Genomic DNA, 60,511 nt, shown 5'->3' on the forward strand with positions numbered 1-60,511 from the left:
AAATCAGAATAGATCCAAACAAAATCCACTAGCACCTTGCACAGAATCCATGAACATATTGTTTCTTTTTGCTTGCCTTGCCTTCTCTCTCATAATTTGCAAATGGACCAAATGATGCCATGGGACAAACATGCTTGCCCAGTGGTAGGTGTAAGAGTGATCTGTATTTATATGGATGGTCTCCATTCCCAAGAAATGGACTTAAAGGGAATTTTCCTAGCTTGACCTGTTAAGATTGCTTCACAGTGTATGACTTTTGGCACCAATGACTCCGCTAGCTCTCCCTTGTACAATACCAGGTTGTGTAGGAGCTAAAATAATATTTTGATATAGTTTTGTTACCCACCGGGGTTCTTGGCCTTCCCCAATCAATAGAAATTGACTAGAGGCCAGACAAGAAATTCAGGCAAGGCTTTACTGGGGCCCCGGCTGCAGCAGAGGGGAGTGATAACAAACAACAGGTTCCCTGGCTTGCTCGCTCTCTGAGGAGGGGGCAAGCTTGTTTCTCATACGGGGTGAGGGTAGGGGTGTGTCCAGGGGTCTGACCGGAGGGGTGGCTTAGGAGTTTTGCCCACCCCTTAGGTGGTGGTGCGTGCAGGGAGCATGCACAGTACCCTGCTTTTGCTCCCGACACCCTGTTTTTGCTCCAGGGTCTTCAAAAGGGGCAGTTGGGTTTTTTTGGTTACTTTGTATCTTTTGTCCAGAATTTGTCCCAACTGCTTATGCACGCAGTTATTTTTAGTCCCATACAGTTTCTCTGTATTTTGTTGCTGGAGGAGAGGTGAGTCCAGGTGCAAGCACTGCAGCAGAGGGTCCCAGGTCCCAGCAAAGGGTCCCAGGTCCCAGCCTGTCTCGGTTTGACTTTCTAAAGTAATATTTAAAAGGCAGAGTATCTCAGGGTGAGAAACATAGGCTTTGGGGTTAGACAGACATCATCAACTCAGTCTTTACTGAATGTGATGAAAGGAATGACAAGCAAGGTGAATAAGTTCTAGAGATCTATTATATTGTATATTGCACCTATAATCAACAATAATATATTGTACACTTAAAATGTGTTAAGAGGGCAGATCTCATGTTGTGTTCTTTCCACAATTAAAAAAAGAAAAGAAAAGAAAAGAAAGGAACAAAGAGGTCTGACATAGACTCTCAGGTTTGCCACTTACAGCTCTGGACCTTGGGATAATAGTAATCTCTTATAGCTTCCTTCTTCATTGGATTGCTGGAGAATTAAGTGAGGTAAAATGTATAAAGCACTTGGTGAACTATATATGTGTTCAGTAATTGCTTTGAGATGATGTCCCAGGCTTCATAAGCACTGCGAGAAAAAGTAGTTACTCCACCGTCATGTCAGCCAAGATACAAAAATTTCTTCCTGGCTGGTGCTTTTTTCCTTAGACTTGTGGCAAATCTTCTCACACGTGAGGGGGGCGTGGCCCTGAGACTGTTGCAATAGCTAAACGACACCAGCAAAGGGAAAACATTTCCCCCAGAACAAAAGACAAGCCTCCCTAAAGTTGGAATTGCACCTTTGCTACAAATCAATACAAACAAAGAAAGGTTATTCGTTCTGTGTCGCATGCCAAGAGTAAAAAAGAAATCTTGGACTTGGAAAATAAAAAAACATGTTCACATTCTTTTCACTTTAAAACTGTTGCTTCCTGCATTTATGTGCATATACTCTAATAAACATCCCTTTTATTTACTTTGAAAAGACGGTTGATATGCTTCTAGAAAGACGATTATTCTCAGAATTTCTGACTGGAAATTCCGGCAGTTCTAAAGGCACTTGTTTTCTCCTACGTTCTCCCTTCCCCCATTTTGTGGTTTTAGATCTTCCAGGGTCACTGGTCAAAAGTGAACATTCATCTGAAAGGTAACCCACGTAACTGTTCTATTTTGAATGCATAGCCTGTTGCACTGCAGCAAGCAACAAGCTCGTGTTTAGGAAAGGAAATGAACAAACAACAAATATCCTGGCTTCCTTCTAAGCTGCAGAGTTGGACAGGGCAGCCAGCTCAGTCTCAGCTGCATAAGAACATGGCCTCTATTACTTACGGTGCAGAGTATACACGAGACTGGAAAACAGATACAATGATGTCAGCAATGCCTAAAGAAAGAGTGTGGCAATCCATTTCCCAAAGAGTAGTGATTCCACAGACCTGAAGCAGTGTCTAGGAGCAGAAAAAAAAAAAAAAATGCATACTCAGGATTTTATTGCCACAGGACCAAGCAGATGACCTGCCTATGGAAAGGAGCCTGGGTCGGAGCAGTTCCAGTGGTTTGTTTCCTAATGGGTACTTAAGTTTTATTCTTTGACAAAGTTGCATTCAGTTTGCCTATAAACATGTAAGAATACTTCCACCAAAATATGTTATCTCCCATTTGCTTGAAACTCTTGCCTCTCTCAGTCTCTCTAGCATTTTCTCACTTTTGAAAGAGACCTGTACATAATGACTAGTTCATTTCCTCTTATATTTGGTAGAAGAAATACACCAGCCCATGTGTGATGACGAATGGAAACTGATACCCCTCAGTGTTAGGGAAACCATAAAGAATAGTGGAGACGGTGGCCAGCTGGAGAGTATATGCCTTGTGCTCTGTACTGAATTGTGTCCCCCCTGCCCCCAAATTTGTATTTTGAAGTCCTAACACCCAATGTGACTGTATTTGGAAGTAAGATCTTTAGGAGGTAATTAAGTTTAAATGAGGTCATAAGGGTAGTGTCCTTATCCAATAGGATTATCATCCTTAGAAGAGGCACCAGAGGGAGCTCTCTCTCTCTCCTCTTCCCAATTACACAAAGAAAAGGTCGTGTGAGCACACAGTGAGATGGCCCTACACCCGTAGAAGAGGCCTAAGAATGAAACCTACCTCGCTGGCACCTTGATCTTGGACTTCCTAGTCTCCAGAACTGGGAGAAATAAATTTCTGTTATCTAAGCCACCCAGTTTGTTATGACAGCTCCGTCAGACCTTGTCAAAAGTAGGCAGCTACTTCTTAGTTACAGATTATTATCACCAGGTAGGAAAGAGCCCAGGATGACTATATATTACTTTTTTTTTTTTTTTTTTTTTTTTGCGGTACGCGGGCCTCTCACTGTTGTGGCCTCTCCCGTTGCGCAGCACAGGCTCCGGACGCGCAGGCTCAGCGGCCATGGCTCACGGGCTCAGCCGCTCCGCAGCATGTGGGATCTTCCCGGACCAGGGCACGAACCCGCGTCCCCTGCATCGGCAGGCAGACTCTCAACCACTGCACCATCAGGGAAGCCCTATATTACCTTTTTATAATAAGACAGAAACCTAGATTTTTACATGAAAGTTTTCTAGATTTTTTAAATTAGTAATTAATAAAAATTTTAAACCTGTAAAGATAGGAAATAATGGATACCAACTTTTTCATAGCAACGTTATTTGTAAAAGTAAAATGTTAGAAATAACCTAAATCAGTAAGGGACTTATTAAATAAATGGTGGAACATTCATGAATGGATGTAGAACTAGTATACACTTTATTAACAAATGTTTCGCAATGTCCTCTTGCAGTGAAACTGTTAATAATAAAATTGATCTCCAGACACAGTTAAAAAACTGAGCAAGTGTCTTAATTCTAATATGAAAACTATATACTTTATAATTAATTACAAAATATTTATTTCAGAGACAACTACTCTAGATAATATAACAACACTGTCAGGGATACCTATTCATAGAACCATTGTAAATGTAACAGCTACAAATGCAGACCAACAGATCAAGTGGCATTGAAGAAATTTGTGAAGAAAGCAAAGTATATTCTCAGTTTCCGTAATCTGGCAATTTCAGTGTAAAATACATTTTCTGTTTCTAGGTAAACTAGAATCAATCCTATGAATATATAATTATAAACAATCCTATGAATGTCCACTAATGCATTTGAAAAAGCTGCATAGCTCTTTCCCTTTGGCGTGCCACTGAAGATCCTGGTGTTGCCATGGGCTACCGCCCTGCCGGTGTTAACGGTATCATAAGAACAAGCCGTACCCAAAGTCCTGCTTCTGCGGAGGGGTACCTGATGCTACGAGCCGTATCTTCTTAACCTGGGGCGGAAGAAGGCAAAAGTGGATGAGTTCCCACTCTGTGGCCACATGGTGTCAGATGTAGGGCTAAGTGTTCATGGGCTGCATTCTGAAGGAGGACCAGGCACACTGGCATAGGTAGACATTGCTTCTTGTGACGGCCACGTCAGGTGGATCTCTGCTATGGAAGCAAGAATGAAACCAACTCTGGATCTCAGAACTCAGAGTAGTCTGATTTCCAGTGCATTTTTCACCCAGTTTTCCATAAGTAAGTCTCCCTTTACTTCTGAAAATTATAACCTGGATCTAGTTTTGCAGAGGCAAAAAACTATCTGTCTTTGATGAGTCTGAAGAGGATTTGAAGAATCTTCAAAGTAGGAACTTTATTTACCTGCCTCTATGTGAAGTCAATAACTTGGAAGAGTCTGTTTTTCCTGATTCATATAATTAATTTGGCTTTAAGCTTAGAAATTACTTTTTTTAAAAAAGAAAGAAGATTTTTTTGAGCTTGTGAGAGCATAGAAAACTTTGAAGACTGACATCATTTGTGAAATTACTGGAGTGACCTTGTTCCTAAATAAGGTATCTGTTTTGAGATGATCTTTTCTGAGGAATGTTTTAAAAATATGATCGAATAGCTTAAGCATAATCCTGCTTTCTCTTAGCCGAAAAAATCATAGAAAGTTCTTAACTAAAACTATAAAGTCTAACTAAATTAAACCGATAAAACTCTTACCACAGGCAAAAGATATATCATTATCTTGCTATAATACTGTATTAGGGTTCTTGTGGAGGCTAAGTGCCCTGATCTGTTGTCTACAAGCTTAAGACCTAGGAAAACTGGTAGTATAGTTCCAGTGCAAATCTGAAGGCCTGAGAACCAGGAGAAATGATGGTGTAGCTTCTGGTCCCAGTCCGATGACCTGAGCCAAGAGCACTAATGAGGTAAGTTTCAGTTTGAAAGCAGAAGATTGATGTCCCAGCTACATCAGGGAGAGAGAGAGACAGAGAGACAGAGAGATGAGCAAATTCTTTTTCTCCACATTTTTGTTGTATTCGGGCCCTCAGTGGATTGGGATATGCCCACCAACACTGAGGAGAGCCATTGGCTTTACTGAGTCTACTGATTCAAATGCTATTCTCATCTAGCAAGACTTTCACAGACACAGCCAGAAATAGCGTTTAGTCAAATATGTGTGCGCTCCGTGAACCAGTCAAGATAATACATAAAATTAACCATCACAAATACCTTCAGACGTTGTTTTCCAAACACCTTTCTTTCTTTTTGAATCAATTATGTGTGCCCACAGCTAAAACTGTCATATAGTTTTATGAAACTTACTCCCAAGGACTTCCCTTGCTGTCCAGTGGTTAAGACTCGGTGCTTCCATTGCAGGGGGCACAGGTTCAATCCCTGGCTGGAGAACTAAGATCCTGCATTCCAGGTGCCGCAGCCAAAAAAAAAAAAAACTTCAAAAACCAAACAAAAACGCTTCTCCCTCTCCTCTACCCACATAAATACCAACTCATACTTGCAAGAAGCAACCACTCTCAACTTCTTTTTTTTTTTTTTTTTTTTTTTGCGGTACGCGGGCCTCTCACTGTTGTGGCCTCTCCCGTTGCAGAGCACAGGCTCCGGACACGCAGGCTCAGCAGCCATGGCTCACGGGTCCAGCCGCTCCGCGGCATGTGGGATCTTCCCGGACCGGGGCACGAACCCGTGTCCCCTGCATCGGCAGGCAGACTCTCAACCACTGCACCAACAGGGAAGCCCCACTCTCAACTTTTTTAGCTATTTCCCTTGGTTTCTATCTTGATATTTCTATATAACATGGTTTTATTGCTACTTGTTGGTTTTTCCATCTTACCCATTATCTAATGTATGTCCACGATGGAAAATGATAATTTAACTTTCATTTACATACTCAATCCATACATATTTACACTTTTCATATCCTCACCTTCCCAGTAGATTTATATCATAACTTTGGTTAGATCAATATGTATGACTCTGTACATTGTTAATCATATGCTCTGGCATAAGTCATGCTACATATTAAAACTTCTTTTCCTTTCTTGCACAACTGAGTTCTTTTTGGAGATAATGATTCCTCTGTTTTGTTGTTGTCACAGTTTCCTCTATACTTATAAATGCATCCCCAATTACTACTACCCAAGCTGTCTATCAGTTTTCCCTACTTTACAATGACTTCCTGATATCAAGACCAATGGCATCTTAGGGCTCCTCTACAGTTGTCACTGCAGGATCTGTTTTCATTATCACGCTGAGGATTCTCTCTCCCTCTCTATTCTATTGTATCTCCCTTTTCTTGGTTCACCCATATTTCTATCTTTTCATTTATTACATTGTTTTAATAAAAAGTACCGCCTCCAGTAACTTACTGAGAAAGGAAATATAGGAGATAAATTTTTTGAGACTATTTGAAAATGTCTTTATTATCAAATATCATAATTCATTAATGATGGGTTTGGACTTTTTGGGTAGGAATCCATTTTCCCTCAGAATTTGGAAAGCATGACCCCCATTCTCTTTTTGCTCCAAGTATTGCCATTTAGGAAGTCTGATGCCATTGTGTTTCTTCTTATTTTGTGTAGAGCTTGAAATTCTTTCCCTCCCCCTGTTTTTGGATCTTGCTTTTTGTCCCCATTGTTCTGATATTTCACAATGATGTGCCTTAATGTGGGTCTATTTTTAACCATTGTTCTTAATACCCAGTGGGCTCTTTCAATCTGGAAACCCTTGTACTTCCCTTCTAGGACATTTTCTTGAATTATTTCTTGGATCACTTCTTCCATTCTGTTTTATCTATTCCCTCTTTCTGAAACTTCTACTGTTCAAATGTTGGGACCTCCTCTAATTGTCTTGTATTTTCATCTTTTCTGTTTTCCTTTTTTGCCTTTTTCTTCTACCTTCTGGTATATTTCCTCAAATCTATTTCCCAAATCCTCTATTGAGGTTTTCCTTTTCTGTTCTCATGTTTCTTTTTTATGATTTCCAAGAACTTTTAAAATTTTATATTATTTATCGTTCTGCCTACACACACACATACATACACACAGGATGTATATATAAAATCATCCTGTGCTTGTTTCATGAATGCAATGTCATTTTAAAAATCTCTTGGAAGATATTGGTAATTGTTTTAAAGTTATCATCTCCTTAGATAATCTGTATTTCTTCCAAGTGGCTTTTTTCTGCTTAGTTGTTTTTGTCTCTGATATTCTTATCAGAATCTTTCACCAGAAATCTGCAGATATCTGGCCTTCTCTTTAAATTTTTAAGTGTGGGTACTTTCAAAAGCTGTTGCAAAATCTTATTGCATGAATAGGGCTTCTGTGCGTCACTGTGAAGTGACCAAGCTGAGATTTTCACTGTGGCACTCTTGATATCATTCTGTTTAGTTTTTATTTTGTTGTTGTTGTTGAGTTTTTTATTTCTTTGGCCTAGTCAGATTTCCCAGAGAAAAATCTTCCAACATCTTACCTGAGGGATATAAACGTAACTGCCAGTGTTCCAAGAACCAAGATAGGAAAAAAACTTGGAAATATCAACAAGGAGTAGTAGATTCTGCTTAAACTCTGGTCCAGTTTGTACCCCCTCTTTCCTCCGTGTCTACTGCCCTTCCCCCAATATCCAGAGAACAAATCTCAATTTTTTTCCTGGGGTGTCGAAGGTCCTGAATGCTTCTTAAACAGATTTTGAAACATTCCTCTAGTTTTGGGAGAGCACTCACCCTTCAATGGAACCTGGTACCTCTAAATCCTGAGATTTGGGAATTCTGTGGTGGACATTGGATTAGTTCTCCACTGTTCCTTCTGCCAACTTGGCATCAACTTTGTTATGTCTAGTTAGTTATTCACCATTTCTCCTCTGCTTTTCAGTTTCCAAAATTTTGTCCTAATGGTCTCCAAACATTGCGCAGGTTTCTTCCTTTTGTCACAAATATAATCCCTTTTCTGTTATTTTCTGTTTCGGGAGGGAGCAGAAATAAAGGTTTGCATTCAATCTGCAAGCTTTAAACACCATCTCCACCATCAATTTCTAAAGATAGAATTTTTCTTTCCTTATTTTCTTCAGCAAAATTATGGGGTTTTTTCCCACAATGCTGCAGGTAAAGGAGAAATTTTTGTTTGACATTTTCCCTCAGTTAACTATTAATAGGTTTTCTTTTTATTTAAAAATGTCCTTTATTCTTTTAAGGCATTGCTGGGGTTTTTTTGTTTTGTTCTTTTTTCTTTTTTTTTTTTTTTAGCTACTACAGTCTCAGATAAAAAAATGCAGTTTTGGGCTTCCCTGGTGGCGCAGTGGTTGAGAGTCTGCCTGCTGATGCAGGGGACACGGGTTCGTGCCCTGGTCCGGGAAGATCCCACATGCCGCGGAGCAGCTAGGCCCGTGAGCCATGGCTGCTGAGCCTGCGCGTCCGGAGCCTGTGCTCCGCACCGAGAGGCCACAACAGTGAGAGGCCCGCGTACCGCAAAAAAAAAAAAAAAAAAAAAAGAAAAGGGCAAATTTGGACACAGAGACATGCACACAGGGAGAACCCCATGTGAAAATGAAGACGAAGATCAGGGCGATGTGTCAACAAGCCAAGGAATGCCAAAGCTTGTCCACAAACCACCAGAAACTAGGAGAGAAACGCGGAACAGATCCTTCTCTCACATCTCTCAGAAGAAACCAACCCTGAAAAGACTTGATCTTAGACTTCCAGCCTCCAGAACTGTGAGACAATACATTTCTGTTGTTTAAGCTTCCCAGGGTCTGGTACTTTGCTAGAGCAAGCTAATACATTACCCTTTCTGGCGTGGTACCTGGATCATTGCCTATTTGCCTGATCCTTCATTTGCTTTTAACTTAAGCTTAACAATGGGCTCCTAAAGCTGTGTACTCAAGTTATTCAACCTCCTGAACATCAGTGTCTTCATCTATATAATTACGATAATAATCATATCTACATTGTAGGAGTATTGTCAGAATTTTAAAAAACCTGTATATAGGGCTTCCCTGGTTGCGCAGTGGTTGAGAGTCCACCTGCCGATGCAGGGGACGCGGGTTCGTGACCCGGTCCGGAAAGATCCCACATCCCGCGGAGCGGCTGGGCCCGTGAGCCATGGCCGCTGAGCCTGCGCGTCCGGAACCTGTGCTCCGCAACAGGAGAGGCCACGGCAGTGAGAGGCACGCGTACCGCAAAAAAAATAAAATAAAATAAAATAAAATAAAATAAACCTGTATATAAAGAACTTCTTAAAATGTCTTGGAAGTGTAAATTTTTCATAAATATTTACTATCATTATTATATACTAAGTCACAACCTCAATAAATTCCCAAAAGCAGAACTTGTATAAGCCTCATCCTCTGGAACACAGAAACATGCACAAAATAAATAAAAATAAATTCTCCTTAATAAAAAAACATGAAAAAGGAAATCAAAACTGTAGTTACAGACTATTTGAAGATAAGGCAATCATGACATTAAATCTTAGGGATATAGACACAATATAGTTCTTGGATAAAAATGTAAAGCTTTAAGTGCTTTTATTTTTCATCAAGGAAAATTTTAAAGAATAAAATAAAGTGAGTGGCACAATGAACTAGAAAAAGCAAGATGAAGAAACTGATAATGACAAAAGCAGAAAAAAAAAATAACAGTAACCAAAAATGTCATTCTGGGAGCTAAAAATTATGAAGCATTTTCTACATACCAACCCTGTGGTAAATGTTCTACCCAGATGGTCATTGAATTCTCAGTATTATGGGATAGGTGCTATGATTATTCCCATTTTACAAGTGAGGAGACTGAGGTTTTGAAAGGTAAGGTGATTTGCCCAAGGTCACAAAAATGAGAGGCAAATTTTGCTCCAAGAAGTGACTACAGACCCTAAGTTCTTAATCACTGTAGACTACATGGTCTTCAGCCACCGTACAACTGGTCACATTCTAGAGAATACCTTACTGCTGTTCATACACTGTTTCTACTGCATATCCTGTGCTTTTGAATTTAATCATGTCTTATAACCCAACCCACAGCATCCCTGGCTACACACATACACAGACACACACACACACACACACACACAGCTGACACTTGCTTGAACTCTCTCCATTAGACATGAATGACAAAACAAAGGTGAACAATTTCTCATTCCTAGGCTGGACCTCTAAACTGTTGATGAACAACCGGACTTCCTACCATTCAAATATGGGAAGGTTCTCACTGCACAGCCCTACTGTGTCCACCTTGCCTGTGGCCATGTCCAGTCTCTGCTTCTTTGTGCGCATGTGTAGCTCTTGGAGCCCACCTCTGCTCACGCTTTGCTGCCGGTTCTCCTGTCCTATTCTGTCCTTCCAAAGACTTTTGAAATTTGCAGCTCATGGCTTCTTTTCCCTGCAAATGATTTAAAGTCAAGTTGAGAATAGATTTTTTTTTTCACTTAAAATCCTCAAATAAGAACAAGTTCCAAGGACAGAATTTTTTAAAATATCAACATTTGTAAATCTCTGGTCCCTATCAGTTTGGCAAACAGTGATTATTTTCAAAAAATTTAAATCTCCACTTTCATGTCATGCTCTCACAAAAACACATGCAGTTAGCTGCAATATATCTTTATTCGACTGCAGTATTTTTTTCAGGTATGACAAAAGTAAATCTTTTAAAAAAAAATTTTTATACAACATAAGCAGTCAGTTGGCATATACTAAGACAAGCCCCACAAGTAGAACAGAGGTAAATTGCAATTAATTGTTTTGTAGGTATTGTGTTCAGAAAGCCCCTTGTTTATTTCAGCTTTGCACATACTGTATAATGATATAGTATATCTGGAACCGTACACATTTAGAGACTATAATTATAGCAATGCTGCACTTTACTCCCTTATTTGCTAAGCTTAGTTGAAAACTGAAGCTAAGTGGAATGAGTCTACTAATTTATTCTACAAATTTATCTCAATTAGAAATAAAATTCCAAAAACAATAACTCTTTTAAAAAGCAATGAAATTGCTATATTTTTCATCCATTTAGAGTTTGATGTAGGTGGAAAGCAGAGAAATGGAATTTTTCATTGGATTTTTATTGCCATTCAAGGAAGCAGGTTGGGTTATGTCTTTTGGCTTCTATTAATGTGACTCTGTTATAATTAAAGATGGATGGACCTCAGTTTGGCTCTCTTTGCACATTTCATACCCTTTGTAAAAATGTTTTGGGTTCAGAGAAATTCAGAGTATACTTTGTCCTAAACACTTTTTCTTTTTGTTTTTAAGTGGCTGTGTAAACATTTACATCAGTTTCAGATTCATTTACACTTATCTCATCAAAACTTTTCACGGCATAACTCTGGATGGACTAAAATAAAACCAAACACTCTTACTTGTAAAAGACACTGGATTCCAGAATCTCACTGCAGATTCTACCAGATACTTTCTCCTTAGAAGCACAAAATCATATTTTGCCAAATATAATTGGATTAAAATATCCACTGGGCTTTCATTCCATCTGAAATTCTCTGTCCCATGTGAGCACTGGGGAGCTGCTGGGCCTAGGATTTTCCATCCTACCTGATTCTTGGTTTCATGATAAATCCACAGTTGAAGCCCAGTGTACTCAAAACTCATCATCTTCCCTCCCAACCCCCTTTTTTTCCCTTTCAAGTCCATTTTCTTAGGAAGTGGCACAACCTGTAATCTCACCCAGAACCTGGAATCATCCTTGACTCTTACTTCTCCCTCACCTCCTGCCTTCCTACCAAATCCTGATCATTTCACCTCCTAACTTTCTAATTTTTGTGTGTACTTTAACTCCTTCAATCTATGCAACACTATTTCTTGTCCATATTTATGCAACAACCTCCTTAAACTAGTTGATCTTGAAACTGAGTAGGACCCTGTGGGGCTCCTGGGCACAAAAGCCTTTCTGTGTCCCCCATTTCTTGATTACAGGAAATAGGCTTCATTCAGCCTCCAAGACCTTTTCTGCGTTCCAACCAGCAGGTTCAAACTGTTGTTAATCAGGGAAGGGAGGGGTTGGGAGACAAGGGAGGAACAGTCAAGAGAAACAATAGTGCAGCCTCGGGGCAGGGTCCTGGTTCCCCATCAAGGGATACACATAACAATATCTTTGAGATGTTTTGCAGATACTGAAGCCCCAGCTAAGTGGGAGAAGTTAAGGGTTGACAATGGTATGCTGCCCACAAACAGGTAGACCCCAGACCCTGTTGGAACCAGAAGGTTGATGATGCCGACTCCCACTTACCTCCCCACCAACCAATCAGAAAAGTGTCCATGAGCTGATCACGCCCTCTTTGAACCGTTACTATAAGTCTCCTCACTACCCCCTCCAGGTCAGGACACATGGTTTTGAGGGCATTAGCCCACTGTGGCCCCCTTTGCCTGACAAAGCAATAAAGCTATTCGTTTCTACTTCACCCAAAACTCCGAGATTCAATTTGGTGTTGGGGTACAGAGGCCGGATTCGGCTTCCATCTGCCTCTAGACTTGTCTCTCCCCAACCCATTGTTCACGTAAAACCAGAGGGGTCTTTCTAAAGGGAAAATTTGATCATCTGAATCCCCTTCTCAAAACTTTTCAATGGTCTCCCATTACTTTCAGAATAAAGTTTAAACCTCTTAGAGTTTACCAGGCCCTTCTTGCTTCTATCTTCCTCTTCACTCCTCCCTGCCTGCCTCTCAAAAAGAACTTCTTCAGTCCCTCAAATGTGTGCTGGTATTTCTTCCTCCAGACCTTCAATCAGTTTAGCATAATAATTAAGATTTATTGAACTTATCATGTACCAGGCACTGTTCTAAATTCAGTCAGTTCTGCTCTAATGTGATATTTGCATTTCAAGATGTCACAGCGTTATGCAAAATCATGCAAGGAATACCCTTATGGAAAAAAATGAAGTTGGGGCACAACCCTTGAAAATTTTGTCAGTGACAAATTAATAAAAGATAGAAAACTAATAAAAATGCTAGCACACTTTGATATATATTAGATAGTTAAGAAACACATAAATACTAATATATGTATTTGTTCTTGTGCATCGTTTCTGACCCAGAGCTTCTAAAACCCTTGGAATTTCCTAAGTGATAAAGGTGAGATAGATGGGCCCATGGGGCAAACGGTTGGAGTTCGTTCCCTGTGGACCAATATTCTGAGACAAGAATAACAGGACAATTGAGAGAGGTGGCTGGGCCCTGCCCAGACAGAAGATAAGAGACCACATATTCCTCATTCTCAAAGTCAGGAGACCTCCCCGACTACACAGGCGCAGAAGGGCTCCTTAGAGGTCAAAAGGGGAATGATGCTAAGTGGCTAAATCTACCCATAAGCCTCTTCGGTAGAATCCATCTTGGCTAAGGGATGCGCGCAGACACGTGGGAAGATCCTGAGATATACCAAATACGGACTTTGAACCAGTCAAATCAAAATGATTGGCCAAAGGAAACCAGGAAGAAATGCCCCATATAAATGATTCAAACTGCAACGAGGACGTGACTCTCTCTCTGAGCCCGCCTGTGTGTCTGTCCACGTGTACTGTACTCTTTTTCTCCTAATAAATACTTGACTTGTTTCACTACTTTCATCTTTGTGGGAATTCTTTTTCTGCAAAGCTGGAGAGCCAGGGCCTTGTCACTGATCACTGGTCTAGTGGCTAGGATTCGATGCTTTCACAGCCGCGACCTGACCTCAATCACTCGCCTGGAACTGAAACCCTGCTTCAAGCCACTGCAGGCCGAGGCCTCCTGATATCAAGAGGAGTATATTTTGTTACTCACAAGCCCTTTTCAGAACCTGAGTGTTTGCTAGTGAGGTGACTCTTGGACTATAGGGACTGGTTACCAGAGAAACAACCGTGTGAGGCAAGGGTTGGAACTTTTGGCCCCCTGCCTTTAATCTCTGGGGAGGGGAGAGGGCCTAGAGATTGAGTTAAACCACAGTGACTAATGATTTAATCAATCATGCTTATGTAATGAAGTCACCATAAATACCCTAAATGATGGGGTTCAGAGAGCTTCTGGGTTGGGGAGGCCCTAGTAAGGGACTGTGCATCCAGGGAGGTCATGGAAGCTCTGCATCTCATCCCTATATCTTGCCCTGGGCATCTCTTCCATTTGGCTGTTTCTGAATTATATTCTATATAATACACTGATAAGAGTAAGTAGAGCAGTTTCCTGAGTTTTGAGAGCAGTTCTAGTAAAGTATTGAACCGGAGGAGGGAGTCATAGGAGCCCCCAATTTATAGTTGGTCAGTTAGAAGTATGGGTGGCCCAGACTTGCAATTGGCATCTGAAATGAGAGCCGTCGTGTGGGACTGAGCCCTTAACCTGTGGGGTCTGAATCAACTCGAGGTAGTTAGTGTCAGAAGTGAGCTGAATTGTAAGCCGCTCAGTTGGAATCTGGAAAGTTGGAGAATTAGTTGGGTGTAAGAAAAGAAAACCCATATGCTTGGTGTCAGAAGTGTTGATAGTAAGAGAAAGCTCAAATATCACCGTATCTTCCAACAGTCTTTATTAGAACTTCTGTTTTTAATTGTATCAAACAGCAATTTTCAGGAGCCAAACACGGCCTGAACACCCACTGTTATCATGATAGGTAGGGGAAGAAAATAGGTTTTGAGTCAGACAGATGTCAAATTTCACGTACAATCTGTGGCAAGTCAACTTCAGCGGGTCCTTTTCCTTATCTCATAGTGTTTGCCTAGAATAAAAGAGATATCTAGGAAAATAATAAGACATCCCCAGTTCTTCTTGTTTATAGCTGAAATTTCACAACTAAAGATTCATTTTTCAGGTTAACTTTTGCCTTCTTCATAAAGTAAACATAATCCACTGAGTCCCTAGAAGTTTCCTCCAAATAAATTTTTCAGATTGCTTTCTTCCAAGAGAGGGTAGTATAAAAACACTAACTTCCTTGAAGAGAATGCGATCAATGAGGAGAATTAATGTAGAAAAGTGACCAAGTTTTCTTACTTCACAACTTTGCCTGGAGGTGGTTATATTTGCAGCATCAACATGGTGACGAAGCATCCTCTCTCCAGCCTTAGCTTTTCACACTGTGGTAGTTTCCAGTTCACACAAAACCCAAAGGAATATAGAGGGAGCAAGCATAATGCCAACAAAAGTATTTTCTATATATACAGTATTCATAACTTTTTCAACAAAATTATAAGTCTGGTGAATGGATTGTATTATATTGAACAGTTAAAGAATCTTAAGCACAGAGCTTAGGTTAATGGATTTTTAAAGAACTTAGAACTAGTTAGTGGCAAGGCAGGACTGGACTGGATCTCCTGTTTCTCTACTTCTGTGTCTCTATGTCTGCTTTGCAAATAAGATCATCTATACCATTTTTCTAGATTCAACATATATGCGTTAATATACGATCTTTGTTTTTCTCTTTCTGACTTACTTCACTCTGTATGACAGTCTCTAGGTCCATTCACATCTCTACACTTGACCCAATTTTGTTCTTTTTTATGGCTGAGTAATATTTGGATCTCCTGTTTCTGATTCTAATAGCAATTTCAATTATTCTGCAGTTTTTTCATAAAAGCAGAAGAATATATTATTAAGTCCCTCATTCGTTCAAAATCTTCTGTAATCTAAACTGTACAAGCCCTGTGGGAACTCAAAGATGAGTACAAGGTAGCATAAACTCTCAGCAAGGCCAGCTCTGTAAAGTCTGAGGGAAAGGGCTCTTCCTTTCTGGATCACGGAGAATGGAGAAGCCTGGGCAGGAACTGAAGAATGTGTTGGGTTAATGATGGATCTGTCCAGAGTTTTGTTTTCTGGGAAAACTGAGAAGCAAGACAATAGCCCAGATCAGAAGAGGTTAGGTTCTGGGGAGATTGTTACTGTTACCGAGTCCAAGCTCGCTCTGCTTCCTGCACGACAGGCCAATAAATTGGGAGCTGAATTGTTGAGGCAAGGGATCCGACTTTATTCAGAAAGCCAGCAGACCAAGAAGATGGCAGACTAGTGTCTCCAAAAAACCGTCTTATCGGAGTTTGGATGCCAGTTTCTTTTACAGAACGGAGAGGGGGAGGAGATGAGGAAGTAAAGTAAAAAGGCCATAAGTTTTGCAAAGATCCCCTGGAATGACCAGCCTCCAGGAGGGGATGTATTAATTTCTTCTTCCTTGCAGACATCCACAGGTGGACAGGTTCAGCATACTTCCCTGAACAAAGGTACTTTGGTTTAACATTCAGGCAGAGGCGCAGGGTTCCCCGAGGCAGGCCACTGTGTATAGACAGTATCCTTTTAGTGAACAAAAGCAATGGGAAGCAAAGGTTAAAGTAAAAGAAATGGATCCAACATGTAGTCTAATTTGGCCCTTCCCTGTTACATTACTATACGGAGTCAGGTCTCGGGAGAATTATTGGGTTTCAGGTAGAAAGTGCAACCCAAGTCACAGAAATAAGGCAGTAGACAGAGTACTAGAAGTTGGACACAAGATTAAGATCAAAAGCAAGTGGGCTGGATGTTGCGTTCCACAAATCGGAGCATCTTTGAGGTTGCTAATTTCCTCTGATGATATAGTAAACGGACTCTCTAGCTCATGGTTCTCTGTGTTGAAAAATGACCTGCATTCAGCTAGGAAACTTTAAAACATAAAAACTTAACGTTCAATCTCCACCTCCCTGGGGTTCTGATTTCACTACAGCAGCCCGACGTCATTTGTTGTTGTTGTTTTTAGTTTCTCAAGTGATTTGAATGTGCAGCCAGGGTTAGGATCCACTTAGAGCAAAGCTGAACCTCCAGGTAGGAAACACCTGGTGGCAGAGTATTATGGGAGCCAAGAAGGTCCTTAGCACCCACATCAGCATTTGGGCTGGTTGTCATTGAATCCCCTACTGGTCCCAGAAGCCTCCGAACCTGGGATCAATAAGACTTCATTGCGGAGAGAAAGAGTCAAAGCCCCACCGCATTAAACTGGGTTTGAAAGTATTTTTATGGCCTCCTCAAGCTAGATTTTACATTATTAATTGACTTAAGTACTGTGCCCCAAATTAATTTCTGCAAATTCCGAAGTAATCTTGTCTCAGAACAAGAAAATCAGCTTTAGAAAACCTATTAAGTAGGTAAAGAAGTGTCAGACGCATGGAAAAACTTTAAGAATTGTGACAATGATACTTTCGGGTGATGAGTATAAAATAGAAAAATTGACCAGAACAGCATTATTTTCCATGAAGGTCTAAAAGATTAAGAATCAAAGTAAACTCCTGACACCAGGTTAATGGGGCAGGTTAATGGTCAAAGAATGTGTCATAAACTACTAAAGTTTTCTATTCAGCAGGATGAAGCGGACAGAGAACAGTGTTTCCCAGTGTCCATTTCATTAGATACTGATTTCTTAAAATTTTATAGGAAATGTTAAGTAAAATAAAATGAGATAGGTTTCATTACTGTTAGATTGCTTTCAGTCTTTATTATGAAGGTGTATATGGTGAACCTCTAAGAAGGAGGTGACAGTAAACCATGTTTCCAAAATCTCTCTACTCTTTTTCTGTCTCTTTCTCTGTAGATTTGTGTCAAAACACATACTTTTAGTAGTCTCAGCATAGAGGATTTGGGAAAATGAAAACCAATTAATTCCATCTTTCTCAAAACTGCTTCTACCCAGTTCAAATGTTGGGTTATACTCTATGCCTTAGGTTCTTTCCCTTCTACTGACTTGTGGACCCTGTCAGGCTACGGGCATCAAGGCCAAACTCCGCAGCATCAAGGAGGAAACCTGGAGAAGAAGGAACAGAAGACGCAGGAGAAAGTGAGAGCTAGAAGCCAGGGTGGGGACCTGATATCAGGTCTCTTTAACAAGCTGGTCATGAGGTGCAAAGTTATTTCCAGGAAAGGACCTGGGACAAGGGCCAGCGAGGCGCCAGAAGGCACCTTGCCCCAGATGTCAGGCTCTATCCCGCCTCTGCCTCATAGCAGCCGCTTGGAGAGGAGGACGAGGATGACTGAGAATCCTAGCGGCTCAGCCTCTCCTTCCTCCACAACCCAGACTTAGGCTACTGCCCTCACATGGAAACATGCGGGGAGCTCCTCGGCTTGCCAAGTCTCTGTTGCCCTTGGAGGGAGAGGGATTGTAAAGGACTGTCCCAGTGTAACCAAGCAGGACCCCGTGGGGCCTTCCCAGGGCGGGCGGGGCGGGGCGGGGAGGGAGAACAGACCTTCCCCCATATCCTCTGCTTTAGCTCCTCTCTGAAGTACCTAGATAATAGTATTTGATGCACATTTCCTGAGTTGTTTTGCAGATGTAAACCACCGCCCCTCTCCAACAAATGGAAGATGTTAACTACTTGACCACCGTGAGCACAGAGCCCCAGGCCTCCTGGAGCCTAAGGACTGATAATGTTAACCCCTGTGACACCACCCACTACCTCACCATCAGCCAATCAGAGAACTGCGCACAAGCTGATCACATACCCTGTGACCGCCCCCCTCCCCCTCAACCTGGCTTTTAAAAGGGATTTGCCAAAACCCTTCTGGGAGCTTGTGGCCTCTTAGGGCATGAGCCATCCTCGTCTCCTTCCATGGCTTTGCAATAAACCTTTCTCTGCTCCAAACTCCAGCGTTTCCGTTTGTTTGGCCTCACGGTGCATCAGGCCCACGAACTTCCGGGTCTGAGCCTGGACCTCCTTCAAGGGAAGGGGAGGCTGGCTTCTGGAGAGGAGTGGGGAGTGGGCGACCCTTGTTCTCTGCCAGTGCTCTACCCACCCCTTTCACCAGCAGGCTCTCCTCTTCCCTAAAGAGACTTTGAGGTAAAAGAGTACATGAATCAATGAAGAAGTATAATGCAAGAATTGAAAAAAAAACCTTTCATCTGCATCTCAAATTAACAAACTAATATATGATCTAATATAAATGAATCAGCTATGTATTAATGTGCAAAAAAACAACTCTCTGCCCATTGATGAAAATAACCCAAGACCCTGTTCTGCAGTAATAGCGCACCCTTGGTCTTTAGCCTTGGCTGTATCTGGGTTCATTGTGGCTCTCTGATGGGTGATTTTTAGGGCTGTCTGTCATTATTTTCCTGTGATTTGTGATACTTCTCATGTCTAATATGTGGTCTCTGTGCTTCCTCTCAGCTTCTGAATAGGTGCTATGCAATTTAAAAATCACCCTGAATAGTAATATGGACAAATGAGTTTTCTGTGAGCATAAAAGACAAATTGAGTAAATGGACCAGCCTAGTCTGGGAGCCAGAACTTCAATGAATTTTCCAGCTTCCAAAAGAAATAATGCTGTTTTACAGCAAGTTATTCTTCTCCATTCCATTTTAGGAGTATGAATCCTGAATTTAAAATTAGCATGAAAAAGCACTTCCTTGTAGATAGATCCCTGCTTCAGGCTGCATTAAAGTTGCAAGGGTTTTGGATCAGCAAGTACCAACCACATAAAAGTACCACCTTCAGGCTCAAAGAATGTTTTTTCTTCCTTGCAATCTTCGGACTGCTGGATCCTCCCAAAACTGTCAGGGAAATCTTTTTTCTCTTCTTTCCAGGGAAGGGGAAATTCTAGAGTGGAGAGTAACCATTTCAATAATGACCTGTAAATCCTTTCATTAAAGTTGGAGAGCAGAGTCTTTTGAGTGAGGGAGTACAGACTACAGCCACTGTTCAATTTGCTGTTTCCTGAAGCCCTGCAGGAAAATGTGTCTTCTCTAAGCCAAGGGAATAATAACCACTGCCAGCCTGGCCAAAGATGGAATCAAGCTCTCGCTTATTCATATGCGCTATCCACAATGCCCCAGGGCCTCCCCAGAAGCCACAGAATAAGAACTAAATAAATACACAAACAGAAATTAATAAAAAGTAGAAAGTTCATAGAATTGATAAATAAATCCAAGGGCTCATTGTTTTATAAGACTAATAAAACACAAATGCTGTAACTAATCACAGTCCTGATCCAACGTTGCCATCTCAGAGAAGCCTTCTTTATTATTATTTTTTTTGCGGTACGCGGGCCTCTCACTGTTGTGGCCTCTCCCGTTGCGGAGCACAGGCTCCGGACGCACAGACTCAGCAGCCATGGCTCACGGGTCCAGCCGCTCCGTGGCATATGGGATCTTCCCGGACCGGGGCACGAACCTGCGTCCCCTGCATGGGCAGGCGGACTCTCAACCACTGTGCCACCAGGGAAGCCGCTCAGAGAAGCCTTCTTTGACTTCCCTAAAGTAATTCTACCTGTCCTTATCACCTCATCACTCTTTTATCCCTTTATCTTCCTTTATTTTCTTCAGACCACTAACATTCCGTTGCATATTGTTGGGACAGAAAATTTTTCCTTCTACCCTTCTAGATTCTTTGGCTTGTCAGATAATTAAATTGACCGAAGACAGAATAAACAGGAGAAAAACAAATTTCATTTTTGTACGTATGGGAGTCCCATAAAAATCTGAGACCCAAAGGCAGCCAGGCAATTAAAGCTTATGTGCCATCCTGAGCTAAGGAATAGGATGGACCTGGGGCTTCCAAGGGGAAGAGAGAAATTACCAGGAAGACAAGAAGAGCTGTTTGGTAATCAGATGTTTGCCCTGCCATGCAGGTAAGTCTTTCAGATAAAAAGTTATGTCTACTAGGGCTTCCCTTGTGGCGCAGTGGTTGAGAGTCCGCCTGCCGATGCAGGGGACGCGGGTTCGCGTCCCGGTTCGGGTGGATCCCACGTGCCGTGGAGCGGCTGGGCCCGTGAGCCATGGCCGCTGAGCCTGCGCGTCTGGAGCCTGTGCTCCGCGACGGGAGGGGCCGCGGCAGTGAGAGGCCCGTGTACCACAAAAAATATATATATATATGTCTACTAATAGCTCTCTCTCTGGGCCAGGCCACCTACCTAAATTTGTTTAAGCAGTTAAGGGAGAAGTAAAAGTTTTTCTTGAGTCTGCTAGGTTTTGATTGCCTTCAGCTCAAAATAATTCATAGCCCAAAGAGACATATGTTGGGGTGGCATATTCTGCTCCCCTTTAATGTGTACTTGTTTCCTTTTTATTGCCTCCCTCCCCTTCTGTGGTATAATCTCCTAAATGGAAGGGATTTTTTCTGTTTTGTTCACAAAGATACCTTCGGCACCTATTAATTTCAGTGTCTGGAATATAGTAGGAGGTCAATAATTATTGTTGACTGGATGGATAATAAAGAAGGAAAAGAAAACAACATATGCTCAATAGTAAACATGAGAAAAATATATGTAATCTTGGTATATATATATATATATATAAAATCTATGTCTATAGATAGATTAATATATATGTACAGTCTTGGAGAAATTGGATAAAAATGTATAAAGCAATAGCCACATGTTAGTTACATTTTATATCTGTTAAGTCCCAAATATATTAAACATGATAATGTCAAACAAAATACTAGGATAAAATATATATGACTGTGTAATCATGGGTCTTGAGCTGGGAAGGGTCTTTATAAAATGATCCCAGAACAAGCATAAAGGAAAAGAATGGTAGTTGTGAATATCTTAAAATAAAAAGAAAACCAAAATTTTAGAAACAAACTAGGAAAGTATTTGCAGCATATACTATAGACAAAGGATTCACATCTTAATGTAAAAGAGACTTGAAAATTCAAGAAAAAGATGAACATCTCTTTCAAAATAAGCAAAATGTTTAGGCAGGCAATTTACTAAGGAAGAAATGCAGGTAAGGTGGCTGGTAAACATATTAAAATGCCCTACCTCCCGTTAGCATAAAAATGCAAGCTTAATGCAATTCCATCTTCACCTATTATAATGGCCCAAAAGATGATCAGTAAGGTCTAACCCTCAGTGTGGAAGATGCAGAGGGAGAGATACTCAAATACTGGTGATGGCCTGGCAAATTGAGCCTTTCTGGAAGAGTCTTGCAATTATATATACCAATACAAATCTTTAAAATGAGTATAACCATTTATGGTTATAAATGAGTATAACAGTAGTTTTACTTCTCAGAACTTATCATGAGAAAAATGCTAAGGGAATAGGTCAAGATTTAGTTACTGGGATGTTAATAACAATATTGTTTATAGTCACCCTAAATTAGAAACAAACTTAATATCTATCAATTTTGGATTCGTTAAAGTAATCATGGTTTGCCCATGGGATTTATATAGCCATAAAAGCAATTATGAACTAGGTGTTGAAAACTACTCTTAATATTATTAAGGGTGATAATGGACTTTGGTTGTGTTTTCTTTTTACGTTCTTATCTGTTAGGGATGCATTCAGAAATAGGTGAAATGATATCATGTCTTCACTTAGATTGCATTAAAATGACCCACCCTTTGCCATTCCAAAAAAGCATGTGGGTAGGATAGATGAAAAAATAAATCCTGACTCTGGGGGGGTCACTACTCTGTGACTCTGGGCAACTGACTTAACCTCTCTGTGCTACAGCTCCCATGGGACATAGGGCTAATAATAGAACCTATTTCTTTGATTGTTGTGGGGGTTAAATAAGACCGTACAGGTATCAGGCGTCCCAGTGTGCCTGGCGCAGAGTGAGGTAACTTCCGAGGATGTGGAATATGCAAGATCATAGCATGGGCTCAGAAGCACTTGGAGAACTAAAGAGCACCTTAGCCAGCATCACCCTCCAGTTTTTTTTTGTTTTGTTTTGTTTTGCTTTGTTTTTTTGCAGTACGCGGGCCTCTCACTGTTGTGGCCTTTCCCGCTGCGGAGCACAGGCTCCGGATGCGCAGGCTCAGCGGCCACGGCTCACGGGCCCAGCCACTCCGCGGCATGTGGGATCTTCCCGGACCGGGGCACGAACCCGCGTCCCCTGCATCGGCAGGTGCACCCTCAACCAGTGCGCACCAGGGAAGCCCCACCCTCCGGTTTTGAAAGTTTAGCTTCTTTCTTCCAACAGATGCCTGAATTTCAATGGTACCGAATGAGGGAGGCCTGAGTAAGGTATAACATCATTGGGTAGAACCCCCTGCTGCTGGGAGAGAGCCAGAAACCAGCGAAGACAGCTCTTACTGGGTGAGAGTGTATCTGATAGAGAAGAAGAAAAAAAATGCTTCTTTTAAAATTTTGCCAGATGCCTCCCCTGTTGCCTGTAATAACTCAAGAGGCAGTAATGATGGGACAGCAGTAGGGCGAGGAGGCCAGTCCAGAGACTGACTTTGGAACCTGTTCTCAAAGCTGCTGACTCCTTAGGAAGCTCCTACCCACTCTTGGTCTTCCTTCCTGAACATCATTTTCTGGACCTTTACTGCTGAATGCAAAAGACTGGCTGGAATGGGAATTAACTTACAGCTTGGAGAGAACATAGCTGTGTCCCAGGGCCCTGCAGGGAAATTTGTCCTGTAGTTACTTTCCAGCTGAAGTAACCATTCTGAGTCTCTGATCCTTCCCTTTTCCAATCAGGGGGCCATGGCTTAATCAATGAAAAGAATTATAGGGTGGGATGGAAGGTTCGATGAAGTGTAGAGAAATAAAAAACACCTTGATCTGCTTCAAATTAGACTTAATAAAACACAAAGTGCAGTAGGTGAGCCGAGAATGGAAGGAGTCAAAATTATTCTTTTTATCTAAAACATTCAAACTAATCTCCCAAGCACTGGGTAACTAGACAGGCAGTTGTGGCTTCTCGTACAGGCTTTAAAATAAGACACAACCAAGCGAAAGACTTGGTTCTTTTAGTTCTATGTGGTTATGCCATATCCTCAACATGAAATCACTATTTCTTTCAGGAGTGAATACTGATAACTCAACCCAGTTGCCTGTCATAGAAGCTTCTTCATTTTAGTCATTCCCTCCTTTGGACATTTTTTTTTTAATAAGAAGGAAGGTTTCATTTTTACAAATAATCCAGAAATGTGGAGTTTCAAAGCTGTTATCCTATTTCCAGTCCTCCATCCACATGCGCTGTTATTTCAGCCACATCCTTAATGTGTAGGGGATGAGTAACAAGGACCCTGGGAATAGCCAGTGTAAGGAAATTGGTTCAGGAAGGTGTGATTATCCAGAAATACTGATTGTGCTTTTGACTATATAATTAAGGGTAGTATGTTAGTTTTCAAGGGCTGCCATAACAAAGTACCACAGGCCAGGTAGCTTCAACAAACAGAAATTGATTTTCTCACAGCTCTAGAGACTAGAAGTCTGAGATCAAGGTGTCAGCACAGGTGATCTCTTCTGAGGCCTCTCTCCTTGGCTTGTAGATGGCTGTCTTCTCCTTGCAAGACCCATGTCATCTTGGTCTCCCATCTGTGAGCTAATCTCCTCTTCTTCTAAGAACACCAGTCATATTGGATTAAAGCTCACCTAGATAGTCTCATATTACCTTAATTACCTCTTTAAAGGCCTTTTCTCCAAACACAGTCACATTCTGAGGTCCTGGACGGTTAGGACTGCAACATGGGAATTTGGGGAGGACACAATCAACCCATAATGCTCAACCTTGTTTCCCCAAATTCATATCCTTCTCCTATGCAAAACAGATTCACCTATTCAGACTGTACTGGTATCTATTCAAAGTAAAAACTCTTACCTAACTATAATCCCAATCAGATATGAGTGAGACTTGAGTTATGATTTATCCTGAGTCAAAATTCCTTTCTTGCTGTGAATTTGTGAAACCAGAAGACAAGTTATCTGCTTCCAAAATACAATGGACACAGGCATGGGATAGATATTCCCATTCCACAAGGAAGAAATATGAACTAAGGAAGGAGTCATGAGTCCAAGCAAGTCTGAAAATTTCAGGGATTTTCAGGCTCAAGATAATCTATTTTGGCTCAGTGCTCTGTCCTCCAGGCCCACCCTGGTGGCATCCCTGCCTTTTAGGCCCACCAGGACAGTGGCCCAGATTGAACAAACCATGTGGTTTGGGGAGATGAGCAGTAGAATTGAAGAGACACTAGATATGGCTTTATTCAACAACCAGCTCTGTGACTTTGAACATGACATTCAAAGTCTCAGCATCATGGTTTCCTCGTCTGTAAAATGAGATGGCTACCAACTCTAGGCTCTTTTTTATCTCTAAAATTACTTAGTTTGATAGAAAACATTAGCCTTCTTTTTTGACAATCTCTGTTCCCAAAAGAGGATAGATGGATAATGCTCAATGATTTTGAATATAAAAGTGCAATAATATTTAGGGCACACTTATCTGTCTACAGAGATCACTAACACGATTTTTACAGAATAGTAAAAGAAGAATGGCCATTTTTCAATATTCCTAATCAAGTAGTAAATCACTAAAGCTTGAAACTCAATTTGAAGACATGCTTAATACAGTAAAATGCAGACTTTTAGGTTTTGATCCAAGAATATGAAGTTCAGGTGCCTAGTTACAGACATGGCAAATACGGTAGCTCAAATCGCCACTGTGGAGAAATACTCTGAATAACCAAATCCTTTCCTGCAAATCTGGGGAAAATTATATTTCCAGTGACACTTGGTCCATCCTTCAGCAGCTAATTGCCTACTCATTCAGTAGTTCTCCAGTTCTCCAGTTAAAATCCTTAGTATTTTGTCTTTAAGTTACAGGCAGAAATGGTTTCAGCAGGGAAATTAGAAAAAAAACAATGCAGAGGAGTTAAAATGAGAGCTGATTCATGCAATTAGAAAAATGTGACTCAGCAGGAAATAAAACTAAATTATAAGAACGCTGAGGTTAGCAAGTCTCACAGGCTCAGTGCATCAGAGCCCTGTCGTCTCATTAGGTAGCAAATTGTGCCAATGAATTAATTCACATCGTCATTACTCACTAGTATTAAAAGAACCTCAAGAAAGTCCCTTCAGCAGCTTCAGCCGTCCACATTTCTGAAAGTTTAGATCCATCTTCATTCCAAGTATTCCATCAAGTAGACTCTAAGCCATAAGCTAAGATCGGTCACTCCTAAAACTGAGCATTGGGTTGGGGGTCATTTGTATCTGGGTGATCGTGCATATTATAGGAGGTCTACAGGTAACTGGGATTATTGAATATTAGAGACAAGAAAAAATTTTGTCATTGTCCAACCCAGTATTGTCACTTAATGGACAGACCTCAGGTTCAGGAAAGTCACCCAAGTCATCCAGAAGACATAGCAAGTCGTCTTCCACTACGTTCAACACTCTCCCAACTAAACGGATTTTGAGTGTACCACAGAATGCAAAGGATTTTGTCTTTTGTGGGTCGGAGGGAGGTGGTGGGTTTTTTTCATTATGGAAAGGATATATCTGACAGTTCTTCATCTCTATAGAGGCCAGAAGAAGAGAAGGGAAGGTTTTAGCCAAAGTGTGTTTAATTTAAGAAAAATATATATATATTCAACAAAGCTCATGCATGTATTGTGTATATATATATATATGCATATACACATATATGTGTGTGTGTATACTCAACACTGCTCATGTGTGTATGTGTATGCATTAGTGAATATTTGAACATGCTTTATAAAAATGTTCAGTCAGTTTTCAGGCCTGGAAAAAACACTTTTAATTTTGCTAAAATGATTATTCAATATAAAAGGCAAGTAGGGAGGGGGGGAAGTTGCATTTGGAATAAACACACTATGGCTTGAGTTTGCTTGTGTCCCTTTTTTCGCGTTGTACTCTAGGACAGTATCAGAGTTGTTTTAGAGATTAAATGGCTGACATTGAAAGTGCTCACATACATGCCTGGCAACCTGGAGGTAATTAACTGTTTCCCACAAGACACATAGTCCTTTGTGAATGGATGTTTTCATCCATGGTGTAGCAGGTATCATTACTTCATTCTTTTTATTGCTGAAAAATATCCCATCGTATGGATATACCACATTTATTTATCCATCAGTTGATAAACATTTGGATTGTTTCCATATTCTATTATAAATAACATTGATATGAATATTCATGTACAAGTTTTTTTTGTAGAAAATGTTTTCATTTCTCTTGGGGATATTTCTAGGAGTAAAATTGCTGGGTCATATGGTAACTCTGTGCTCCCAATGTGACTGCACCATTTTACATTCCCACCACCAGCGTGAAAGAATTCTGATCTTTTCACATACTTACCAACATTTGTACTGTCTGTCTTTTTTGTTATAGCCATAGTGGTGGATGTGAAGTGATATCTCATTGTGGTTTTGATTATCATACTGTTACCAAGCAGTACCCTGTGGGGCTCCAGGGCACAAAAGCCTTCCTGTGTCCCGTATTTCTTGATTACAGGAAATAGGCTTCATTCAGCCTCCATGCCCTTCCCTGAGTTCCAAAGGGCAGGTTCAAACAGTTGCTAATTAGGGAAGGGAGAGGATGTGGAGACAAGGGAGGAACAGTCAAAAGAAACAATAGTGCAGCCTTGGGGCAGGGTCCTGGTTCCCCCTCAAGGAATACACATAACAATATTTTTGAGCTGTTTTGCAGATACTGAAACCCCCACCAGGTGGGAGAAATTAACAGGTATACTGCCCATAAGCAGGTAGACCCCAGACCTGGTTGAAACCAGAAGGTTTCTAAGCAATTTTCTCTTCTCCAGGACTCTATCTGTTATCTGGACTTTCAGTTCTGTGTTCTCAATTCAAGGAGCCTACTATGTTTCACCTGATTTCCTCTCCTTATTTTAAGTGGTGGATGCTCTCTCAAGGCTCTAAGCTTGGGCATTTACAAGGTTCATTTCATTTGTTTCCCATCTCTTGGGAATCACTATTTCTCATTGTTGATGTCCAGCGTCTTAAAAACTATTGCTTCATATATAGTCTGTTTTTGTCTTTTGGTTGTTTCAAGCAGAGAATAAATCTAGTCCCTGTTATTTCATTTTGGTTAGAAGTGGAAGTCTGGAGAACATACTTTTAAAACTTACAGGAAATGGAATGAAATCTTAAATATCATCTGGCATCTTTCACAAGGAAATTAAATAAAACAAAATTCTATGTAAAAAGAGAAGATGAGATTGAGATGATAAAAGAGCTGACAGTGTTAAAAAATTCAGAGAAAAAAAAGCCACGATAACTTTTTTAAAATAAACATTGTTTTTAAGAACAATATTAGGTTTACAGAAAGATTGCAAAGACGGTACAAGGAGTTCCCATATATACCACGCCCAGTGTTCCCTATTATTAACACAACATTATACAGTACATTTGTCACAATTAATGCACCAGTATCAATACATTAGTATTAAGTAAAGCTCCTAATTTATTTGGATTTCTTTAGGCTTTACCTATTGTCCATTTTATGTTTCAGGACCCCACAATAATTTTAGTTGTCATGTCTCACTCAGCTCCTCTTGGCTGAGACAGCTTCTAAGACTTTCCTTGTTTTGATGACTTTGACAGTTTTGAGGAGTACTGGTCAGATATTTTATAGAATCGGTTGGAATTTAGTTGATATTTTTCCTCATGATTAGACAAAGGTTATGTGTTTTGGAGAGGAAGACCACAAAGATAAAGTGCCTTTTTCATCACATCAAGAAAAGAAACTATCGGGCTTCCCTGGTGGTGCAGTGGTTGAGAGTCCGCCTGCCGATGCAGGGGACACGGGTTCGTGCCCCGGTCCGGGAAGATCCCATGTGCCGCGGAGCGGCTGGGCCCGTGAGCCATGGCCGCTGAGCCTGCGCGTCAGGAGCCGGGAGAGGCCACAGCAGTGAGAGGCCCGCGTACTGCAAAAAAAAAAAAAAAAAAAAAAGAAACTATCACCACAATTTTTGACTGTTGATATTGACTTTGTTCACCTGACTGAGGTAGCGCTCATCAGACTTCTCCACTGCAAAGTTCTTTTTGTGCCCCCCCACGCCCCCATCCATACTACACTCTCTGGAAGGAAGTCACTATGCACAGCCCACACTCAGGGAATGGGGATTTATGGTCCACCTCTTGAAGGCAGAGTATCTAGATAAATTATTTGGAATTCTTCTGCATAGGTGATTTGTCTATTTTTCCACATTTACTTATTTTTTAAGTCATTTACTGAGATCAGTGTGAACTCATAGATATTTATTTTATACTTGGGTTATAATCCAGTACTGCTTTATTTTTTATTTTATTGCTCAAATGTTCTGGCTTTGGTCATTGGAACTTCTTTAAGTTGGCTCCTCTCTTCCTTTGGCATACCCCCATCATTGCAGATTCTAGGACTTACTTTCTGGCACTACAAGTTGCTCCAGACACATCTTGCATATTTCCTACCCCTGTCCACGAATCAACTACTTCTTCAAAGAGCCCTGGTTTCTTTTATTGGAGAAAGGTATTAGAAACCAAGATCTGGGCATGAGGTATGCTCATTGCCACTGGGAAGTCATGTCTTCTAGGCCCCCTCAGTTGACAGAGCAAGAAAATATATGCGTGTATACTGACCCGGGTATATACACATTTCTGTAAATATTTCCACATCTGTATCTGTATTAAGGTAAGTATGAGTTCATACTGATACCTGTAATTCTAATCCATTACCAAATGGACCATTCTAGCATCCTTCCTTTGTTTATCTATAACCTCCTGCTCCATCAGTGAGAAATCTGGCTCCCACCATACACCATTCATTTACTTAATTGTTCAGCTCCAGTATACATGTATAGTGTATGGGAATTGTTAACTAGTACCTCAAGGGAAACAAATTTATCACTGCTTATGTGCAGTTCCTTTTGCTTGTAGTCTTATAGACTCCAATTATTTCCACAGGTAGTTAGGTTACAGCCTTTTCCCCACCTCCCTTCATCGAGGTTGGTTATATGTTTGTAGTACAACTAGATTATCTTGTCACATTCATCATTCCATCTTGGATCCCCTGAATAACTTTTTAAATACTTTAGATGCAGCGAATAACGGAATCAACACAGTATCAAATAGAATAAATGATAAAAACTTGAAAAATTTTCTCAGGTTGCTGAGGCAAATGCCAAAAACATGAAAATGATCAGAAAAGAAAGCATTACCCAAAATAATTAAGCTCAAGTAAATCCCCATAACAAAGAAAATTTTGAAAGAAATAATAGTAAGAAGTTTTTCTATGGTACACTAAAACATATTTTTAAAATCATAATAATTATAATTGTGTAGTAAAGATATATGAATAGACTAAAAGCTCAATAGAATAAAACACAGAGTACAGAAACTAATCTAAAAATATATCAGAATTTAACTTAATATGAAGGTGGCACTTGAAATCAGCCTCTTCTGATATTCTTTCAGGGTCTATTCTCACACACCAATCTTCCATCGTATCTTCTTCAAATGAAGTCATTGCTATAAAAAGCACTGTTCTTCAGGGGTTTGTTCATGGGCTATGCTGGCCTTGGCCACACAGACTGGTTTGGCTGATGTATGAATGCCTAACTCCTTTGTATAATTGGTCCCCAAAGGTGGTGACCAACTATCCCTATCACTGCCCAAAGAGGCTGAGCAAACCTGTTTCTGGTTAGAGTAACTGTAATAGGGAAGAGAACTTGATGCAACTGATAATTCAGACAATATAAGTTCACAAGCCTCTAGTGAGAGGAAGCATTTGTGATAAACTTCAGCTAGAAAGCCTGGAGTGCAGAAAGCATGAGACTGTCCCTGGTGAAAATGATCTAGTCTTGGTCAGCTGCAGCAAAGCTCTAGCACAGTTTGCTGAAGTTCAAAACCAAACTTAAGAGGAGCTGGGCTGCAGATCAAGAAATCAAGGCAGATGCCTACACATATAGAGTAAGTCAACTGAGGCACTGAATACCAGGAATGAGGCAGCAGAACTACTTCTGGTCTCAGATTGGTAGAGCCTGGGGCTGGCTGAGCCTTTTTGAGGATTAAATGCCCGTAGCTGGCAACGTTGGAGATTGCAGGTATTATGTAAACAATACCTTGGAAATGGGTTGAATAAATAAAGGTTGATAAACAAAAGAAGGGGATATATGTAGAGAGATAAAAAGCCACTGCAGAGAGTGTACCTTGCGATTTCTTCAGCAGATGTGTTCATAACATCACTATTTTTGTAACTCACTCTGAGCGCGGTCTGGGTGAGAAATTGATCAGCTGTAGTCTCATAAGAAAAGTGAACATGTTTAGCTGATTTCTCTTAGGGTGGGGTTTCTCAAAGTAGGAACCCTGTACCCCTGGATGATGTGTCATGTACCATTTCTTCATATCCCTGAAGCTGATCACGATGCCCATACCCCGCCTCCTCTTTTTTTGGTCACTAGGAAGGTGCTGAAAGGAGTAGACTTGTCAAAGTCAAATTTGAAAGATTCATAATTTAGCCTTTGGCCAGGACTGCTGTTTTCATGTGTGAGCCAAGAATAAACCTAAATCAGACAAATGCCACTTTTTGAAGCCAAGAAATTTTAGAATCACTACCAGAGCATAATTCTAGAAAATACAAATTCTCCTTTGCTGTCATATTTCTGTTGATGCTTCGTGTTTCATATTCACATTGTGTGTGTGTCTGTATATGTAAGAGTGAGACTAAATACACTAACCTGTGTCCTGCAGCAGCTGCCTCCTTGATTCTTTGACGTGAGCTCCCAGATGAAGCCACCTTAATAGTTTTGATTTCATCTATACACCCATCCCCTCCAGTTTTTCACTTTCCAAGAAGCGCCTAAAGCTTACTTATGATGTAAATAACTTCTACTCTCTAAAAGGAAGCTAACATCAATAGAGCACCAACACTTCATCCAACTCTAAAGATCAAGATGATACTATCGTTAATTTCATAAACTTTTAGGAAAACTAATTTGTTTATGATCTCACAGCTCTTAACTGACAGAAACAATTTTTGAGTATAAGAGTGTGGCTCCCAACACACTTGTTCTTTCTACAGATTCTCATGTTAGTGCTAAAAGGTAGAATTCTTTTTGAGCTGTAGGGGGAACAATATGTGCCTTACAAATAACCCCCAAAACACAAGAGTCAATCAAACACAACCTAACCAATTCAGCAGAACTTTTCCAGCAACACTTTGTTCATACATGCTAAGAGGAAAACAGAGGGAAAAAATTAGATTTCTTCAAAAATGCATTCAGCCCCAATCTAATTCATCCTTGTCCATTTTTAGAACTTGGTGCTGCTTGGAGGGAAAGAGAGGGTATTGGTCCATGAATATGGAATGCTCAGTTAGAGGAAAGTTAATTAGAACATTGATGGTTTACACCTATATTTCAGCAACCATAATTTTTTAAAGCACATTAAAATCACTGAGAAATGTGATCTTTAAACATTACCAACTTAGAAATGAACAACATCAAAGAATCAGAATTTTTAATATTTTATACACCCTTAGAAACTATCTTAGCTAATGATTTTCAAACCCATGGAACCCTTAGGATTCTATGGAAGAAGTCCTCCAGGACCTTGGGAGGGACCAGGGGGTCAAGGAGTGTCAGAGGAAAGTAAGTGGGCCACCAAAGATTTTTGGGGGGGAGGGAAAGAAGAGAAAAATGTTGCTTAGCTTAAAGAAGTCTTTTCTCGTTAGTACTCACTAGTAACAAAATCCTAATCATACTTGAGATGACAAGGTACCCGGCTCAGAAGACTACATTTCCCATGCTCCGTCACAGAGATGAAGATCTAGCCAATGAGATGTCAGCAGAACTATTACATGAGACTTCTGGGAAGACTCCTTGAAAGGTAGGGCCACCCTTTGGTTCTCCCTTGCTTCCCCTGCTCTGGCTTGGAATGTGCAGGTGATGCCTAGAGTTCCAAGTCTCACCTTGAGCTCTAGGGGACACTGGAGACAGAAACCATGCATTGAGGATGACGCAACTCAAAGTGAAGAACTTCAGTTGAGGATGTTAGTATGAAGCCGTCATACTATAGCAGGTCCCAGACTGCCTATTTCCAGACCTATTTTAAGAGTGAAGCATAAAATTCTGTCCTGCTCAAGCCAGTATTCATTTCTGTCAGTTACCACCAAATGCAATTCCTAGTGATCAACCACATTTAACATATTAAAAATCAGAGGTCCTAAGAATTGCCTTTGAGGAGTCAGTTCTAAAGAAGTTAAACATTTATCCACTGTTCTTTTCGGAATACCAGTTTGAATAACTTCCCAACCACCTGGGTGTTCTTTTTTTTGTTTTTTGGGTTTTTTTTTGCGGTACGCGGGCCTTTCACTGTTGTGGCCTCTCCCGTTGCGGAGCACAGGCTCCGGACGCGCAGGCTCAGCGGCCATGGCTCACGGGCCCAGCCGCTCCACGGCATGTGGGATCCTCCCGGACCGGGGCACGAACCCACGTCCCCCGCATCGGCAGGCGGACTCTCAACCACTGCGCCACCAGGGAAGCCCTGGGTGTTCTTAATAAAGAAGCTGTGACCATCTATAAACACGTGCTCATATTTCAAAACAAATTTTACAGCAAGAAAAGGAATTTTTATAAGCAGTTCTGTGAAATTAAGCCCTATAAGCTTATTTTCAGAAACAAGTTAAATTAGTTGACCATGAAAATAAACACATAAGTTGAAATAATTAAAATAGTAAAAAATTAGTTGACCATGAAAATAAACACATAAGTTGAAATAATTAAAATAGTAAAAAATACTATAAAAAATACTATTACATTAAGTCAAGGTATGTTTACTTTTGGACAAAGCCTCACAAAAACTTTAGAAGAAGAAATGTATATAAACTGCCCATGAAAATTAGCTATAAAGTTAAAAAACAGTAGGAAAATACATAGTATTTTGAGTTAAGAGAGGAAGTATTCAAACAGTGTACTACTGTGAATACGTCTTTTTTCAAGGATGTTGAAAGAGATTTTGAATTTGGTTTTGAAGTAAGGATTATGAAAAAGAGTCTAGTAAGTATTCCTGCTCACCTGTCAAGGTGAAAGCTTGACTCCACACAATGTAATGTCTATTAATCCCCTTTTATTTGTAAAATATATAAAAATTTTATGTAAAATATAGAAGAAATAAAATTAAATCCTTTCTACTCTACATTTCACAAAAAAAATGGCCAATAAAGCTCCATGGCCTTTCTGTTTTGGTTTGATTTTGCTCTGAGGGGTTGTTTGAAGGAATATTTACATCTCTAGATCAAAATTTCTTAACCTTGGCACTGCTGACATTTGGACAAGATGATTCCTTGTGGTGGGCTGTCCTGTGTATCATGGGATGTTTAGCAGTATCCCTGGCCTCTACCCACTGGATGCCAGTAGCACCACTCCCCACACAGTCATTTTGTCTGGAGACAAAAATGTCTCCAGACATTGCCAGAAGTTCCAAGTGGAGAACACCCACTCTCCATTGAGGACCACTGTTTAGGCTGTGTTTTACTTTAATCAGGGGCTTCCCTGGTGGCGCAGTGGTTGGGAGTCCGCCTGCCGATGCAGGGGACACGGGTTCGTGCCCCGGTCCGGGAAGATCCCGCATGCCGCGGAGCGGCTGGGCCCGTGATCCGTGGCCGCTGAGCCTGCGCGTCCGGCGCGTGTGCTCCGCGACGGGAGAGGCCACAGCAGTGAGAGGCCCGTGAACCAAAAAAAAAAAAAAAAAAAAAGGTTAGAGAGCTTGCCTGATGCTAAGCATGTTGGAAGCAGGAAAAGAATGAAATAAGATTCCAAGCCCTTCTTCTGCCAATTCTGTAAAACCCGTTCTCTTAGAGGAGTTAGCAGAGATGACTTGGAGAGGCTCACCAGCCATGTGCTCTTCCCAGGCAAGGGTCCTTTCCTCTCTGCTGAGGCCCTGACAATTTAGTGTTTCTTATGGCCAAGTTGTCCTGTAACCGAGTCCAAGCTTGCTCTGCTGGCCACACGACAGGCCAATAAATCGGGAGACCAGGCGCTGAGGCAAGGAATAGCGACTTTATTGGGAAAGCCAGCAGACTGAGAAGATGGCAGACTAGTGTCTCAGAAAAACATCTTATCAGGGTCTGAACGTCAGTTTCTTTTATAGAACAGAGAGGGGGAGGAGGTGAGGAAGTGAAGTAAAAAGGCCACTTACCTTGCAAAATACCTCCTGCTTGGTCTGCAGAGAAGAAGGGAATGTGTTAATTTCATCTGTTCTGCAGCCATTCACAGGTGGGCAGGGTCAGATTGTCTCCCACTGAGCTGAACAAAGGCACTTTAGTTTAACCTACAGGCAGAGGATCAGGGTTCCCTCAGGCAGGCCATTATGTATGATTATAATAACAAAAGCAACTAAAAGCAAAGCTTAAAGTAAAAGAAATATATCCAGCATCTGTCAGAATTGGCTCTTCCTTATTACAGTCCTGGGCACGGTTATTGCAAAGAAACCCTCTCCCTGCTGGTAACTGGTGTCTACCTACTACTCCTTGTTTGGCCTTGGCCTACTACTCTACCTACTACTCCCTTTGGCCTTGAGGTCACTTTCTGGCAGGGAAGGAAATAAGGTCTAAATACTGTAGAGGAGCAAAAAACTTTCCTGTACCCTTCTAGGCATTTCTGGCTGGTCTAAGAATGATATTGACATGAGACAGATTAACAGAAAAAAAATCAAATTTAATTACATGCATACATGAAGGGGATATATATATATCTCCTATTTAAAATAAATTAATAACTTTTTAAGCCTCCCCTTAATCCCACATCTCTCTCTGCTTCCATTCATCTGCTTCTCCTGTTCACAGACCAATTTCCTAGTCACGTTCTACACTCACTGTTTCCTTCCTCCCCATTCACTCACCCCTCCACCAGCTCCAATATGGCCTTTGTCCCTGTTTTTCTATAAGAAAAGCATTTACTAAAGTCCTGAGTGACTTGTAGGCTTCAAAATGCACTGGACATTTTTCAGCTCTCATCTTATTTAACCTTTAATCAGCGTTTGACACTGCTTTTCTCTCCTTTTTGAAACACCCACTGTCCTTGCTTCCATGACAACCTATTCTCCCGGTCTTTCCTACTGGTTCGACCTTCTCACGGCCTTTGTAGGCTCATCCCCTACTTGGCCGTTCCATTCTCGCAATGCTCAAGGCTCAGCCCTAGGCATCCTTCTCTTCTCTCTCTGTCCCCCTCCCTGCATGTTCTCACCCTTGCTCATGGCTTCATTTGGCCGTGCTCATATCTATACACCAATGATTCTCAATGTCTATCTTTTGACCAGTTCTACCTTTTATACATTGGATCCTTACGTACAACTATCTACTTGAAATCTCTACATGGACTTCTCAAGGATATCTCAGGCTTAACAAGTCCAAGATCAAATTCTTGATCTTCCATGCTGTCCAAACCTGTTTATGTTCCAGGATTCCTGTATTGGAATGACACCAGCCCTCCACTTCATCTCATACCATACTTCACCTTATTCTCTGGCTTTGGATCGTATTCGCTCTCCATATGGACCATGATGTTGTCCCCAAAAGGCATGTTGTTCTCTCTGTCTTGAATACTCCCCTTGCTGTCCTCTTCTAAACTTGGACTCATCATCTTTCAGATCTCCACTCAGCATTGCTCTGCAGGGAGTTTTTCCTGATATCTCAATATATGTGGGACTCATCTGATATCTGCTCTCGTAGAACCATGCTCCCTTTGCTTCATGTAATTACATGTCCATCAGTCAGTGTCTGACTTCTTTGGATTGTAAACTTCATGAAGGCAGGGGCCCCATCTGTTTTTAATCTCCATTTTACTCCAGGGCCAATATTTTTGGAATGAATACATGAATGAATCAAAAACAAGAGAAAATTGCTTTCTCACACTGAGTTGTTTGCCTTTCCTCATTATTTATAGTGTTTTCACATACTGACTTTCTCATTTTTATGAAATCGAATGGGTCCATCTTTCTTACTTTAAGACCGTTTTTCAGATGGCCTTTGCCATCCCAAGATTACATAAATATTCACCAAAATTTTCTTCCAGTACTTTTATGATTTCATTTGCAAGGTTTAATTCTTAAATCCATCTGGAATTTATTTCCAAAAGCAATGAAATAGTGCCAGCTATTTTATTTAGAGCCAATTTTTCCTAAATTGAAAATTTCAGCTATAAGCGGTAGTGTGATGTCATTAAAGATAATAGGATTTGGAATCAGAAGTCCTGGATTTAAGTTCAGCTCCCTCGCTTACTGTGCAAATTTTAGCAAGTCATTTGATCTCTTTGAGAAATCAGAAAGCTTTATGAGAGGAGGACTCAAGGGAAGAGACATTTCAGAAATCCTCATGAGGAAGATGGCCATTGAAGGGGAAAGGGAAGGGAAGGACAGACTAATGGTTAAGAGCATGTTTGAGTCAGACTGTCTGGGTGTCAATCACTATGCTCCTTTACCATCTGTCAAACAGGACAACAACTGAAACCTTCTTTATATGGTTTATTGTGAGGGCTACACAAATTAATGAATGTAAAGCACTTAGACCAGAGTCTGGATCTTGGTAGTGGTAGTAATAAGCAATGGTCCTTATACAAAAGGGATGCCATTATTTCAGTGAGGATAACAGAGAAGATGTCTTTTTCATACTCTTGAAGAAACTAGGAAGGAACACTGTCAGGGTGTACTCCATAATGAGCTAATAGGAACAGTAAAGAAATGAAGTCGAAACATCAGCTTACTGGCAATACAACCAAAAGCAACTCTCTCTCAGGTCTAATTTCATGTTCTTCTTGCAAATCTGTTGCCTGTGGTATATTTTTATTTTTTTAATTAATTTTTATTGGAATATAGTTGATTTACAATGTTGTGTTAGTTTTGGTTGTACAGCAAAGTGAATCAGTTATACATGTACATGTCTTATTAGTTATCTATTTTATATTTAGTCACGTGTATATGTCAAACCTAATCTCCCAATTTATCCCTCTCCCACCCCTTTCCCCCTTGGTAACTATAAGTTTGTTTTCTACATCTTTGACTCTATTTCTGTTTTGTAAATAGGTTAATTTGTACCATTTTTTTAGATTCCACATATAAGCTGTGGTATATTTTTAACACAAGCAGAATAACCTTTCATGTTTTCCAGTTTAAGGGAGTAGGTTTATTAAATTCAGTAAATTATTAAGTCGAAGGTTATAAAAACCAAGTCCTTTGACATGGACAGATTTTAATAATATCACTGGATATGAATATTTTTCAAAAAGAACTGATAAATGTGTCACATAGTGTAAGTGAGCGAGTGAGTGGGGGAGAAGTGTTACCTCATATGCCCAATCATAATGAATTTTTCATTACCATTTTGGTCCCCAAAACGCAGGAGTAACCAGAGAGGTGGCATGTTTTAACTGCACAGTATCACAGAATAATAAACACGAAACCACGATTTTCACCTCTCCTTTCCTTTCTGAATATTTCCTTAGGTTGCAGACCCTGATATGGCCTAACCTCACATCAAAACAGTCATGGCCAGGCCAAGACATGTGGTGTCCAGAAAGCGATTTCAATGATGAATGGAATTATGTGTCTCTTTCATTGAGTTCAAAATAAGGGATTTATTACTTGCACAGAGTTTAACACTGTAGCTCATTTGGAATAGCTTATCATTTTACAGTTTGTCACATAACTATATAACATCAGTCACTCAACTAAGGATAAAATAAATCTGTTTTATTGGTTTTTGTTTTGGAGTTTTTTGTTTTATTTGTTTTTGCTTTCATGCTGGAAAAAAAAAGTGTTTTTATTTTCTGATGTGTTCACTTTCATATTAGAAATATTTTCAACTGGCAAGTTCCCACAGAGAATTCAGGTGCTCATTTGACATCAATGATTATAAATACCGTAGTTTAGTCATTTTATAAAAATTATAAAATATAATTTTATATTGTATTATATATATTATGTATACACTATAGTAAAATTTATAAACAGAATTCCTGTTAGCAGTTTTTCTATAATGTATTGAATCAGAGAAGCAGCAGTTATTGGAAACTTCAAAATAAAATAATTTTTTCCCACATGTATCTACCCCCCTCCTCCATCACCGGTTCAGTGAGTAGGGTTGGAGGTGGAGCAGGGAGCAGGTGTGAGTTGTGGTTAAAAAAAGCCACCCGGGCTCCCCTTCTCTGGTTAATTCGTGTTCAGTGATTAACCATCCACGCCCACCCAACTCCTGGGGTGTGTAGACCCAGCTCTCACTGCTGGGACTGCCCAGCCAGGTCTCTTGATCCTTTGCTTCTGGCCTCTGGGTGCATAATTGAAGTCAGTTCTTCAGCGGGGGCCAGTTAAATTCAGAGGCAGGAGTCAAATCCCCATTTGCTCTCAGGTTCAAGCCAGAATGTCCCGTCCAGGGCTGGCAACAGCAAAACTGGTGCTTTGAAGCCTCCTCCAATCCCACCCCCTTTTGCCATCTTGTGTTTCTTCTCTACATATTGGAAGCCAGAGAGAAAACGTCTTGATTAACCGGGGCTCGTGCTCTCATGGCATAATATGATCAGAGTTTGCTCGATCCAGGGCACTGGGCAGAATCCTCATGATTAATTTTACCAGTTCTAAAATTATATCTGGCCAGTTCTATTAGTTTCCTAGGGCTGCCATAAGAAATTAGCACAAACTTGGGGGCTTAAAACAGCCAACATTTATTCTCTCACAGTTCTGGAGACCAGAAGTTCAAAATCAAGGTGTCCACAGGGCCATGCTCACTCCGAAGTCTCTAGGGAAGAATCCTTTCTTGTCTCTTCCAACTCTTAGTAGCTCCAGGCTTCCTTGGTTTATGTCTCCATAATTCCAACCTCTGCCTCTGTTTCCACATGGGCTTCTCCTCTGTGTGTTCTTCCTTCCTATTGTTCTGACAATAGGAAGACTTGAGTCTTTTGTCATTGAATTTAGGGCCCACCTTTACCCAGGATGATCTCATCTTGAGATCCTTAATTACATCTGCAGAAACCCTTTTTCCAAATAAGGTCACACTAACAGGTTCCATGTGGACATATCTTTTGATGGGCCACCATTCAACCCACTATGCCAGCTATGTAAGAAGAGGATGTCGGAACCTGAGTTAGCTGGTCCTGTATTTCTGATGTATTTTAATGATTTCAAGCCCCTTAGAGAACACATTGCCTTTTTTTTTTTTTTAGTTTAAAAATTTTTTTCGCTGTGTCACACAGCTTGTGGGATCTTATTTCCCTGACCAGGGATTGAACCCGGGCCCTCAGCAGTGAAAGCACAGAGTCCTAACCACTGGCCCACCAGAGAATTCCCCCACTGCCTTTTGAAGCTTCCCAGCTGGCCCTATCTCACATCTGGCTCTTGGCTAGGGAGGGGAGGGCAGAAGTTGTGCACTGATTTAAGAAACAGACATTTGAAAGAAGTCTTACAATGGCATTCTGTACGTTCCTCCACCAGAACGCCACTGGTGAGTGTTCAATAAACCTAGTTTCGTGAAACTACATCTACCACTATAACTAATATAACTCCCTTCATTATCCTCCCCAGTCAATATTACCATCCTGCTTAAACCCAACTTCTACCTTCCCACTCTTACTCCCAATTATTGACCAAAGTACTCACCTGCCTCGTATTAAATTCATGACCACCAACAACAAATGGACATCAAACACTGATCAGCAATCCTACCTTGTTTTCCTAATAAGTATACTTCCCATCTCCCAGAACAGCTATTTCATACCTTCTCCTCTATCATCAAGAGTTTATCCCCCAACACTCTTAGCCAATAATCGTGCTTCTCAATGTATTGGTAAAATTGAAACAGTATTTCCATTCTCAAATCTGTAATCAGCTGGCATGTATATCCATAATCTCTGTCTATCTTTGTCTTTCCTCTTGTTATAATTTTTTCCTATCACACACTACTTCTTTTGGATAGCTTCTCATAACCCCTTCTGAAGGACCTCACTCCTGCAATGAGCTCTTCTTTCTATCAGCAGCTCTCCCTCCATGGATCATTCCTACTTCCATCTATCAATCCTGCTAGTATCCAAGCATGTTCTAGCAGCTCCAATACATTATGAATAAGCTCTTCCTTGGCCTGAAAGCCCTCATCTATTTGGCAGTCTTTTTCTCCACTCTCTTTTTCAGCAATTCTTTTTCATTTTACAACTCATTTTCCTTGGATTTCATTTCCCATTACTCGATGGATTCTATCCATGTTCACATCTCAAACACTTTCATGTTGTCAATTTCATTGATTCTCTCTGTATCCTTAGCTTCCTTAAATTTATTTGAACAACTTCCCTGTTCTTTGCAGATTTCTGCACATTTTATTTTCTTTATTGTATCAGTGACTTCATTTTTTTGTTTTGCTTTGTTTTGTTTTGCTATATCCAATTTATGCAGAAATAAAATCCTATGGTCAATCTACCTACTGCAGTTTTCCACTTGGGGGACTGATTTTTTTTAAATCTTGGAGCACTGCTGAATTATGCATATATCTGTTTCAGCAATAGAATTAAAACATCCCTCTGTAGTATAAATTCTATGTATCAAACAAAATGGTCATTGGGTTCTAAAATCTACCAGAATAATGAAAAATTATCTTTAAAAGTTGTCAGGACTTTTGTTTCCTGCAGAGGTGATGGAAGCATGACTTTTTGTGCAAATTAGACTGTTAAATTATTTCTTTGCAGCAAGAGGGTCTAAATATATTCTAATAGTGTACATTTGTATAGCCCTTTATAGCTTTCAAGGAAATTTCATATCCATTATTTTATTTCATCCTTACAACCACCCTGTAAGATACTGGTATTTATCTAATTTTCACAAACAGGAAGAATGAGGCTCCCAGAGTGTATATGACTCAAGGTATTAGTATTTTTGAAAACTCTCCAGGTAGTTTTAGTGTGCAGCTAAGTTTGAGAACCAGTAGATTACCTGTCCTTTTTGGAGGCGTGCTGTCTCTCCAATTCAACTCCTTCTACTCTTACCTCCAAAGGGATTTTTACTGCAGTTTAAAGGAGAAGACGACCCTCTTGGGACCAAGTTTCTTACAACACAGATATCAGCCATTTATAAGGGAAAAAAAGGAATTAAAAAACACTATAAGCCCCTTTAGATATATAATTTTCTCCCACGCTAATGGATGTTTCTGCATCTGTATTGATTGGAAGATAAAGGAAGTCAAAATGTATACAGTGTGATTTGTGGGAAAGTATCAAAACATTCGGACCTGTCTCATAGGTTTTCACACAGCATATGGATATTCATATTCAAATGTACATTTAAATATCTTATGAATATCGCCATCTTCTGATTCTTTCTAAAGGAATTACAAATGTGGCTCTGATAATATGGCTTACCTGTTTCTTTTTAACAGCTGGGGATGACATTAGAATGATTTGAGAAAGAGCCTAAGTATCTTAACACATCCCAACATATGCAAGGTCTGAGAACTGTTGGTTGTAAAATAATTTTTACATTTCTCCACTAAGCTCTGAGGCCGAACTGGAAAATGGGAGTTATTCTGCTGTGATGATGAAATGGCTCTGCCCCTAAGCATGCACTGGGGAGAGGCAATGTTGGTAAAATGTAAACTAGCAGCACACTGCAGTTCTTCAGTTATTAAGAGAGCATTTTTCTTGCAAAGTTGGGCTACGAATGAAGAACAAATAAAAAATAAATATTCCCAGAGCGCAAGTATATTCCAAGATGAATAGCAATATTATTGAAAGAAGAGTATAAAAATTGAATTAAAAATGATGATCCTTATATCTTGGAATGATATCAAGTCTTAGGAATATAAGGTTGCATTGTTACATTATATTCTGAAATCTTTGCTTCAGTTTTGCTCTATGTAAAAATGGGGAAAATAGTTTTTAAATTCACACAAAGCCCGGAGAGTTTCCTACTTAGTTTTCTCAGCGCATAAAGAGCAGAATGAAATCATTTTTTGTTGTTGTTGTTACCGAATTAGTTTCCATTACTGCATTTTAAGTGAAATACACTTAATTATGATTGCTTAGGTGACATTATAAGGGAGCTGTTGAAGACTCATGCTCTGTCCATTTATTTATCTCTGAGTCTTATACTGAAATGGCAGACAACACTTTCTTGAATGCCATTTTCATCAGATGCATGCCCAGCTCAAGAACATGGATTCCTGTTACTATTAAATGAAACCTAAATACTTTCGTCTAATTTCTAAGGTGCCGTCTCTATCCATCTTGTTTCTTCCGGTTTCCCAGCATGCACTTTGTCCCAGTCAGACTGTTTTCTGTCACCCCTCCCACTTCCTCGTGCTAATGCCCAGACCTGTGACTGTGTTCCTGCTGCTTTCTCAGCTGGATTGCCTTCTCTCTCCTCTCCATTCAGGAAAACAGTCTTTCTCCAAGGCATCGCTCAATTCACATCACTTCTGTGAAACCCCTTCCAGCTGCTTCGGGCCACACTGATCTTGCCATCTTTCTAAGCCTCCATGATACACCAGCAGCAGATTCTCCTGTTCCACCTGCATTAAGAAATTTCTAGCACAGGGCCCTTGCTCTCAGGTACCGAGAGGAATTCATACTGATGTCCAAAGTTGAGATGCCAAATCCTAGAGTACACACCACTGACATTGTACTTCCTGTGTAAGGGCAGGGTCCATGGGAACCAAAGGGCAATGTAGCTCTTGTCCAGACAATGCTACAGTTACTGTTTCAAGATGGAAGGGTTCCCGTAAGCAGGTTTTTTGAATGTTTGTGTTGTGCTGCCAAGATCAGTTGACTTTTTGGTGCCCCTGCTTACTCATCAGAAAATATGTTAGGTTTACTGCTCCTTGGGGAATAATCCATTTTCAAAATTCTGCAACTGATTTTCTTTGTATTCAACAGATGGACTTTGTTTTTTTTTGGCGGTACGCAGGCCTCTCACTGTTGTGGCCTCTCCCGTTGCAGAGCACAGGCTCCGGACGCGCAGGCCCAGCGGCCATGGCTCACGGGCCCAACCACTCCGCGGCATGTGGGATCTTCCCGGACTGGGGCATGAACCCACGTCCCCTGCATCGGCAGGCGGACCCTCAACCACTGCGCCACCAGGGAAGCCCCAAAAGATGGACTTTTGCTCATTGATTTGGCACCATGTTGGCATCATTAAATTTAATTAAACAAACAAGTTGGTTATAATCCCCTTTCTTCTTATCGTGTACTTCCCTGAGTGACACTGACCATATATAAATGGCATGTCACCATTTCAGCTGCGGTGTGAATTATGCCCTACTATAGACTATTAGCAAGTAATCCAGACTATTCCTACCTCAATCCATACCCCTTTTGTGATTCACCAGTGTGTGAGGAACCAATACTGCTTTGCCCTGTTTTCTCCCCAAGTCTGAGGTGCCACTGAGCAGACTGAGCCTGTTGCACCTGTTGGTATAGCAACCCGCCAAGGCTACCATGATTTTTTCAGGGAGGGGGGACTACAGCTTCTACTTCCTGTGAAATTCAATCAAGAATATCCCATGCCCAAACTGACCTGGTTTCTCAAAGTTACCACTCACAAATACCTCCAGTGCACCTCGTCTTACTCTCTGTCCTCCAGGGATGGGTTAGAATAGGTTAGGATGGAGGTTCTCAATTCTAGCTGAACATTAGAATCACTTTGGGAGGGTTTTTTTTGGGCGGGGAGGGCGTGGTAGCAGCTTTATTGAGATATGATTCGTATAGATGTATAAAGATGTGTGAATTCAATGGCTTTAGTATATTCACAAAGTAGAGTAACAGTTAGTTTAGAACATGTTCTTAATCTCAGAAAGAAGCTCTATACTTTTTAGCTATCTCTCCTCTAACTCCCACCCCCATACTCTCAGCCCTAAGCAACCACTAGTCTACTGTGTCTCTACAGATTCACCTCTCCTGGATATGTCATAAAATTGAGATCATATGATATGTAGTCTTCTGTGACTGGCTTCTTTCACTTAGCATAACGTTTTCAAACTTCATCCATGTTACAGCATATATTAGTACTTCATGTAGTACTAATGAGTAAATTTTTATGGCCAAGTAATATTCCATTGTATAGATATATCACGTTTTGTTTATCCATCCATCAGTTGATGGACATTTGGGTTGTTTCTACTTTTTAGCCATTATGATCTTTTATCCATCCTGAATAATGTTGCTATGAACATTCATGTACAAGTTTTTATGTGGACATAATTTTCAATTTTCTTGCATATATATCTAAGAGTACATCTAAGAGTCCAACTGCTGTATTCAAATGATAACTCTATTTTAACATTTGAGAAACTTCCAGACTCTTTTCCAAAATGACTGCACATTTTTATATTCCTACCAACAGTATGACTTCTAATTTTCTCCATATTCTCACCAACACTTGTTATTATTTGACTTTTTAATTCTGGCTGTGCTTGTAGATGTGAAGTTTCTCATTTTGACTTTTATTTGCAACCTTTTGTCTAATGATGATGAGCTACTTCTCCTGTGCTTGTGGGTAATTTGTTTATCTTATTTGGATAAATGTCTATTCGGGTTCTTTGCCCATTTCCAATTGAGTTATTTGTCTTTTTATTACTGAGCTATAAAAATTATAAAATTTCATAAATCATTTAAAAAATCTTTGTATATTCTAGATATGAGTCCCTTATCAGATATATGATTTGCAAATAGTTTCTCCCGTTTTGTGGGTTGGAAAGTTTTTTAATAACGTTAATGCCTGGACGTACTTTTAGAGATGCAGATTTACTTAATCTGCTGGCTACCTCCACTCATATTTTTTTTAGTGTGCCAGGCATAGAAGTACTGCATTAAGATATCTACCACCTTAGAGTCCTAGAACTGTCCTCTTTTGCCTTTAGAGCAAGGACCAATTTACTGGTAACAACTATTTCCAGATCCAAAGTAATTTTCTTTGGAAGTTTTATTGCCCTTTGCTGCCCCAGAGCTTTGAGCGGGCTCACCCAGGTTTTCCTAAGCAGACTGATCTAACTTTGAACTTGAGAAGAAGAGATTGAGAGTCTCATTCCCTTTTCTCCCTTTGAGTTCCTCGTGCAAAATCTTTGATGATACCCTCACCATCACCCAGACTTCTGCATCTCAAGTAGTTTTGGAGGGAACAAAATTTACCAAGTCAGAGAGAGCAAGGTAAAGTAGAGGGTCTTCTAACACCTTTCCTCAGAGAGTAAAACACCCTTCCTTTGTATTTATAAATCTACAAAGACAAATCTATTGACATTTGCTACACTAAAGAATATGCCCCAGATGACCTGCTATTGTTACTTCTAGATTCAGGTGCAGTTGCATAATTTTGAATGGCAGTTTTCCTTGCTTAAAACATCAATAGATAGGTGATAAGTAGAGGATACATAGATGATCGATAGATAGATAGATGATTGATTGATAGATGATAGATAGATAATAGATAGATAGATGATAGATAGATAGATAGATAGACAGGTAGATAATAGCTAAAATCCTATACCCTCTATACAGGCTTATGATTTCCACCACTGCATCCACTGTTTGTTAAGAGGGTGCTAACTGATATTTAGAAGGTCAGTTCCTCATCTTTTTCTTTATAGGATAGTTCAGCATCCTTCTTCCTCCTCTTGAATTTAAATGTAGTCATTTTGAAAACCCCAAATGCCCCCATTTAGTTTCAAATTATGCTTTTAAAACACTGATTCCCAAATCCCCAAATATATGTTTTCAGCCGGGACCATCTGTGCCCTAAAGCCCTCACCCAAATTTCTAACTGCCTGTGCTGTGAATCAGTCCATGTGTAAATCCCACGGGCACCTGAAATTCCATGTTTTCCGGGAAAACTCATTTTCCCTCCTTCCAACCTGCTCCCCATCTGCATTTCTTGTCTAAGACACCTTCCACTGTGCATTTCATCACCTTAGGCTTCTGACCTCTCCTCCTGCTCTCCTCCAAGTTAATTACCTCCTAAAAATCTCTTGATTTCATCCCTTCGAATCCCTGGTTATATAATAAATAATAAATAAGTCACAGGGATGTAGCATACAACATAAAGAATGTGGTTGATATATTGTAATACATTTGTATGGGAACAGATGGTTACTAGATTTATCCTCATGATCATTTCCTAATCTATGCAAATGTCAAATCACTATGCAGTACACCAAAAAGTAACATAATACTCTGAGTCAACTATATTTTAATTTAAAAAGGGAAGAGGAAGGAAGGAAGGGAGGGAGGGAGGGAGGGAGGAGGGAAGGAAAGAAATAGATTGGACACAGCAGCCTAAAATCTTCTCTTGTCTCATCATGTAGAAACATAGAAATGAAAAAGTTGTTTCTTTAATTCATGATCAAGAAGACAGCTTTTTGCCCACTTTTAATGAAGTGATTAATATTTACATTTTAATATGCATATTAATACACATTTCATTACCACACCAAAACAAGTTAGTCACTCCTAATTTGTCAACAAATTATACTTGCAACAAATTATGCTTTTTACATAGTTAATATAAAGTCAAATAGTACAGATCATTGATAATGAGAAAAGGCAGATTTTGTCTATAATAGGACTATTATTAAAATTAAAATTATATTTTAACTGGATTTTTTTAAATCTAGAAGAGGCAAGATCAATTGAGTCACATGCTGCTGATAAGTAAAGAAAGATGACTGAGAAAGCCTTCAGTCATCCAGTTTTTCCCCAAACCCACAGAAAATCAGAGTTTTCTTTAGGCAATGCTATCAAATACTGAACTCATATAGTCCTCAGTTACTCATTCAGCAAATATTTTGAGTACCTATCATGTTCCAAACCCTTAGATACAATGCTAGCAAGTGGTCTCTGCTCTCATGAAGTTTAGAGTATAAAAGAAAAACAAAAAAACAAAAAAAAACTAAAGGGGGCTTCCCTGGTGGCGCAGTGGTTGAGAGTCCGCCTGCCGATGCAGGGGACACGGGTTCGTGCCCCGGTCCGGGAAGATCCCACATGCCGCGGAGCGGCTGGGCCCGTGAGCCATGGCCACTGAGCCTGCGCGTCCGGAGCCTGTGCTCCGCAGCGGGAGAGACCACAACAGTGAGAGGCCCGCGTACCGCAAAAAAAAAAAAAAAAAAAAAAGAAGGGAAAAAGCAATCTATTAAATAATTACAAATTGTTATGAGTACTATGAAAGTGTCACTTTCAGTCTACCTGAGAAGGGGACATTTGAGCTGAGACTTGCAGGGTAAAAAGTGAGGACCTGCCGGGGAAACATTTTGCATCAATAGCCCCGAAGGAAGATAACTTGAAGGATTCATGGAATTGAAAGGAGGCCAGTGTGACTGGAGCTTAGGAAGGCACAGGGGAGGGAAGTAGCCAAAATGAGGTTAGGATGGTAAGAAAGGGATATGGTGAGAAGTTTCATTTTTTTAAATAATAAAATGGAAAAAATTTTTTTAAGTGTTTTAGCCAACTGCCTAACATGATTCGATTTACATTTAAGAAATATAAATCCGGAGAGTTCTGTTTTCGGTGGAGAGGAATGAACTCCTGACAAACCTATGTCCCACGTATAATAGTGTAAACTCTGTGAAACAAGAAAAAGCAACTACTTGAGGTTTGTGGAAACTCAGCAAAAGGGGGAGACTCAGGGCCCTGTGTAACCTGGTCCCCACCACTTTTCTGATAGTTTTTCTTTTCCTCTCTCCCCCTTGCTCCTTCTTTTCCAGGCACTTACTGTGCTGCCCACCTGGAGCCCTCTTCCCTCACACATGCTTAGCTGGCTCACATTCTCCGCACACCTGCACAAAGCCCTCTCCTGACCCTCTAATAGAAAATAACAACCTTCTGGTCCTCCACCCTGCTGGGACAGCCTACCCCCTTGCCCTGCCTTATTCTGCCTCATAACACCTGTCACCATCTGACACACCATAGATTTGCTTGTTTGTCTATGGTCCCTTTTATCCGAGCACACCCAGTAGAATGTAAGCTTCATCAGAGGAGGGACAACTCCAGGACCTACAATGGTGCCTGGAACAAAGCGGTAAACAAAACAAAACAAAACAAAAAGCAGTATAGAGTAATTGAATGGATGGATGAATCGGAGATATTCTGAAGGACTGGAGGGACCTCATTTGACAGTCTGATAACACAAAGTCCTTCTGCACATAGTGATGTCCGTGGACAAAGGAACAATGGCTGGTGCACTGACCCGACTGGACAGGCTGGACATGTCTGATGTTAGTGTGACCCATAAAACCTTGGAGGGTCAAGTCCACAGAAGCCTTGTGATTTTTCTAATGCAATTCCCACAGATGAGATAATTAAGAGTTGAAATGTGAAACGACTTGCTGAATTCACATAGCAACAGGGGAGATAATGGGCTTTTTTTAAAAAAATTTTTTAATTTTTAAATAAAGCTATTTTTTAATAAATAAAAATAGCTTTATTTTTTTCTTTTAAATCTTTATTTAATCCTTTTTTTTAACTTTTTGTTTTATATTGGAGTAACGACCTAATTGGGAAAAGAATCTGAAAAAGAATAGATACATGTATATGTATAACTGAATCACTTTGTTGTACAACTGAAACTAAGACAACGTGCTCTCTGATCCCTGGTCCAAATCTCTCCACATATACCCATATCCCCCAGCCTACCTGCTATGGACTAAATTGTGTCTCCCCAAATTCATATGTTGAAGCCCTAACCCCCAATGTGACTTTAATTGGAGATAGGACCCATAAAGAAGTAATTCAGGTTAAATGAGGTCATAGGTTGCTCTGACAGAATTAGTGCCCTTTTAAGAAGAAACAGCAGAGAGCTTACTCTCTTGCTCTCTTCCCCGTACACACCAGGGAAAGGCCTTGTGTGGACACAGTGAGAAGGTGGCCATCTGTAAGCCAGGAGGAGAGCCCGCACCAGGAACCAAACCCTGCCAGCACCTTGATCATAAACTTCCCGGCCTCCAGCCTCCAGGACAGTGAGAAAATAGATTTCTGTCATTCAAGCTGCCCAGCCTAGAGTATTTTGTTATAGTGGTGAGCTGACTAAGACACTGCCCTCCCTCCTCAGTTACTGCCTCTTGTACAACAGGAGTCAAGCTGCTAATCTACATCACCAGGTGGTTGTGTCAGTCACTTAGAGAGGAATAAGGAATAAACTGGGAAGTGGGTTATAATTAATATCTTTAGTCGGCTCACATTCTCAGACATAGCCTTCACAGGTGATTCACTCGACCAATTCAGTGGCTTCAACTTGACATTTATGACAGCCATCAGAACCATATCTATGTGAACATTTCAGAAGAGATTCCAACCATCTTCTCCTGTTGTCTTGTTCTCTGAGCACAAGCTGAATATGAAGGTGGAGGCAGGAACAGTCAGGGAAAGACAAGCTGCTGTTTTCCAATTCAGTCTCTCAGCTTCCCTGGGTAATTCACCCAGTGTGAAAGCAATGAAGCATGGATTTCACTTATAATGATATAGACTCAGGCATATTAACCCAATTATTTTATTAAATTACTTACAGAAAATTTCTCTTATCTGGTGTTTGAATTACCTTCTTATTCCTAAAACCGAAAAAGAAAACTGGAGACTCAAGGCTTATTTTAGAAGAATCCCTGCCAGCAAAATTATTGATATTTAAATCCTGAGTTGGAGGTAAGAAAGTGGGGGAGACTGCGTTACAATTCAATCCAATTCACCCACAGTTTATAAAATGTAAATGATATGAAAAGCTCTGGTTATGGTGTTGAAAATGCAAGAAAACCTACGGCTTGCTCTGCGGTCTAGTTAGAGATATATTCAGGACTCAACAGAAAGCATTCAGAAGCAATGTGGAGACCAGGCAAGACGATGACATGTGTACAAACATCAAATCGCTTTTCCCCAATTCCTACTGAAATGATGATAAAGATTATGGAAGGGGGCTTCCCTGGTGGCACAGTGGTTGAGAGTCCGCCTGCCGATGCAGGGGCTGCGGGTTCGTGCCCCGGTCCGGGAAGATCCACATGCTGCGGAGTGGCTGGGCCCGTGAGCCATGGCCGCTGAGCCTGTGCGTCCGGAGCCTGTGCCCCGCAACGGGAGAGGCCACAGCAGTGAGAGGCCTGTGTCCTGAAAAAAAAAAAAAAAAAAAAAAGATTATGGAAGGACCTCCAGTGCTGCAGTTCAAGAAAAGATTGTATATACATATATACATGTAGATGATAGATAGATAGATGCCATAAACATTGAAGAAATCATTTAGATATAGTGAGATAGGATTGGATTAAAAGAAAGAATCATCTACCATGCTGTCTGCCCGGAGAGTAAGGGAAGAGAATCTAGCAAAACTGCATTAAAATCCTACGATGCAAAGTAGTGAGGATTCGTACTGACAGGCTGTGGGGTAATGTGGAGGGAGATGATGATGTATTACTTCCAATACCCATTGTAATATTGAAGAGCTGGATGAAACCTTTCCATTCTTCCAGCATATTTGGACATTCTTGTGAGCTGTAGCCATGTAGAAGGTACACATCATGGCAAGCATCAGGGGGACTGATCCTCTAGGGATTCAACACAGGGAAGGTCCCTGCTGAGATGCCTTCCCAGCCTGGGTCAGGCTGTACAGTGACTGATGTTGAAGAGGGGATGGAGGTATGCCAGAAGGGAATTTCTATGAAGTAAACCAGAGAAAAGCTGAGCACTCCTGTCTCCCTTACATTAGACTGAAAGATTGAGGAAGGGGTAGAGTCATCCAATCTTAGACAAAGCACACACACAAAATCATGAAATCCTAACTATACAAGCTAATCTTGAGCAAACATGGACCTTCCTCCTAAACGGACAATAAACAGAAAACTAGTTAAGCCATCAAATATTTCATAACAAAAGGAACCAATGCCATCTTCTGAAATCCACAGTTATTATCAGAAACAGGGGCATTTAAAAGAAACTGTGTAATCTTTGTTCTCAGTTACTTATATTTCACGTTTGTCCTGTGTGTCCAACTTTGGCACTTAATGCCCTCCACCACCATCAGAGGTGATTCCTCTTGCATGTTTGCCCTCTCTCAGTAATCCATGTGTTCATCTTTCACTGATTTCCCAGGAGCCATTCCATAGTGGCTCAGCTCATAGTAGTAGTAGTAACTCTTTTTGTTCACGTCAAAACAATAGAAACCTTTAACCGAAACATTTCCTCGAAATAGATCATCACGAATATGCACCTACTGGTGTGCTTATCCGATTTCAAAGGAGTATATGCCATAAGCCTCCTTTTCAACAATGCTTGCAAATAGAATGGATTCCCACCTTAACAGCTGATTATTTTCATTATGAAAAGAAATTAAATATTATTGTTGGAGATGAACAATGAAGCATATGAGACTTCAAACGAATCTGAGTTAGTTGAAGATCAACTCCACCCCTTTCAGCTGGCATAATGTCTAAAACCCAGTGACAGAATAGATCACTGAAATAACAAACCAAGTCAGATACTTAAAATCACTGGAATCACCAAACAATTAGATCACCTTCAAGGTCATCTTTAAGCCAATACTCCCTAGGCAATCTGCAATCAGTGGCTGATAAACATTAATAATTGTACATCCATTCCCTGTGCAGAGTCAGTTGAGGGCTATGTCAAGACGGACCACATTTCTGATGGGCATGCAATACATCTGAAGAACATAAAAGACCAGAACTGGCAAGGGGCTAGCCCAGTAAGAAGAGAGAATGGGTGGAGTTGGCTGGGGGTGAGTAGGCAGTAAGGGTGAGACTAGTAACAAATGATGGATGTGTAAGCCTGCATGCTGTAGGATTCTCCCTACACGGAAAAGGCAAAACTATGGAGACAGGAAAAAGATCAGTAGTTGCCAGGGGTTGTGGGGGGAGGGAAGTATGAATACATGAAACACAGGGAATTCTTAGGGCAGTGAAACTATTCTGTATTATACTGTAACAGAATAGATACACGTCGTTATACACTTCTCAAAGCCCATAGGATGCACAACACCAGGAGTGAACCCTAATGTAAACTACACCCAAGTTGGTCCTTAGTTGTGACAAATAGACTAATGCAGAATTTTAATAATAGGGGAGACAGGGTAGTGGATGAGGAGGGGGGTGTATGGGGACTCTCTCCATTTTTCTGTAAACATAAAGCTGCTCTAAAATGTTAAATCTCTTATTTTTTAAAAAATAGATGAGTACAAGAAAGACACCATAGGAATAATGGGAGAAAATGAAATAAGACTCTAACAGGTTAGCACCCAAGATGAGCTCAGACACAGGGGGCAGGTTTCAGGAATGTTGAGTAGTTAATAAAGAATAGAAGAGGTGGAAGTTGAAGATCCTGATCTGCACAGAAGGGCAGATAGAGCCTTCCTTCAGAGCAAAGAGGGCTCCTCTCCAAAGCAGCTCCCTTCTACTTAAATTTCTTCATTATACAGAAGCTGAATTAGTTAATCAGCCATGAGATCTAGTTAGATCTTGTATAATTCGCTTAAATGTGTTTGAAAACACATGTCTAGTTTTACTGTGAATGTAAACCTTGTGTAACCATAGTTTCTTAAAAAACATGGAACATTATTCCTCATCTGATAGGGTCACAGATGCTTACCAACTGAGTAATAGTGATCCAAGTTTTTATTTCACTGGTCAAGGAGCTAAAGATGAAGATACAGGTGAAGTTTTTAAAGTTCTAAAGTCTTAGCCTGTGGTGAATTTGAAAAAAAAAAAAGGAGAAATCTGTTGCATTTCTATACACTAGTGACAAACTATCAGAACAGAAATGAAGAAAGCAATCTCATTTACAACTGAATCAAAAAGAATAAAATATGTATGAATAAATTTAACCAAAGAGATGAAAGACTGTACTCTAAAAACTGTAAGACATTGATAAAAGAAATTGAAGATGACACAAATAAATGGAAATATATACCATGCTCATAGGTTGGAAGAATTAATATTGTTAAAATAACCATAATCCCTAAGGCAATCTACAGAGTCAATGCAATTCCTATCAAAACACCAATGACACTTTTCACAAAACTACAAGTAATTCTAAAATTTGCATGGAACCACAAATGACCCCAAATAGCCAAAACAATCTTGAGAAAGAAGAACAAAGCTGGAGGTATCATGCTCCCGATTTCAAACTATAATACAAATCTGCAGTCATCAAAACAGTATGTTACTGGCACAAAACCAGATGCACAGATCAATGGAACACAACAGAGAACACAGAAATGAACCCACCCTTATTATTCTTGGCAAAAGGGGCAAAAATATATCAGGAACAGACAACTTCATCAATAATAAATAGTGTTGGGAAAATTGGACAGCTACATGTAAAAGAATGAAACGGGATTACTTTCTCACATCATATACCAAAATAAACTCAAAATGGAACAAAATATATTACCATTTTAACAGCAAAGATTTTAGATGATCAGATTATTGATGGTCCTTTTTTGCTTCTATACTTGTTATTAATTTTATATAATGTGTCTATGTTACTTTTTAAATGAAGATAAACGACCATGACTAACATTAATTACTGTTTATACTTAGCTATTTTCATCAAGTTTTTTAAGGCATAATTGAATTTTAAAATTGTTCTTCCCTCTGTTTCTGTTAACCACAACTCTGGGAGGTCAGCTGTTTGGATGATGAAATCATAACCAGGGTACAACTAGTGGGAAAAAGAAAGGATATACAAATTGTAGGCAGAAAAACAAAGGAAAAGGTAAGCAGACATGTATAGCTAGCATTAAAGATTTAAATGTTCATTTTGAATTGACAAAAAAAAAAGAAGAAGAAGAAAGAAAAACTCTTCTATCTATTCTACATATGACAAAATTAATATCTCCAGAGAACTGAGTGGCAGGCAGGATTAGCAATGGGTCCACTGGGTCTTATCAGGAACTTTGAGAAATGGGAAGACAATTTCTGGTGTTCCATTTCTTTCAAATACAGGTGTATTAACCTAAGTGAAAATTTCTCCAATAAATGGATATATAAGCAAAAAAGAAAAGATTTAAATGTTCAATTGATAGCAAATATCAAAATATGGAAGTAACAGTCTGTATTGCAAGTAGCATTGTTATAAGATGCTACTAATGAGACTCTTGTCTAATGAACAACCTAACCTCAGTCCAAATTGTTTCATCAAAGTTTAAAGTCTTCCCAAAATCTCGTTTTCATCATGTTCAATAAAATCAAAAACATTATAGCCCTTGGTTAAAATATCCTTAAGAAGCAAATTAAAAATTATGGCTTTTATAATGGAAAAAAGTAGCTGGCTGTTTTTAAAATTCCCCTAGGATTAAAGAAACTCTAAGCTTGTATCTAATAAAATAGAAACTAATTTAAATGATATTGCAGATTTAATGTCCTCCATTAAATTTCTCCCCATTCAGCAAGGAAAACATTTTCTTTCTGTCTCCTTTTGCAGTTATCAGCCACTGACCTTGCACCCCAGTCTGACTCCCTGAAGAATTGTGACCCCAGGGCCTGGGGACAGGAGCTGGTTACTTTGAGTCACAGCTGTCTGAGCCAAAGATGTCAGTTTTGTTCTGTTTTGTTTCTTACTGAGAATCGGGTTATCGGAGAGGAGACTTTGAGTTAAATGGTGCTTACAATACAACCCAAGGCAGCATAATATTGCACCTCTACTATTGGAGAGGATGCAGGCTAATAGCTTATTTGCCTTTAAACATTTTGTTTTCTTCAACAAGTTAATGTCACACAAAAAAGGTGGAGGAGGTTGCTTGGTATTAAAAGAGAATTTTAAAGCATAACAACCCAATGAAATATGTGGACCCTAACTGGTTCAAACAAACCAAAGGTAGAAAGTATTTTGGGCACATCTGGGGAAATCCGACTAAAGGCTGAATATTAAGCAATGTCAAAGAATTGTTATTAATTTTATTAGTTGTGATGATGGTATTGTGACTATGTAAGCAAATGTGTTTATTGTTTAGGGGTGAATGTCAAGGTATCCAAATTTTAAAAAATTAAGCAAAAATAGATAAAGCAAAAATGTTAATTATTGAATGTAAGTGAGGAATTTTTAGAGGATTATTATAGCATTTTTTTCTACTTCTCATTATGTTTAAGTTTTTTTACTAAAAGAAGTTTAAGCTTTGCAGCAGTAGCAACAATATAAGGCTTGAGAATACATCGATAGTATCAGAGACTTTTAGAACCGTGAAAGATATTAGGGAACAATTATTCCAACACCCTCACTTAGAGATATGGAAATTCCTGCCTCAAATGGTTGGCAAGTTACCCAAGGCTACATAACTGGTTGGTGACAGAAGCCAAAGAAGAAACTTTTGGTTTCTCACTCCCAAGCACCATTTTACAAGTCCATCCCGATTCCTAGGTTCTGTCCTGCCCACACATGACATGTAACTAAGCCAACATGGCTGCCACTCCAGAGCCACCAGCTCCACTTCTTCTGGGGAATCTGCTGTGGCCTCAAGCACAATCCCCACAGTTGTCCCTGCTGCTGCTATAGAATCACAGGAGTTTCCGTAAATCACACCATCCCTGTGCCCCATCCCAGCTGAGATGCTGCCCCCACCAACAATGCAGCAATGAGACATTAGCACAGCCCCTTCTTCCTAACGGCACTCAAATTTCTTCTACTTCTCATTGCTTAGATTCTACCAGAGTGAGGTGAAGTTTCATTGTCATTTTTAACAAAGTGGATTTCCTCCAAAAATGCTTTACTCCCGAGAGATACATTAATTGAGCTATACCGGCATTTCTCTAACGTAGTAATTCTGCTTTTTCTTTTAATTTATAAATCTCTGAGGTATGTTAACAATGAATAGAAGAAATGACATGAATGAGATGTGTGTTCTTTATTTTAACAGGAAGGCCCTGCAAGCATTAAGGCAGGTTATAAAATTACAAAATGCCTGAACTTATAAAACAAAATTGGTTGCACAGTTCATATTTATAGAGTTGAAAGTTGTAAATTCAATTCTCATTTCTCATTCTAGATTCACTGTATAAATATCCATCTCTCCTTCCTTCCTTCCTTTTTTTTTTTTTTGCCGTATGCGGGCCTTTCACTGTTGTGGCCCCTCCCGCTGCGGAGCACAGGCTCCGGACACGCAGGCTCAGCAGCCACGGCCCACGGGCCCAGCCGTTCCGTGGCATGTGGGATCTTCCCGGACCAGGGCACGAACCCGTGTTCCCTGCATCGGCAGGCAGACTCCCAACCACCGCGCCACCAGGGAAGCCCCCCCTTCCTTCCTTTTTTAATGCATTCATTTTTATAATGAAACTTACCGAAGGTGAAATTGTTGAAAAATGCAAAATACTGCACTCAGAGAGAAAGAGAAATACTAAAACATTACTTTTATTATGACTTTTCTTTACCACAAAACTTTCAGCAGCCTATGTAGTCTTTTGGTAAGGAAGTTTAGTTTCCTTATTTCAATTAGGGATTAGTTTCAGCAATGGGATTTTTCCTACTTTCTAGTTCATTTAGTGCCTGTCCACAGGCCTGTGACACCCAACAGGCAGCAATATAGGAAAGAGTAAGTCACTCCTAGGCTCAGCATCCATTGACAATGCTCAGTAGTCCTGCTGTAGATGGCTCTCTGAGATGGTGGTTCTGAACCTCATCTTCCTGCGCTTTCCTGCTTTAACTGGCCTCTTAGGACTTCCCTCCTCCAATGTCAGAACTTGCACAAGCGTCCAAACTTCCTCCATCTCTCCTGAAGTTCTCCTGGTCCTAAACCCTCCTGAACAACTCTGTCCTATTGCTTCTTGTACTAGAATATAACAGTAATATCTTGTGATTGAAAACAAACCCCCAAAATTCTAGAACTGAAAAGTATAATAATCAAAAGTAAGAATTTAATTATTTTGGAATTTAGGCACTGTTTTGCTATTATTTTAGTAGTTACTCTAGAAATTTACTAATTTAACTAAATATCTTTTACAACAAGTTACACACAATTGAAAAAAGAGAATTAGTAAATAACATATAGGTCAAAAATTGTATCAAGAGAAAAGCACAGAGTGATAAAATGATGAGATTTAAAAAAAGAGCAGATAAGTGATGTGGGAAATTCAGTAACAAATTCTAATATATAGTTGATTAAAGTCCCAGAAGGAGAAAAAGAAAAATTGAAAGAATAGTGACTAAGAATTTTTCCAAACCAATGATAGAGATCAATCTACAGATTTAAGAAACCCAATAACGGGCTTCCCTGGTGGTGCAGTGGTTAAGAATCCACCTGCCAATGCAAGGGACACAGGTTCGAGCCCTGGTACAGGAAGATCCCACATGCCGCGGAGCAACTAAACCCGTGCACCACAACTACTGAGCCTGTGCTCTAGAGCCCATGAGCCACAACTACTGAGCCCCCTGCCACAACTACTGGAGCTCGCCTGCCTAGAGCCCGTGCTCTGCAACAGAGAAGCCACTGCAATGAGAACCTTGTGCACCACAACAAAGAGTAGCCCCTGCTCGCCGTAACTAGAGAAAGCCCGCGCACAGCAACAAAGACCCAATGCAGCCAAAAATAAATAAAGAAAATAAATAACTTTTAAAAAAAAGAAGCCCAATAAGTTCCAAGTGGAATAAATAAAAAAGAAACTGAAACTTAGATGCATCACAGTAAAATTGCAGAAAACTAAAGAAAAAGAGAAAATCTTAAAAGCAGTCAGAGTTAAAACAACAGACTACCTTCAAAAGAATGACAGGATATAGTCTACCTCACAGGAATCAGAACACAGTAGAACAAAAAAACCTTCAAAATACTGAAAGAAAATAACTGCCAATCTAGAATTCAACTTCAATATCTCCAAGAACCAAGTTGAACTAAAGATATTTTCAGGTAAACAAAAATGAGGTAATTTGCCCCCAAAAGATTATAGTAAAGGATATCCTAAAGGTCTTAAGGCAGAAAAAAAGTAATCCGACATGGAAGGCTCAAGATGCAGAAAAACAAGGAAGAACAACAAAACTGATAAACATAAAGGTAAACCAAAATGAACACTGATGTTATCACAACAGTGATAACGTCTTGTTTGGATATTATATCTATGACTGAATTAAATGGGAACAATAACATAAAAGTCAAGAGAGGATTAAAAGGAAGCCAAGTGTTCTTAGGTCCTTTATTGTTTCAGAGAAGGGTAAAATGATCGATTAAAATTAGACTCTGATAGTTCAAGTGTACATACTTGAATTTCTAGGGTAAGTACTAAAATAAGAGTTAAAAAGTGCATAAATTCCAAACTAAGAGAAGAAATAAATGGAATAATATAGTAAATCCAAAAGAAGCCAAAAATCAAGAAAAAGAAACATACAACCAGTAGGGCAAATGGAAAGTACACACTAAGGTCTTTTGAAGGATTACCAACCTGAGTGTGTCGTTTAAACTCTGGGATATCAGTATAAGTTGTTTTTCTTGTTTGTTTGTTTTTGCTGTACGCGGGCCTCTCACTGTTGTGGCCTCTCCCGTTGCGGAGCACAGGCTCCAGACGCGCAGGCTCAGCAGCCATGGCTCACGGGCCCAGCCGCTCCGCGGTATGTGGGATCTTCCCGGACCAGGGCACGAACCCGCGTCCCCTGCATCGGCAGGCAGACTCTCAACCACTGCGCCACCAGGGAAGCCCTCAGTATAAGTTTTTATGACTCATTTTTGGTTGTCATCACCTGCGATTATGGAAGAGAAAGAACAAAATCCACCCAGGTTTCTCAACACTTGAACTTAAGGAGTTCTATTGTGTTAAACCAACGTGACCTCAACCAAGTCCCAGTTACAGGGAAGGACGGTGGGATCCCTGAAATACAATTTCATTGAGAAAAGTGGAGTGTGAGCTCAAAAGGAGGAGTCAGGATAAGAACTGAAGGTTCCATATGAAAGGATTGGTTTCTTCAGTGGGGCTGACCCTGGGAGCGTCTTCAAACCAAACACACTGTCATAGTGCTTCTCACCTTGGAAAAATAGCTGAGCATCAACTAGACAAAAGCCCAAATAGGAATATCCTGATATGAACATCCTGGTATGAACCTGGCACTCATCTTCCCTCAGAGGACTTTAACAACCTACGTATTAATTACTTATTGCTGGTTAACAAATGACTCCCCAAATTAGTGTCTGAAAACAATGAACATTTATAATCTCTTGGTATCTCTGGAATTAGGAAGGTAGGGCATTTGAGAGGTAATTAGATTTAGATGAGGTCATGAGGGCAGAGCCCCCTTGATGGGATTAGTGTCCTTTTAAGAAGAGGAAGAGGGACCAGAGTTCTCCATCTCTCCACCACATGATGACATAAGAACTAGGAGGCTGTGTGCAAACCAAGAAGAGGGGTCTCCCCAGATACTGAATCTGCTGGCACCTCGATCTTGGACTTCCCAGCCTCCAGGACTGTGAGAAATACATGTCTGTTTAAGCCACACGGTCCAGGGTATTTTGTTATAGAAGCCCAAGCGCACTAAGATGCATCGATTAACTCATTTAATCCTCACAGTGACTCAGTGAAAATGTGTTATTTCTATACATTGCACCATGGAGGAAAAAGAGGTACAGAGAGGCTAAACAACTTGTCCAAGATCATAAAGCTAGTAAATGGCAGAGTTGGCATTCAAACCCAGGAAGTCTGGTCACAGAGCCCATCCTTTCATCCATTCATTCCACTGAGTGGACGTCGGTATGAGCACACTGAGTGGACACAAGTGTCCTCCCTTAAGACTGTGTAAGTCCTTCGGGTTTTGGAAAATTTGTAGTGGGGAATGTAGACAGATTTATCTGATTTCTTTCCAGTATGGCAGGTGGGGCTTTGAGCAAGTGTTAACCAGAAAAATAAAGAAATATGA

General features: G+C 40.2%; 1 long non-coding RNA gene across 1 annotated transcript; it reads left to right on the forward strand.

Annotated features, from left to right (window-relative positions):
- The first annotated feature begins 22,575 nt into the window (after positions 1 to 22,575).
- Positions 22,576 to 56,917, forward strand: LOC125964890 (uncharacterized). Its single transcript, XR_007478221.1, has 2 exons — positions 22,576 to 22,852; positions 56,880 to 56,917. It is a non-coding gene; the product is annotated as an uncharacterized LOC125964890 (long non-coding RNA).
- The last annotated feature ends 3,594 nt before the right edge of the window (positions 56,918 to 60,511 follow it).

This window comes from Orcinus orca, chromosome 6 (assembly GCF_937001465.1).
Source record: "Orcinus orca chromosome 6, mOrcOrc1.1, whole genome shotgun sequence".
Taxonomy (NCBI): Eukaryota; Metazoa; Chordata; class Mammalia; order Artiodactyla; family Delphinidae; genus Orcinus; species Orcinus orca.